The 70,716-nt window shown below is 50.2% G+C and overlaps 3 long non-coding RNA genes and 1 other non-coding gene across 4 annotated transcripts; 1 reads left to right on the top strand and 3 right to left on the bottom strand.

The window, feature by feature from the left end:
* Positions 1-11,715: 11,715 nt before the first annotated feature.
* On the top strand, positions 11,716-16,850 carry LOC147999972 (uncharacterized). Its single transcript, XR_015641438.1, has 2 exons — positions 11,716-12,476; positions 13,952-16,850. It is a non-coding gene; the product is annotated as an uncharacterized LOC147999972 (long non-coding RNA).
* On the bottom strand, positions 12,324-19,530 carry LOC147999971 (uncharacterized). The gene is made up of 4 exons (XR_015641439.1): positions 19,231-19,530; positions 19,043-19,113; positions 17,699-17,889; positions 12,324-15,889 (listed from the first exon to the last, which is right to left on the bottom strand). It is a non-coding gene; the product is annotated as an uncharacterized LOC147999971 (long non-coding RNA).
* A 19,368-nt stretch (positions 19,531-38,898) lies between these two features.
* LOC120098049 (U6 spliceosomal RNA) lies at positions 38,899-39,004 on the bottom strand. The gene has a single exon (XR_015642087.1). It is a non-coding gene; the product is annotated as a U6 spliceosomal RNA (small nuclear RNA).
* An 8,003-nt stretch (positions 39,005-47,007) lies between these two features.
* On the bottom strand, positions 47,008-60,189 carry LOC147999970 (uncharacterized). The gene is made up of 4 exons (XR_015641437.1): positions 59,659-60,189; positions 52,325-52,590; positions 50,927-51,002; positions 47,008-49,700 (listed from the first exon to the last, which is right to left on the bottom strand). It is a non-coding gene; the product is annotated as an uncharacterized LOC147999970 (long non-coding RNA).
* Between the last annotated feature and the right edge of the window lie 10,527 nt (positions 60,190-70,716).

Genomic DNA, 70,716 nt, shown 5'->3' with positions numbered 1-70,716 from the left:
GTTCACCATGAGAACAGTGTGAGGTTCACCATGAGAACAGTGTGAGGTTCCTTATGGGAACAGTGTGAGGTTACCATGGGAACAGTGTGAGGTTCACCATGAGAACAGTGTGAGGTTACCATGGGAACAGTGTGAAGTTCACTCTGGGAACAGTGTGAGGTTACCATGGGAACAGTGTGAGGTTCACCATGGGAACAGTGTGAGGCTCACCATGGGAACAGTGTGAGGCTCACCATGGGAACAGTGTGAGGCTCACCATGGGAACAGTGTGAGGCTCACCATGGGAACAGTGTGAGGCTCACCATGGGAACAGTGTGAGGTTCACCATGGGAACAGTGTGAGGTTCACCATGGGAACAGTGTGAGGTTCACCATGGGGACAGTGTGAGGTTCACCATGGGGACAGTGTGAGGTTCACCATGGGGACAGTGTGAGGTTCACCATGAGAACAGTGTGAGGTTCACCATGAGAACAGTGTGAGGTTCACCATGGGAACAGTGTGAGGTTCACCATGAGAACAGTGTGAGGTTCACCATGAGAACAGTGTGAGGTTCACCATGAGAACAGTGTGAGGTTCACCATGGGAACAGTGTGAGGTTACCATGGGAACAGTCTTAAGGCTCACTATTTAGAATCACCCAGGCTGCTCAAGGTGTGGCCTGCTGAGACGGTCTACTTTAGCCCTGACTTCAAAGACCTAGTAGAGCATTCTAGGCTCCAGGGCCGCATTGTCCCCACAAACCTTATAGGAAGAACTCTGGCTGCTGCTGTGGGAAGGGAAACTGGCAGGAGGGGGTTGGGAGCCAGGAGAAATCTTGCTGACAGCTTAACAGTTGGTCTCCCTTTCTTGGAATTCTTGGCCCTTTCTTGAAAAATACAAGCCAGGGAAAATTGTTAAGAGCGAGGCATTGGTGATGCTGGTGCTTTCTGGTTAAGGACCTTCTGTCTTGAATGTCTACCCCTTAGAGCCAAGAACCTCTCTCTGGAGAGAGGAAGTGACTGGCTTTGGGCTGAGGGATGGTGACTAATTTGCATGGAAATCAGCATTTGGCCATGCAGGTGGGAGAACAGCGTCAAAGGCTCTGCTTTGAGAGTTTACCTGTCAGTTGAGCATCTCTTAGCCTCGACTAATCTCGGACTACTGAGATTAGTCAATTCCGTGTCTCAGCGACCACTCAGCTGCTTCTGACACGACCGAGTTCTTAACAGTGAGCGATTTAAGGCCATAAAAGAATTGTCATAAACAGGTCCCGGGAGCGAAGAACACAGCCCAGCTTTTAAGCACATAATGGAATCATATCAAAAGCAAGAGGGGCGGCAGGATTCATAAATCCTCGAAGTGCAAAATCTGTCCATTGTGACATTTGTGCTGAAGGGAAACCAGATGTGGATGCCGGGAGCAGGGGCAGGAGGGAGAGATGCTAAGCAGGGGCCTCTCTGCAAAGGTGGGAGCCCCCACTTCAAGTTGGCTCAGCCTGTGGCCTGCTCGTCTCTGCTGGAAGTCCGGTGTCAGAGGCAAAAGGCAGAAGCGGAGGCTACATGGGTTGGACTAAACGGCATTTCACGAGGTTCTGCGGTTGTGCCTTTGAAGGCTCGACACTTGGCATGACTCTTTAAAACGTGTTTAGAGACTCAATGTGTTTATTCCGGGGAGGAATCAGATGCAGCAGAGGCCTGTAGCAGTCCCTGGAAGTGAGCAAGAAACACGCCAGACTAGGCTGCCATTCTTCTGCTGGGAGAGGGGATGGATTGTGTTGGGTTGCAAAATGCAAGCCATCAGCTTCTCAGAGGTCTGTTGGGGAGAGGGGTCCCAGGCCAGCAGCGTGGAGAGATATTGTGGGGGCAGGAGAATATTCCTGAACAGGACATCGAGACTGACTGTTAACGACAGATGGTACCTCGATGAGGGGAGGGAGAAGGAACAGAGAGACAGAGACAGACAGACAGACACACCGAGACTCTGACCTACCAGGCAGGACAGTGGAGGCTAGAGGTGAGGTTAGATGGGGTGATGCTCAGGGAGGTAAGCTCAAGGTGAAGACAGGGAATGAGCAAGGATAGCTGGATAAGAGGTCCTGGGTAGAGTCTTGAGTGCTGGTACCAGGACCCTGTACCTGATTGTACTGGGAAATTGGGTTTGGTGCTTGAGGCCATTGCAACTCTTGTTATGTAAAAGGACAAACAGGAAACAAACCAACCACTATAAGCAAACCAACGACAACAACAAAAACAAAACAAAACAAAGAAACAGAACCAAGCAAACCATACCGGTCCCACCCTTCCGGAACCAATACAGCAACCTGGAAGAAACGGTACCCTGTACCTTCTGTCCTGCCAGGATCCAGCCCAGGCTGTCCTTACGTGAAGAGGCTTTTGTAGCTGTATCCTTTAATCCCCCAACCCCGGCCAATCTTTGGTATGAGTCGTTTCCCAAGATGTCTTACCTCCATTGAGCCCCTACTTTGAACGCCCAGGGAGGCTTGACAAGACCCTGGGGTCAGACGCAGGCTTTGTGAAAGAGCCCCAGCTTGGTGGTTTGAACTTCGGGGGCTGAGAGAATTTTCTCTAGTGCCCCTCTGCAGGGTGGGTTTAGGAAGCCCTGGGAACTCACCCACCACCTCCCTCAGCCACATGCCACCTCCTGTCGCAAGAGTGAACTGTGTCGAGGCCTCTGAGTTCAGTCCACTGGGCTTCTGGGAAGATTCTCAAACATTGTTACTCAGAAGGCCTGGGGTTTTGAGGTGCTGGCTTACCCCAACTTGGTTCCTACAATAAGGTAAACTTCTGGCCTCTGGGTTTTGCGACAGCTGACCCCTTTCCAGTGTCTGGGGTGGTGGCTAAGGTCTCGCCATGTGCAGTTTGGATTCTGGATGTCCCGTGGGTCGTGAGTTTGGATGACTTTACAGCTGTCTTTTAAAAACTCTGTCTATCGTCTCCCTTGAGACCAGAGGTTCCTTTATCAGAAGCAGAGCAGGGCTGCTTGTTCATGGGTGCCAGGAGAGCTGGCGGCTGCAATGTTCCATCTGGGATCCTTTGAGGGGTGAAGGCCCCTCACGGGGACCCTGTCATCTGTCACTGTTCTCCCCTCCTCTCTACCCCATCACTGTTCAAAGCATGGCGGCTCTCCCCATCTCCAGGCTGAGCCTCCTCAGAAAGAGCAGGGGCTACCATGACTGGAAAGGCTCCTGTGAGCCGCCCTGCCAGGCAAGCTGCAGGGCTGCAGGTGGATAGGGTGGGTTTGGGAGGAGAGACTTTTCTCACTCTGTCTTTGCCCACAGGACCTGACTCTGGCAGGCAGCCTGTGGGTGTTGCACGGTCCCTGAGTGCCTTTACTCTGCAAAGTACTGGGCTTATAAAACTGATTGGAGACACCAAGGAACAGACCACACTCCCCTCGCGAAATCACTTTTGTGTTTGTGGGTTTTTGTTTTTTTAAATGAAGGCACCTGGTTTGCTTAAATTCATGGCTTTGAAATGTCTGAGGGCCCAGGGCTGAGCTTGTGGAGGCGAACAGAGACCTGCTGAGGGATTGTAAAGTTTGAGCATTTCCAGGGCTGCTGCTGGCCAGTTCCTTCCACCACCTGGCCTAGCCTGCGCCGCTCCCTGCTTGGGTGGAGGCTTTGTAGGGAAGACAATAGCCTGGCTGTGCAGGACTTCAGGTCTGCTGGCTGTTGGCAGGGCAGCTCACAGGAGGCCTTTCCAGCCATGGTGGCTCCTACTGCTCTTTCTGAGGCTCAGCCTGGAGATGGGGAGGGCTGCCAGAGCCTGGTGCATACACCTCCCAGACATGGCTGCTTGTAAGAGTCAGCCCTTCCTTTTAAAGCCAGCCCCCTGTTCTTCTGATGAGGCAAATCTGGAAGATACTGGCAAAAATGGACTCTCGTTGCTTATACCAGTGACCCGAACAACTGTCCTTTGGTGGCCCCTTCTTCTGACCTCTCATTCTTGTTGCTGCTACTGCTGGTGGTGGTGGTAGTGGTGCCCCTCCTCCTCCTCCTCCTCACCCTCCTCCTCTCCCTCCTCCTCACCTTCCTCCTTTCCCTCTTCCTCCTCTCCCTCCTCCTCACCTTCCTCCTCTCCCTCCTCCTCTTTCTCGTCCTCCTCTTCTTGACTGTGTTAAGTTCTTAGTATTCATATTCCAGAGGGCAGAGCCAGGGTTTCCTGACTTTGATGGCTTCAGAATCAAGCACACAGCATACCCTCAGGGGACAGTGGTCAACCACTGCACCTTGTTTTTGTTCTTCAAGAGACTCAGTCACATCTGGATCTTTTTGCCATGACCCCGAGGGCCAGCCTCAGTCATAACCCACACGTCACAATCTCGGGCCCCAGTGAATAGGCACTTAGCATTTATAGACCTCAGGACATACCCCTGATCTAGGACAGGAAGGGGCTTTGATGGACCCGGGCAGCAATGCCATCAGGTGGAGCAGCATCTGCAGTTCCCAGCCTGGACACAGAGTTCCCGGCGTATTTCAGGAGGCACGTTGGGGATGCCGTGTGAGAGTCAGTGACTTGTGACAGATAAGCAGCGGCCCATTTCTGTAGGAATTTGATCTCTATCCTGGGCCACAAGATACCCGACCACAGGAACCATGCCATTTCATTGTCTAGGGGCTCGTTGAAATGTCACCGAGTAAATGAATACTCCCCTAGTGGAACGAACCTGGGTGAAGAATGAGACTCGTTCAAGAACAGGAAAGACACTCTAAGCCACGGTCCCCTCAATGGTCAAGGAGAACAGGTGGGAGGGCCCACCATGGTGACTCTGGCCTTGGGTCTGATGACTAGGGTTTAGGCTACAACAATTTTAAGTGTGAGGCACTTGCTGAGAGGACAGCTCTCTAACTGTGGGATGACTTTCTGCTTCATCTTCTTCTCCTTGGGGGGAAGTTGCCTTCGTTTGGAGATTCTTGGATGGATAGAGAAGGTCTGGGGAAACTTGGAGGCTCAGGGCTCTAAGCCCTGTCACAGTGCAGAGCTGGTGGTGGACGGTGAGACATGGGGGGTGGGGATTGGAACCAGACGGTCCTCAGTTCAAATCTTGCTGTCTAATGACCTGCGCTACTTTGGCAGGTCACCCAAACTCTTGAACCTCTGTTTCCTACTTTGTCAAATGGGGGCAGCTCAGTCCCCAGGTAGGACAATGCAGAGAGTACATGATGTGGTCCAAGAGCATTTGCCCCAGTGCCTGGCCTGGGGAGAGATGGGGCTGTAGGCATGGTTGACATTTCACCTGAGTGCTCTTCCCCCAGCTGCCTCCAAGAGGAATGGGACAATGTAGGAGAGATCAGTGGCTGAGGGTGAAGGCTATAAAACCGAGGCTTCCTTCTCTCTGGAGCCACAGCTGGGAGGGTGCCCCAGAACCTCATCTGATGGATTTCAGAGGGGGAAGTACCCAGTCCTGCAGGGCCTTATGTAATACGTCTTTGTCTTTCTGTTAGACCAGCAGCCCCCTGATCCTTAGACCCATCCAAAGATAAGGAATCTAAAATGAATGACTTAGAACCCCAGTCAACCTCTAATCTAGGCCACCGGGCTGTGGCTTTATGGGCATTGTCTTAGATCCCATTTCCAAACGGTCCCTGATCAAGGTGGGTGGCATCTAACATCTTGGGACAATGTCATAGTTGAAGTTGTCACTCCCTCACCCAGCCGAGTGTGGAGTGTAGGCAGTGCTACTGCTCAAGACCACTGAGAACGGTCATTCTCATTAGCGATGGCTGACCTATCTTAGTCGTCAACTTGGAACACACGGGAAAGGGAAACCCTCAATTCAGAAATGGCTTCGGTTAGATTTGCCTGTGTCCAGGTCCGTGGAACATTTTCTTGATTGCTCATTGGTTCATATGGCCCTGCCCACTGTGGGTGGTACCATCCCTAGGCAGGTGAATCTGGGCGAGCAAGGTAGTAAGCGGCATTCTTCAGTGGATTAAGCCCTTTCTTGGCTTTTCTCAGGGATGGACTACACTCTGAAAGCTAAAACAAACAAACAAACAAACAAACAAACCCAAAACCTTACTTCACAAAGTTGCTTTTGTTGTTTTTCAAAGCAATAGAAAGCAAACCAGAATACCATTGCGTAGCTTTGTGGGGGGCTACATGACAGGGACCCTATATTCAGAGTCTACCAATGGACAAGTACTGCTGTCCAGGGATGCAGAATGACCAATGAATGGAAGCTACTTGCTAGAGATGTGATACTGCCACCAGATGGACACCACTGACCAGAGATACTGGGTCATCCAAGGACCCCACTTAGCAGGTTAGTAAAACAGTTATGTCTCCCATATTGAAAACCTCAGTCTGGCTCTGCGGACCTGAAGCAAGCTGGCACTTGCGAGGCTGTTGCTCCGTGACAGCGGAGGAGGGGCAGCGAGAGCAGAAGCTCTGAATGGAGGTGGGCTTGGGTGTTCATCCTGGCTCTGTCCCTTAGGTGTATGACCTTTCTGAATCTTGTCCCCTCATTCGAAGAACCATTTAGCTCGTAGAGATACTGTGAGGGTTACCTGAAGAATATTTGTTAAGCACAGCACAACAGAGGGCACACAACATACACGTCAGACCTGTTCATTCTCACCAGCATCATTCACTCAGTCACGCAACGTGAGTTGGGTCCAGTTGTCTTAGGAGGCACCTGACAGGCACAGTGAACAAGCATGACGGTTTAGCGATCTCCTACCGAAGGGCCCTGGGTACCAGTCCTCTGCACTCTGGTCACCAAAAGTGAATACAGTCATGGCTGGACATGCTTTCAGGGCACCCTGCCCATCAGTCATCCAGACCCTTACCCCCTCTATGCTTGCCTCACACAGGAACTTATGCATTGGAAGACTGGGCTATAAAGCAGATTTTCACAACCCCTTGACCATTGGGCCAATAGTAGCCTAATTTTCTCCTTCCCTTCCTCTTCCTCTTCTTCCTTTCCCCTTTTCCTCTTCCTCTTCCTCCTCTTCCTCCTTTTCCTCCTCCTCTTCCTCTTCCTCTTCTTCTTTGCATGTAGAGACATTTTATATACAACATTTAAAAGAGTCCATGAACATTGCGTATATTTGATTTCCGTGACTGGAGCCCTGGGGGTATTTTTCTGAGAATATGTCATGAGAGACAAGTGATAGCTGTTTATACTTGACTGGTAACCATAGAGATGAAATTCCACCAGATCAAAGTCGGAAGGTAATTAACTCCCTGCAAATTACAGCTGTTGAACTTGTGCAAAGACACATGACTTCACTCACGGGCTAAGCAGCCAAGAGAAAGTGTCTGGGGGGAAGGGAAAGAGCTAGCTAGACTTACTGGCAAAACCGTGTCCCCTGTCCCTTTCTAGAGGGAAGGTCTTTGAGGGGCCTGTGGTCTGACCTAAGGGTTTGGGCTCTGCAGCTGTCTGTCCAGTGGACCCTGATCCCTTCCCCTGTGTCCACCAGCTGAATGGCCTCTTTCTAGATTCACAGGGTGGACTCCATGAATGTAGGCCCTGAGATGACCACATATGCTCAGGCGTTCATAAGCCGGATAAAAAGATGACCAGCCACCTTGTCTTAACCATGATCTCCATCTTCACCTTCCCACATTGTTCTATAAAGCAGGTTGTGTGTGTGTGTGTGTGTGTGTGTGTGTGTGTGTGTGTGAGAGAGAGAGAGAGAGAGAGAGAGAGAGAGAGAGAGAGAGAGAGAAGCTGCCAAGCAAGCAGATCCTTACACCCTATGGGTTACTAGATCAACTCTTCCTTGGTGACCCTTGGAGGCTGCATATAGCATGCCGTCACGGTACTCAGGCAGTGAGAATCTCAGAGTCGGCCTTCCCTTCTCTGTCCAGTGGATACCCTGCAGGATTTCAGCCTCCAGATGCCCGCCTGGCAACTTATGGAGGACTGACGGCTCCCTTTGATGCAGCAGTGGTGGAGGCCCTTGGCAGGGGGCTGCAATCCAGCGCTACTTACTAGCTGTGAGACTTTGTTGGACTCCTTAGTATTTCTATGACTTACCCTGTTTGAAAAGAACAGGTCGGAGGAGGAAGGGGAGGAGGAGGGGGGGAAGGAGGAGGAGGAGAAGGGGGAGGAGGAAGAGGAGGGGGAGAAGGAGGAAACTCATGTAGAACCTACCAGCACAGTGCCCAGCACCTTGAGTGGGCCAGATGGCTATGCAGCCCAGCTTACCAGCAGGGAAGATGGAGCACACAGAAGGCGGGGTGGGGGGGCATCCAAAGAGTGTTTGAGGAGTAAAAGAGTTAAGATACTAAGTAACTTGGTTTTGATGGGGAAACAAAAGGACAGCTGGTTGTCAGGAGGCAGGCAGGTGAATTAGGTAGGAAGAGTATGGCTGTTTGTGGGTGAGAAAGCAAGACCTGGATGTGCCTGAGGAGGCAAAGGGCAGAGCTGTGCCCTCTGTCTCCCTGTCCATTCGCTCCAGCCAACATGTCTCAGTGTCACCTTGGCCTGTCCCTGTGCCGTAAGCCGTGATGGAGAAGATACAACCCCAGGCCTGGCTGTAGCACACCGAAGCTCACCCGGGATCACTATGGCCTCTCTGGGAAGCTTTTGAAACTTCAGAAGCTGAGGGCAGTTAGCTCATGGCCATGACCTTGGGAAGAGCCAGTTCTTTGTCCCAGCCATGACATATCTGCAAGGGGGAAAAAAAAGAATCCGTTTGTCTTTCTCTGTGTTGTATTACCGTGCTGTGTTTGGGTTGTCAAGGATATTTCTGCTGGCTTCACCACAGCTTCTCTTGCTGGGAACTTGTCTTTGGCACTTGATTGATTAAAAGTAGGCTAAAATAATAAGGTAGGAAAGACGCTTCCAGGCTTCCACAGCTCCAGGGCCATGCTGGTGGTTGCTGGAACATTCCGACTGGAACCTGTTGAGAAGCAGATGAGTAATATGGTCTTCCAGGCCAGGTTGGGCAAGGCCTGTCTCCACATTCTCTGTGGGCTGCTCACTGCTCTCAAGGCTGGGGGCTGCTGGATCTGAGGACCCTAAGGTTAGGGGCAGCAGAGTCCTGGGGTAGGGTCCTAGCAGGAATCCTAAAGAGATGTTCATTTTCTTCCCTTTGGCCATCAGACTTTCAAAGCAACCCCCACCCCCACCCCCATTGGAATATCCCCAGGAATCTCACACTGGGAGCCTGGTACCAGCCACAGCGGGAGCTAACTTGTCTCCTGGAAAAAGATTTCACAAAATTCTGACGACTTTCAGCCTGTTTAGCCAGAGAGACCAGAGCAGGTACAGTGCCCATGAGGTGAGCGAATCGCCACACCCTGACCAGAACTGCTTGGTTACAAATACGTGAGCTCCCTCCCCTATTTGTTTATGTGTGTGTGTCACGCATGGAGGTCGTGATACGTTTTTTCCTCCTACCTCATGTGTCCTGGGGACCGAAGTCTTACGAGAGGCCTTGGTAGCAGATGTTGTTACTCACTGAGCCTTCTCACCAGCTCAGCGTTTCTTGCTCTCCGAGTTTCCTCTCATGTTGGAACCCAGATGATGGACTTGAGGTTGGGGACATGGGCTCTGAGCTCTTTGTTCTCCCCAGTGTGGACACATGGGCTGGATTTCCTCTCTCTGCTTTTCATTTTGACTTTGTATCTTTCACCAGTTAGTGAAACAGTTGGCTGAGTCGGCTGGTTAGGGCAGCCGGGGGCCCAGTCTCTGACCCTCACAACTCCAGGCACTCCTGGGGTGAGGGTGTACCTTGGAACCCAACTGGGCTCCTCTGGGGGGAACTCCAGGGTAAAACAGAATTAGAATATTTTCCTCCATCTCAGGTTTCCAGCTAGCTCTACTCAGTCTGTCCCATCCCATTGTTATCTTGAAGAGCACACCCTCCAACCCCTTTCTGTTGGGCTTTAGAGCCAGTGAGACTTCAGGCCCTAGCTTCTGTCTTCTGCAACCTCTTCATCCTACCTCCCCACCCGTGTCAGGGCCTGGCCAGGCCAAAAGGCATTGGGTCCCACCCATGTGTTCACCAGCAGGCAAGGGGGGGCAGACATTTCATATCCTTCCGTGGGTTTTACCGTGAGGGTAGGGTATTTGGTCCCAGGCCAAATTCCTGGGACCCCCAAGTAAGGCCAGAAGTACCGAGTTTGAATCTGTGATGGTGGGTATATGCTTGACCCAGAGAGTGGCACTGTTAGGTGTGGCTTGTTGGAATAAGTGTGTCACTGTGGGCGAGGGCTTAAAGACCCTCATCCTGGCTGCCTGGAAGCCAGTATTGTAGCAGCCTTCAGATGAAGATGTAGAAACTCTCAGCTCCTCCTGCACCATTCTGGACACTGCCATGCTCCCACCTTGGTGATAATGGACTGAATCTCTGACCTGTGAGCCAGCCCCAATTAAATGTTGTCCTTATAAGGGTTGCCTTGGTCATGGTGTCTGTTCACGCCGGTAAAACTCTAAGGCAGAGAAGTCAATATACTCAACCTGCTCATGGCCCTGGGTTTTAATGTTTCTTGGCTTTGGTTTCTCCAGGTAACAATGACTACCCCATAGGTTGGCTTTGAGGGATGTCATTAATGTCATCTCCCTTGTGCCGTACCTGCCACTTAGCCTTCCGGCTCAGGGCAGGCACTGGTCTTTAAACCTCCTATAGCCTCATAGTAGCTGGTACCAAGCCAGAGCCTACGGTCAATAACATGAGTCCCTACTGTGGTGAGAGTCAGCTCTGTTACACACCACAGGGTGAGTTGTGTTTTTATTACATGCTGCTATGTGCTGCTGGAAAAGCCGAGAAAATTCAGTGCTGTTGGTCGTTTCCCACCCATGTGTTCACCGGCAGGCCAAGGGGGGGGCGGGACCAGACATTTCATATCCTTCAGTGGGTTTTACTGTGAGGGTAGGGTATTGCCTCTGAAGTCCCAAGGAAGAGACCAGTTTCCAAGGAGCTCTGTCCCTTGTCCCCATAGAGTGGCTTAGTCATCTGGAGCATCTTGGGGCACCGTTGAGTCCCCAGGGGTTTATTTGGTTACTCCATAGAATGTTAGCTTTCTTCTTGTTGGAAAGTGCCGTTCACTCACAGCTGAGTTTTGCAGCCATCACACCCTGACAGACAGTGTTCCGGGTAAAGAGCCAGGCCCCCCAGACACATACAGGTCCTTCCGTTGGTCAGTCACATGACCTTAACTACGACCGTGTTTATTCAGGTCTGACAGCAGGAGGCTATGGGTGACAGAGAAGCAGCTGAGCAGAGGGACGGGTGGGATCCTGCATGGTGGGATCCTGCATGTTGTCAGTCTCCTCCGGTTAAAGACGCTTCAAGGAAAACGAGAAAGAAACACAACCTTTGGCCTCAGAGGCCCCACACCGGTCTCGGCGCCTGCCCCTCAGGTCTTCTGACGTCACATTCCTTTTAGGGACTCTAGACCCTGGCTCCACTCCGGGTTGCTCTGTGAAGCCTCTGTGGATGACCTCGGGCGGAGGCTAGCCGCATTAGGCTTAGTGTTTCCTGCAATTCCCACGCAGGCTTTGAGGAGCGGTTCTTCCTCCTTAGCTCCGGGGCAGAGCGGAACTCCTGATGAAGAAGGGCAGCTCTGCTGATCCAGCACTGCCTTTGGCCCCGTGCTCGGCCGCACCTCCTGCCTCTCTCCGGATGAGTTGGGTTGCTGCTCAGAGCCTTCCAGGCTGGCTGATTTGAATGGTCATAGCAGGCAGCTCCCTGCATGCCTCAGGACCCATGGAACTGGCTGGGTGTTGGAAGCTGGGGAATGCACACAGCTCCCCCAACTTACACACTGGAAGGAGAAGGCAATTCCCCTCAGTGTGGTGGGAATTCTCCACACACTGGGAGAAGGGACCCTCAACCGAGGGATGGCCTCCATCAGACTAGCTTGTGATTGTGTGTGTGTGTGTGTGTGTGTGTGTGTGTGTGTGTGTGTGTGTGTGTCGGGGGGAGGGGGCAATTTTCTTGATTGCTAATTAATGTAGAGGGTCTGGCCTATAGTACCATCCCTAGACAGGTAGGCTTGGGCTGTATAAGAAAGATAGCTGAGGGCTGGAGAGATGGCTCAGTGGTTAAGAACTCTGACTGCTCTTCCAGAGGTCCTGAGTTCAAATCCCAGCAACCATATGGTGGCTCACAACCATCTGTAATGGGATCCGATGCCTTCTTCTGGTGTGTCTGAAGACAGCTACAGTGTACTTACATACATTAAAGAAAGGAAGAAAGGAAGAAGAAAGGAAAGGTAGCTGAGCGTGAGTCCAGAGCAAGCCAGCAAGCAGCGTTCCTCCACGGTCTCTGTCTCAGTTCCTGAATTGAGGTTCTTGCCTTGGCGTCCCTCAATAATGGACTATGGTCAGGACACATAGGCCAAATACACCTTTTCCAAGTTGTTTTTGGTTATCACGTTTTATTACAGCGACTGTGTACATACATAGGACACATGTACATACATAGGAATACGATGATGGTTTTTGGGGGACTTTGTCACAGTCCCACGTGGCTCGCTGACGATCGACCACCTCAGCTGGAACTTGACAGGAAGCAGAAGGTCAGTGTTGGTGCCCTACCCCCTACCCGATCCATACCAGTGGTGGGTGAGGCAGGCAGGTGTGTACAGGGAGAGCAGAAATTGTGGTAAAGGGACAGGAAACAAAGCCACAGCCGTGGCCCACCAAGTCCTCGCTCGAGGCAGAGTAGTTGCTTTGAGTTGAGGTATCTCAGAGTCCTTCCAGGAGCCTGGGTGTGGGGTTTGCCTGACACAGAAGAGCAAACAGGTAGAGGCAGGAAGGAGCTCATCTGAATCCCTTAGACAAGCTTACGTGTCTGTCCCGGGTCGTCACTCTCGGGAACCCGTCCTTGTAGCCCCATGAGATGCAGTACAAACATATGTCCAACTGGATGAAGGAGTAAACCAGAAGACGAAGCAAACAAAAGGGCAGATAGGACTTCCCTTTGCTCTGCCTTGGGTCAGGTGCCTGGTATGGGCCTCTGCTCAGAAAGGCAGGTGCAAATACTCAGGTTAACAGTGGCTTACTTGGGCTTAACTAGTTAACCAGTAAGGGGTTAGCTAGTCTCCAGACACAAGGAGCAGGGAGGGTTAGGGTCAGAATAGTCTGCAGCCACAGTGCCTGTGCAATGTCTCCCCACAGTTCATGATGAATTGCTGGTCTGGCTGTGTCCCACTTAATATCTTGTAGTCACAGAGCCAGAGGGACCTCAGGAAGAAGGGACTTCAAGGCTTTTAATATGGCACTGCCCCAGTCATGAATCATGGAACAACACTGGATTAATACAGAGTCTTAAGTAGAGATGTCCCAGTCCACAGAGATGTCCAGTGTGGTGGCCAAGGGCATGCTTTGGGAGTCAGCAAAGAGTCTGAGTTCGTTCCCACATTGGCTCCGTGATCTCTCAATGTCCCGAGCTGCAGGTAGACTCGTAATAACACCCCCTGGGCTTGCCCTGAGGGATGGATGCTTGTGTGGTACTTAGAGCCACCCAGGGTAGGTGCTGTATGGGTGCTTGTGAGATACAAGCACTGAGAGCCATTGAAAGATGCTTGTAAGTCATTTTAGACAAGAACTGTGGGCTGCAAAATCACATACATTGTGTTTCTAATTTTATGTGCATACATACATCTCCATGCATGCAAATAATTGTCTCTGTTGTAAAAAAGAAGGGGGATGGTTTTGATTTTTTTTTTACAACATTCTATATTTTCTCTCTTATCTACAATAAGCCGGGATTACTTTAATCAAAAAAGTTACATTTAAAAACAAAGAGTGTTTCTGTATGCCTGACTCCAGTCCCATCCCTTGTATCAGTTATAGGATGGTGTATGTTGTGCTTCGCTGAGAGGCTGGGAACATCTCTTGTTTGGAGAAGTTCGAGGCCTACTTAAAGGTCCAGAGAAATGTGTCATGGCTTCCCTCTTCCAGGTCTCCTCTGTCCTGGGTGGTCCCCATCTCCCATAGAAATACTGTAGGGACCCTTATCCACAGTGGCCACTGTTTTCTTTAAATACAGTTTCCCGAAAATTTGAGACTTTAACGTCTCCGCCACACGACCCTTCCTGCTGGCAGTTTGATGCCTTTGAGCGCACTAGTGAACTTGAAGATTGTCCCACATTAAGAGACATCCTAATGTCTCTAGCTAGATGAGACACGTCTACCCCGACGTGGGCACCTGGAAAAATGACATCATCATCATCATCATCATCATCATCATCATCATCATCACCACCACCACCACCACCATCACCATCATCATCATCATCATCATCATCATCACCACTACCACCACCACCACCACCACCACCATCATCACCACCATCATCATCACCACCACCACCATCATCATCATCATCACCACCACCACCACCACCACCATCATCATCATCATCATCATCATCATCATCGTTTACTAGTCTCAGTTATGAGCGGAGAGAGTTTGGAGATACAAACGCCTTGCTTGGGAATGTGTTCCAGTTGAAGCCAGCGTTTCACGTGTTACTGTGTTATTTTTCAGACTTAAGGTCTAAGTGCAGATTCAAGGCAGATAACTCTTGGTGGTCAGGGAACTGCAGTGGACCTAAGGCTTGGGCTTTCCCACCCTGTTAGGCCGGCAGACAGAAGTGGTCAGCAGATCTGGAACCCTTGCCAGCCTGGAGAAGTCAGGGCAGTCGGCGGCCGGTTAATACCCCGCACACATCACTGCAGAGTGCTCACAAGGCTGGGGATTTCTCCTGCGTAGTGCGTTCTCCCAGCCACCGAGTGAGGAAGCCCATGGAGCAGAGGCCTGAATCTGCTCAGTCCATCTGGAAGCATTTGCGGTGGGCGATGAAAGGACCCTACTATCAAGCTCCCACTCGCTGACCCACGTCTGCTGGAAGGTAGACAGGGAGTCTAGGACAGAGCTGCCAATCCGGACTGTGTACTTGTCTCCGAGAGAGCAGTGGTCTTGATTTTCACTGTGCTGGGTGCTGGGATGTGGTCTCTTCTGTCAGCAACGTCTGAGTACTTGGTGGTCCCAGAGATTGCAATGTGGTGGTGCACGTGTCCTTGCAGATGTCCACGTAACACTCCGTGATAGAGTTGAAGGCAGTCTCGAGGATGCCACAGGACTCCCTTCCCCAGGAGGGAGGGCTGGAAGAGCACCTCTGGACTTGAGAGCCTCTTACAGCCAATCACTGCCCATCAGGCCCTTCATAGCTTTTCTCTGAGGACGATACAGCAGTAGCCATTTCTTGCTCCAACCCAGGGCAACACTGCACGACTTCTCCTCACGTCCTTCACAATCTAACACTTGGTTGTGAAGGTAAAGCTATAGCCCTGCTCGGTAGGATGGTCATGAGACTGTCTGTTTGGACATGGCTATGTCCAAATGTAAGTTGGCATGGGGAAGCTTGTAGCCCTGAGAGATGGGCCCTGTATATGTGTCCTGGTTGCCAGAGCCCACAACAATGTCAATGACGCACCCAGACACATACTGGGACAGGACCACCTGAATGGCCACAGGCATGGCTGGTTTCGAACATTACCTGCTTCATCTTTTCTCTGTTAGCCTCAGTCGAAAGCACCAGGTGATCCTCGGGAGGCCGTGCAAGGCTCTTGGTAGAAGGTGCCGTGCCATATCGTCTCCATGTTGTCCCAGTTGGAGACAACACTGCGCTTGATGGGTTAACTGAGCGTTAGAATACCCTTCAAGCTCTGGGTCTTCTACATACACAGGAGTCCTCCTGGCCTAGGCCCACCATGAGGCTCTGATGTCAGGAGCATCTAACAATGGAGAAGTGTGTGCACTGGGTGCTTCATTGCAACAAATCCAGCTTTGCATGGGCCAGAGCCATTGCCAAAGAGGAGCGTGGCGATATCTTATTCCATTCGGAAAGACGCACGGTGGAGACCGGCAGCTGAGAGTGAGTCCGAGCTCTCTCTGCATGGGACTCTGAGGACAGTCTCAGCCCTAGAGGAGAGAATGACATCTGGGCGTTTAGTCAGGGCAGACAGGCTCAAAACTCCGTGGACTGGATTCTTGTTGACATGCATCCAAGCCGTGTCTGGGCCTGCCTCTGGACAGAGACCTAGATATTTGTGTGGACTTGTGTTCTCCCAGTCCTGTTTCCTTCCTCATAAAATGCCCGTCTTTATGGAGTGGTAGTAAGAGCTATAGGCCTACCTGGGCAAGGCCGGGCGATGTGTTAACTGGGATTCCACTCAGCATTCATCTGAGGCTCTAGAAGTACTTGAGGTTTGCTAGAGTCTGATTCTGTTTGTAAAGGTAACTTTTATTTGCCAGATTCAACTGTTGTCTCTGAGGCTCACTGCCTCCGTCTGCTAGCTTAGGCCTAGTCCTAGAAGCGTCTGGCCTCTGTACAGTCTAATCTAGGCCTAGAACGTTTTCAGCGTTTGAGACTTAATTTTGAATACGTTTGCTCATTCTTACTCTTTCTAAACTCTTGCTGGCTGCCTCAACTCTGCTTTTCTGGTTCAAACTCCTCTCTGAGCTGACTGGTTCAATCCCGGTTCTCTCAGTTTCTCATCAAATACCTCTGCTTGGCCTCAAACTAACTCTAGCATTGGGTTCTAATCTCTTGGCTCCTTCTCATTCTCTGGCTTGTTCTGTCTTCACCGGTGTCTAGCGTGTTCTCTCTTTAACCTGTCTCTGCGTAACTCTTCTGGTAAAACCGTCTCCGAACTCCACGAACTGAACTGCAAAGGGAGCTCCACTGCCTGCCTCTCAGCTCACCAACTCAACTGAACTGACTCAACAGAACTGTCTAGAACTGAGACCTGCTCGCCTCTGTGTCCCGAGTGCTGGGGTTAAAGGCCTGTCTGTGTCTAGTTGGATCACACAGACCTAGAAGACCTTTGGATGTGATCTCTTGCCAGAGCAGCCATAGTCTAAATTAAACATTTTCTATATCTTTTTTAATTAATTCATTTATTTTTATATGAGTATTTTATATGAGCCATCCATAGACACACTAAAAGAGGGCATTGGATCCCATTACAGATGGCTGTGAGCCACCATGTGGTTGCTGGGATTTGAACTCAGCAGTCAGTGTTCCTAACTACTGAGCCATCTCTCCAGCCCCTTCTACATCTTTTAAAGAAATTATTTTAAATGTTTGGAAAGCATTTATCTGCAGGCAAAACATCAGATGTTTAATCCTGTAAGAAGGCGACGCCGGCGTATGTGTGGGCCATGCTTTGAGGTCAGCCGCGGCTGTCTGGGTTTTGTGATGGTTTCATTACTGTCTCAGCAGCCCTGTCACATTTACCATGGAAGAAACACCAGGCTGGAAGAAGGTAAATGGTTTGCCAGGGTCCCCGGGCAATGAATGGCAGATCCTGAACCAGAGCCCTGCTCTTTCATTGCCCCAATGTCTAGGATCTACGATCTTCCCTGGTGTACAGGAACACGTCCCCTCCCCCCCCCCCCGGGAAAGTTTCTGGGGCCTGCGCATTATGAAAGACCAGCGAGGGGGTTCTTGGGAAAATACCACCTCTCCGTTAGGTGCTTTTGTTTTCGTGGCCTCCGAACAAACCTCCCTAACCATAAAGGTGAGGATTTCCAGGTCTGGAGAAGCAGTCGTTCTGAGTGTGCTGGGTTTGCTTTTATAGTTCAGAGGAACAATAAAACAGATGAAGTCACCCCGATGGCTTGTGAAAGAGTAAATTGGAATTCCTTGCCTGGGAAGCCCACAGTCCTTCCATTCTCTGGACTCCCTCCCTCCTCACAGCGTCCTGCAGTGACCCCTCCTGGGCTCACCTCAGGCTCAGGAACTCTTCCTCCAGGCACATCGTTTGGACCCCACAACCTCGGTGTCACCAAGTTAGCCTGTCACCTCCTGGGATGCCTTCCAGCCAGGAGCTGCTTCTCAGAAGCTTGGGTTCCTGGGCTCACTGTGCCTACCGAGTGAGAGAGAATGTCCTCCAGCCCCTTTCCCTGCATCCTCGCTCCTGAAATGTCAATGAGGAAGGCAGTTGACATCAAAGGCGAAGCTGGACTGTGATCTACTCTCAAGTTTTACATGGGTAATTACGGTCGGTCGATCTTTAGTCCTCACCGTTTGATCTTAAATGCCCCTAAAGAGCTGTAGAGGAAAGGCTTGGTCATCAGACCATGGAGCTGTTGGGCGATGGTGGAAACTCCGGGAGGAAGGACCTGGGGGAAGAGGTTAGGTCACTGGGGGCGTGGCCTTGAAGAGTATTTTTGGAGCCCACCCCCTTTTGCTTCGTAGCTGTGATGAGGTAAGCAGCGTCTGTCCACCACATCCACCCTCCGTCTTACCATAGGCCCAAGGCTATAGAGAGAGCCCAGACACTGTGGACTAGGCCTGTGGTTTTTTTTTTTCCCCCTAGGTTGTCATTGGTGGAAAGCTACAGAACAGAGCAGCCAGAAAAAACAAACTCATTTTCACACACGTATATATACTTAGATGTGTGTGCGTGTCTTCTTCCGTAATTCATCCACTTGTGAAACTTGTTTGTACCAGGGACTGTGTTAAGGCTGGGATTTCTATGTAGCCCAGCGAGTCTACCCTCTGGGGGGCGAAGCCCAAACCACGCTCTGGAATGAGTCATGCAGTGGTCAGAGAGGTCAGAGATGTGCGGGTGATACGTATCGTCTTCAGATGAGGATTACCTCCGAGTGCGTGTGTTTTCCTGCTTCTACATGAAATAAGTTAAAACCCTAGGAATTGTGGGAAGTGTACTCTGTTCGCTACTTTCGTGTCACTGTGCCCATGGTACTGGGCAGAAACGCTTCCGTTAAGGATGGGAAGATTAATTTTGGCTCACAGTTTTAGGGGGTTTCAGTCTGTCATGATGGACAAGGGTGGTAGAGAAGCTCGCGGTGGCAGGAGGATGTGGCAGAGGCCGGTCACATCACAGGAGACCCAAGAGACTGGCAGGGCCAGGCTGTCACCAAATATTGGCCTCCAGTGACCTAATTCTGTTAGGTCTCACTTCCTGAGGGCCTCACAGCCTCCCAAAATATTGCTGCCAGCTGGAGAGAGAGCATTCACAACTACCAATCTATGGAAGAGATTTCATAGTCAAACCGTAACCGGTGGAAAAAGCAATTTCTTTAGCTGGGGGACTTCTTACTGACCTGTGGTCAATTCGTTCCTAGGAAATTCATTCCGGAGACTGCAAAACAGGCTGGTTTTAATCTTGACACGTCTGTAAATCAGAACAGCGGTGGAAAAGGAGGCAGAGTTAGTTTATTTACTCGATTCGAGCTCCCTTTCCATCTTGCCCCTGACTTCTGTGAGGGTTGGGCAAGTGTCCTTGCCTTACCTCATCTCCATGCTTTCGTTTCTGAAGGGGGTAGGGGTTATACTCGTTTTCACAGCTCCCAGATATATATGGCTATGAGAGAATTTAGGGATAAATACATGAAAGAAGCGGGCAATGTGCACTTTAGCCTTTGGCAAAAAAAGATCCAAGCATCCAGGCAGCAGATTTGGTACCGTGGGTTGATGGCATATGCCTGGCTTGCCTGAAATAAACAAGAAATCTCCCGTGTAAATATTAAGACACCCACTTTCTATTCTCGGAGCAGTTTTAGTTTGGAAGATCCATCAAACGGCTATGACCGTTCAGGCTCGTTAGGCGACGGCCAAGGCAGCACGGTTGGACTCAGCCACGAGGACCGATGCAGCTCGTGTGGTGTATTATCAGAAGTGAGCCACTGCTGTCTAGGGAGTAGACCTTTCCTCACGTGTGGGTGGCCTGGCATGTCTCCCAGTGGGCCAGCTAATGGGACAGTTCCCAGGAGGCTGGGACAACTTTGGAGGGGCAGGACTCACCCTAGGCTGTTCCTCTCCACCCTCGGCTGTGCTGTTACAGCGCCCACTCATGTTACAGCATGCAGGGTGACAACACCCATGAAGACTGTCCCGGGTCGGCTCTGAGGCACTCATCATTCGCCCACGGAAGCAGGCAAAGCCAGGCGGCAATGAAAACATAAATACTTTCTGTTAAGAGACCCGCCGCTTCCTGAAGTGACCTGGGACACATGGTTTGTCGGAATTGGAAGGTGTATGAAGGGGTCATGGACCTTTGGGGACCTTTATCAACTGGAAATTCTATTCGAAAGCAGGGGCAGGCATTTCGGATGCTTAGATTCCATCATCATGACTTGGCCTTTCCTGCAGGTGGAAGGGAAATGGGTCACGGGGTCATGTTGAATTGTACCTTTGGCTTCTCCAGTGATTCACTATGGGACCAAACCCTACGTTTCCATCTGTAAATTGGGGTCCTGTATTATCCCAGTCATCTCCTAGTATATCACTGACCCTTACTTGAGAAGTCAGTGAGCTCTGTAGGCACAATGTCAAGTTACTCATATCTGCCTGGGGCAGCATCTGTTGGGTGCCAGGAACACAATGGTGGTCAGATCATCAGAGCCTTGGCTCTCATGAGAACAGACTAATGGTGAACTGTAAGTAAACACTAGCATGTAAGATAGTTGGACACCACATCACATGTAGTGATGTCATGTGGGTTAGCGGAGGGGTCCTTCCTGGGTCAGATGGAGTCTCATCCCCAAGGCGACTGGAGCTCAACCGTGAGCTCAAGAAGGTAAAGCCCATTTGAGGTGGAGGAACACACAGTCCTGTTACCAACCCCACCAGAACCGTGGGGGATAGTTCGAGCCCATTCAGTGTACAATTAGCTTCATCTTCGAGAAGGCCAGTTGTTGGGTAGCAGATTTCTCTGAGATAACCTTCCATCTTGGAGGACACAAGATGCCAGAAAGAAGGTAAGACGACAGGATGTTCTCAGGGAAGATGGAACCTTTTTTTTTAACCACACAGGAAAGATCATTAAACTGGAGAAGCAAACAACTCATTAAATTCAGGAAGTCCCTGAGGCTGACAAGATTAACTAGACCTCTCCCTCCTTGAGCAATTATGAGAGACCTACTTGGATAAGCCGAGTGGCCTAGAGGATGCTCAGCCTGGCCAAGGTATCTGGAAGGGGCTCAGCCCAACTGAGCTCCCTGGAAAGGACACTCTCCAACCTGTTGAGCTGCAGGCTGTACAGTGAGCTCCAGGTTCCCAGCTTCTGTGAGCTGTCACTCATGCTAGGATGGGCTTTGGTGATGTGGTTGTCTTTGAGTCAGTTCTGCTCTTGCAACTGCCTCTCACCCACACTCCTGTGACTGCTATAGAGCTCGTTGGTTGGCAGTGTTCAACTTTTGTGGTACCATACTTTGGTCTGTTGTTGGTTTCCATTCTGGGGTGAGTAGGCATTTGCTCACATTTCCCTGGGGACAGAGCCATTTACCACCAATAAAGTCAGGTGAAGAACAACGCATGTGGGCTGCTATAATCTGTGTAAGAGGGGGATTGTTTGTTTATTCATATATGTTGATTTCTCTGGAAGGATACATTAGAAATTGTTGAGTGTGTTGTTCGTGTGTATGTGTGTGTGTGTGTGTGTGTGTGTGTGTAGGGGGGAGACACACTTACACGCGTGTCTATTTTTACCGCTTGATTCTTTTTTAAGACCGTGTGCATCTCACAGTGAAAAACCTCAGTTTTAAAGTCAGCTCTAACCGTGTACTTATTTGAAAATGTCCATAGGCAACAATAATGAGAGAGGAGTTATGGAGAAGCTGCCAGCTGCCGCCGGTAAAACAAGCCCAGTCTGGATCAAAGATGGGCCTGAGGCCAGCCCTGGCAGGGAGAACTGAGGCAGGGGGAGCGAGTGACCCCCGCATCCGTCTCCACATGCACGGGCACAGGTTTATGGCCTCCCTTCTCACCACACATGCAGGAGGTGCCTGTCCCCCAAGGCTGACGTTCTGACTGAAAGTGTTTGCGTTTCTTTGGCCTGAAAAATGATGGCCCCAACCCTTGCACATGTACCAACTTCATTCCAATTAAGTGCAAGTTTGAGTCTCCTACAGAATTACACAGCTCCCAGAGTTCCCTGCGGGGTCTCGTGCCTTCTGTGGATGCCCTTGCTTTGGCAAGACTTAGCTGCATATGGCACAATGGGCGGGTTTGGTGTGGATTATTTATCCCTGTCCTTCCATGCCTACTGTAAGGTGGTAAAGTTTTGTTGAAAATCTCTCTCCTATTTTATGATTAAGAACCCTCCAGCAAGCGTGTCCTATTGATGGTTGTAGAGTGTGCAGGGGTCAGTCTAATTTTCTGACTCAATGTGCAGCTCACTTGTGTTGTTGAAACGCTTAAGGCGAGATGTTTACTTTTCTGGAGAGCACTTTAGCTGCCTAGAGGGAGTGCTTTCCGCTCCAGACCAGAGGGAATTACTAGGAGACTTTGTTGGATGGTCCGAGGGGGTCGAGGTGCATTTTTATGATGCCTCTTTGGCTCCTAATTATACAAAATTACTTCCAGAAAGCTTATTCACACTTCATGCATGGTTTTCTTGTGTGGAATTTTTCTAATCCCCGTGTCGACAGAAGTCGGAAGGGGAAGCTGGGTAAGCTCATGGATCCTCTGACAGCAAGAGGACACTGTGGCGTCATGACGGTCAGCACAGGGATGAGATTCTGAGAGGCACAAGGCTGGGGAGTCAGCTGGTCAGAGGGCAAGAGCCCCCTCTGTTTTGGTATTTCAAGGGAAGAAGGGCATTGGATTATTCTGAATATCCAGTGTGAGCTGTGTTCCACATTCTCTGTTTGAAGAAGAAGGAAGGCAGAAGCTTTAGGCTCTAAAATCAGACATAGTTTAAAGATTATGTGTGTGCGTGCGTATGCAGTCACATGTGGAGACCTGAGGCCGACATCAGGCATCTTTCCTTAGATGCATCCATCTTTGTTTTTTTGATCCAGGGTCTCTTGAAGAATCAGAGGCTTGTCGGGCCCACTAGGCTGTATAGCCAGTGAGCTTTAGGGGCCTGCCTGTCTCTGTGTCCCCTCTGTGGCTGGGGTCACAGGCGCGTGCAGCCGTGCCAAGTGTTGGGGATTTGAACTCAGGTCCTCACGCCTTGTGCAGGAGGCACTTTTATGACTGGCCATCTCTTCAGCCCAGAAATAAACATTCTAAAATCCATGGTGCCTATAATGTCTCCTTATCACAACAAAGAGTACTGTCTAAGCTAATAGCGAAACTGTGGGAAATAGGAGAAGTAAATAGAGATGTTCTCGTTGGCTGGTTGGTTTATTAAACCACCAGTGTAGTGTGAATGTGTCCCCATAGATTTCCTCTGCCTTGTCCTTCCATGCATAAAAGCACAGAACCAGGAGCAGAAGACATGTGGTAGAAAACAACAAACAACAAACAAACAAACAAACAAACAAACAAACAAACAAACAAACGGGTCTCCCTAGTATTTCAAAGTAATATATTTACCTTCCAAAACCTCAAAATCATCAAGAGAAGTATCAGCTTAAATAAAAAGAGGTCTGTAAGTTGTCAAGCAACATAAATGCTTCTTATGCCACAATTCTCTTTTATTCCAATAACGAACCAGTTAATTGGAGAAGTACTTCATACAGAAGAGCTCATTTTAATTGTCTGAAAGCATAAAGTACCCAGGGAGAAGTAGAATCAAGACACAGGATGGATACCGGGAAAAACTGTCACAGTTCCCAAGCCAGTAAAGATTATTTGAGTCCACAGAAATGTCTGCTGTAGTCATGAGCCCTCAGAGGAGTGTGCCTGGGTTTGTGAGACAGCGCTACACACAGCCTGTAGAGAGGGATGGTAGTTAAATCACCAGGCCCCAGCTAACTACTTACCGGGTCAGGTTACTAAACCCAGGCCTCAGTTTTTCTCATGCACAGGAGGGAGATGATAATGACCCAACCCCATGCAATCCTCCAAGCCTGCGTTTGTTGGGACTGAGAACAGCGCCTGGGGCGGGGCGAGGGCTCCGATGTTAGCCATTACTTTTATATCAGTTTGTTTTCAACTTACGGGAAGATGCGGGAAAGTTCTGAAAGTTTTTGGGAGAAACTTTGCAGAGGTTATCTACTCATTAACAAGAGATGCGGGGCTGGGGAGGGGGGATGCTCAGTGGTTAAGATCACTTTTGAGGTCCCGAGTTTGGCTCTTAACACCCATATTGGGAAACTCAATACTGTGGGTAACTCCAGGTCCACGGAGATGCAGCACGTCTGGCTTCAGCTATCTCTTGACACTCATGTGCACATGCTCTTACACGGACGTACATGCATGTGCTCTCACACAGACATACACACATATGCTCATACGGACGCACACGCACATGCTCACACAGATGCACATACACATGCTCTCACACTGACACATGCCCGCACTCACACAGTGGAAAAGAACGTCTTTAACATGAAGTCCAGAATGAGGGTGCAGGGGCATTGGTGTACAGAGCTAACGTGTAGCCTGAGGTCTTGTTGCCCCTATGATGGCGTTCTCCATAGGAGAAATGAAAACTGTACAGAAGAGAATGAAGTGTAAGAGTGTCTCTGACTGGATATAGGGAAGTGGTGCGTTAGTCCCAGTTCCCAGGGCCTGGTGACAGTCACCTGGTAAACACACCAGACGGTCCATTCACTAAACAACAGTGTCTTTATATCAGTGCCTGTCAAGCTGCGTCCAGAGGCTTTACAACCTCTAGGAGGGCATTTATGGGAACTCCAAGGTCCGGTTAGGCATGTGGAATGGAAGGGACTCACCCGCCATGAAAGTGTGGGAATCGTTGCTACATTAAGATTCATCCAAATGTCTTCCAGATGGGAGGGAGAATGTCGGAGTTGCTATCCTGGAGCCTCAAGACCGTCTGAGGGCATGTCAATACACTCCTCTTCATTACTCTTATAGTTTAAAAAATAGAACAGAAGAGGTCAAAGGACACGAACAATCGAACCACAAAAGAAAATGTAAAAAAAAAAAAAAAGGAAAATGCCAAACTGTATTAACATTAAAATGTTCCCAATAAATGCATCCTTTTTCATAATTCACGAGGGGATAGTTTTGAGTACGATAGGGTCCAGGCATGTAAAGGATATCGTGGAATGGCTACTTTGATGCTCAGGTGCTGGGCGGGCACGCTGGGCCAGTTTTCTAACATGCTTTTCATTAAGGATCGGAAGAATAGCCATTGTGAGGCCCGAACAGTTGAGCCTCTATGAATGTATCCCGAGGACGAGTCGTGGACCGGCACACGGACCTAGATACTCAGGTATTCATTATTGTGTCGTCCTAATAGGAAGAGATTGGAAACACATGACGTCCCCAGCAATGTGGTAAGAGTTAGCTATGTCATGGCCCATTCGCATGATGGATAGTCTTGTCGTTAGCAGTCATGTTTCTGAGGAATCCTGTCACCACCAGATGACATGAGAGAATGCTCACTATATGCTAACTGAAAACACCACTGTGCAAGCTATAGATAGAACGATTCGTTTTAAAAAAAAATAATAATCAGAGACAGAAAAATGGAAGGAAGTGAGGAAACAATAGGAGGCTGGCCATGGCGATTTTCATACCCTACTTCTCAGGCTTTCTGATGGCACTATGTACATATATTTACAAGGAGAGAAACGTTAGATGATGAGGAAGAGATCTCGGGCTGGGCAAACGATTTTTGGCATGCATTTTATTAAAATAAGAGTAAAGCCTGACCTCACTAGGGAGCTCTGAGAAGCAGAAACAGAATTGGATTGTGTGACAGAACAGGAGTTGAGGACAGTTGGGAAGGCTGAGGGGGAGAGCCATCAGGGCAGGCACAAGGGACAGAGAGCAGCAGAGCCTCTCAGAGACACTAAAACCCTTTTGAGTCACCCTTTGCTGAAGATTCCTTGGCCCCGACACAAAGACGTGTTTCCAAGTGCCTGCGGTATGGTACTAGCTGCTTATCCACACGTTACCATGGCAACGGTGTGGGGGTTTGGGCAGCCCCTCTTGGCTGCGTTGCTTTGAAAAGCTAAAGCCTTTTAGCATCAAGAGCTTGTAAGTCCTGGAGCTGTTTAATTCCGTTTCCTGGCTGAGATCTCTCTCTTTTCACTTCCCTTCCCCAGCACTCAACCTCATGTTGGATCTTGGATGTTCATTGACCTAGAACAGCTGACATCAGGTCAGCTGAACCTGATGCTTCTCTGTTGGCATGGTGCTTGTTGCCCGGGGGTGGGGTGTCAGCCACTCCAAAAGAATAATAAGAGTCTACCTGAAGACCCTGGTGTGACTGTGGAAGGCTAGTCTCAGGGCTGGAAAAGTCATAGGCAGCTCAAGGATCTAGAAGTGACCATGGGCTTGTCCCATCCCTTTAGCTAGCAGGTCAGGCTTCAGGCCCCCTTTCTAGAAACCAGTTCCCTTTGCAATAAGTACCTGAGGGACCATATAAATCTTAAGTCAGGGTTCTCATCCCTGTAAGAGTTGGAGGAAGTGACCACAGTTAGAATTACCGTGACCTTCCCCCGCCCCCCAGACTTGTCAAATGTTAGCTATGCTCAGTGCTGAGTGTCAGCCATTGTACAGTGTGCCCAGCCCTTGTGCAGCAGGACTTCTGGGAAGACATTGCCGTCATGACTGTTAGGGAATTAGGATTGCTTCAGTTGGCCGCCGCTGCTTCTGTCTGACTCGTCCCATGAGGGGCTGGTCCGTTTCCCATCCCACCTTCACCAGAGCCTGCAGCTCTTGCATATGCTTAGAAGGGCCTCCAGTGCCAAGTCCCCTCCACTGTGGGCGCACTGAGGATGCAGCAGTGGGTGTGAGCCCAGGGCGGGTGTGGCTATTCCCGAAATGAGCACAAAGCCAGGCTTTGACTTTCTGCCCTGCTTTCCAGAATTCGCAAATAATGCTCACAGGAATTCCCTCTGCTGGCCCCGTAGGAGCCACTGGGCAGGGCCCATGAGTCATTGGAGAGCTGTGACCACTGCACGTGGTTCCCTGATCCAGAGGAGTTAGAATGGTGACATTTCAAACCCCCAGCATCAAGAAGTTGGCAAAGCCAACCGGGGGCTACCATGCTGTGGCTTTGCACAGGTTAAATGTAGCCAGGTCTTTTGAAATGCCTATGGTTTGCTTCGGACTCAGATTTAATGGAGATCAGAAAGCCCAAAGCGCACCAAAGCAAATGAGCGACACTAAGCTAGGATAACAGGGTCGTCTTAATGGGAGGGAATGGGTACAGTTGCAGCTCAGTGACGACTGTGTGATAGATGCTGTTGTGACAGTGCTGTGGCGGTGACCCACCTTTTTTGTGAGAAGTGAATGTTCCCTCGATTTGTCTGTGACTCTGTTTCTGAAGTGCATGGCTACGAGGTAGAGGAGGTCATTGCAGAGGAGACCAGACCACAACGTTCAGTTTCGTGCTTTTTTTTGAAGCTTGTTTATGTGTGGAGAAGGTAATATATATTTTTGGTACTTTCTTGGCTATGTCAGATGGTAGAGAAGGTGACCATAGTTAGAATTACTAGGACCTTTGTTTCTCCTTGGCCCTGCCAAAGGTTAGCCATCTTCCTTTTTCTGCCTGTGGCCAACAGGTCAGAGGTGTGAGCAGCACCGTTCACGTGGATCAGGCGGGTAAACTGCTCTGCTACCTCGAGAAGGAGAGGTGGCAGCTCTGTGTGGGAATTGTAAGGGGGCCCCACTCTGGCCCACAATGCGTCCTGTGGTGGTGTCCGTGGGGCCAGCAGGGTAGACCACATGCTCGGAGTTCTTCATTGTCCCATGTTCAAGACCAGGGATCCAGCAGACAGGGAGAGAAGGGAGAGACTTGGCCCAGTTAGAGCCATTTTAGGGTCTGAGTGCGTGAGAGGGCAGAGCATCACGGAAGCGAGAGCGGGCAAAGTTCTTGAAGGAGGGGTTTCTCCAGGGAGAGGCCACACAGGAGGACACGGGCAAGGGTAATCGTATGTAAGTGACACAATGTGGGAGCAATGAGTGTCCCTGAGAGTCAGGGGAGGAGGAAGTGGGACACAAGGCCACCAATGCTCTTGAGTGCAGACCCAGGAGGTCAAGGCTCCCTGTTGAGAGGCGACCTTGTTCCCAGGCACCACAGCCACATCAATGGCTTCATCCCACAGGTTGTCAATAAGCCAGTGACCCACCTCATACTCATGATAGGATGACTCATGATGTAGAAAGTCTACACTCTGAGAAGAAAGTGGTCAAGCTACTCTGGGGTGAGCTGTGGGGCCTGCCTGTTCTTACCAGGCCCCCACCCACTTTTTTTGTTTTTTGTTTTGTTTTGGTAGAAGCTTGAGGGGAGTGGAGGGCAGTGAATTTACCAGGTCCGGTTCCCAGGGTGGATGCTCAGGTGCTAACAAGCCGTTTGTCTGTCCGTCGCACTCACCTCTTACTCTGCAATGCAGGCTTTCCTCCGTGTCATCCTGTGGATGTCCACAGGTGCGTACATGAACTCCTAAAGTGTCCACACCGTATTCTTGACAGGTCCCTGGCTTCCAGGTTCTGGTGAGCAAGGGCGTGTGTTAAAGACTGGGCTCGCAAGTCAGTGTAGGCCTTGGCCTATCATGGTGCGGGAGAGCGATGAGCCAGTATTATGAACTTGGAGAAAAGGCCTGGGAGAGGGAGGGAGGGAGGGAGAAAGAGAAGGAAAGAGGTAGGGGGGAAAAGGGAGGAGAGGAAGAGAGGGAGAAGAAGAGAGGGAGAGGGAGTGAAAGAGAGGACAGGGAGAAAGGATGGCAGGGAGAAAGGAAGGGAGGTAAAGAGGAAGGGAGAAGGGAAAGAAGGAGAGGGGAAAGAGGGGGAGGGGGAAAGAGAAAGGGAGAGGGGGAAAGGAGGAGAGGGGAGAGAATGAGTGTGTATGTGTGTGTGTGTGTGTGTGTGTGCGTGCGTGTGTGTGTGCGTGTGTGTAAGAGAGAGTGAGAGTGAGTGTGAGTGTGTGTGCTTGCAGAGCAAGCTTCCTGACTCTTCTACCTTCCCATGAGCCACACTTTGGCGCGTTCACTGAATGAGATAGAGTGGTACCCAGACCTATGCATTAAATCTATGCATCCTGTCGTAGTCGGAGAGGCAGACTGATGCCCTGAGCCTGGGGTCTGACTTTGTGTGTGTGGTGGGATGAAGGAACTGGACATGGCGGCTACTCGGGACCTGGTGCTAGGCATGGGCACATCCTTTTTGCTGCTCACTCTCCAGTCCCATGCTGGCCCGCCAGGTTCTTTGACTGCAGACCGATCTTCCAGATTTGGCTGGTTATCCCTTTACATCAGACACGCACAGATTGCCCTGGTCCTGCTCTAGCTTGGTATCGAGTGTGAGGAACACAGGGAGGAAGGGGGTTGGCTGTGAGCCAAGGAGAATCCTGGACCAGGGGGCAGGAGCTCTTATGAGCTAACTCAAGACAGCCCGGGGACACAGTCAGGTGGATTTCTGCCTGTCACCAGCTGACAGACAGGCTCTGTGACAATTCTTCCAGGGGCAGGGCAGTTCCAGGAAGATGACAGAAAGGAGACTGGTGGGTGTGGAACAAACACCAGAGACATCCTATCCCTCTTCCCTCCCTCTTGCTTTGGAGGGACTTCAGAGGCATCATGACCAAGATGGAGGATGGAATTCAAACATATTGTAGACTTAGTAATGGAGATTTGCGGAATTTCATCTTGCGTGCCTTGGTCCCCCGAGGCCACCGGGATCCAGATGAGCGCATGTGTGAGGACGGCGATATATGTCCACCTCGCCGGGGCCAGGAAGCTGCAGCTGGGGTTAGGTTAATTAGGCTGCGGGTCTTCGCAGACCCCAAAATGAGAACGCACACTCAGCCCGACTTCTAAGGAAGAGATTCTATATTATCTGCCTTGTTTTGGCGATGAGGTCATTTTGTAGAACTTGAAGGCTGCAGCAGACCTGAGGGTTACCCGGTGCCAGAATCCCTGATGTTAGAACAGATTTGAAGCAGCCCGGCTTCAAGGAAGAAAAGAAAAGAAAAAAACCCTCCTGGGTTGGAGAGTCAGCCAAACACCTGGGCTGGAATCTGAAGGCAGAGGCCGGGCCCGGAATGCCAAGAATCCAGCACCTGTGGTCAGGCTAGTGCCTCAGAGGTCCATGGTGTCCTGCTTCTCCCTGTCTGCCTCTTGAGGGATAGCCAGGGACAGAATGGGTAGCAGCGTATCATTAGTGTTGCAGTGGAGGTCTGGGGCTCTGAGTGACACAGACCTGGCTTGTGTCCCAAGGGCCACTGATGATAAAGTCAAGCAAGAATAGAAAAGGGGGAAGGGAAGGAAACCTATGCAGGTCAGCAGACTGACTGTGTGCAATGGATGCCTTGGGCTGACTGCATGCCTTGGGCTTGAGGAGAACTGAGGACAGGAAAAATGAGTCTGGAATTGTCACGCCAGGGTAAGGGACCTGGGGCACCAGAACTCAACTTCTGACCGTAATAATTTGGGCTTTTAACTACCCAACCTTCTGGCCTTCTCTGTCCTGGGCTGAGCAGACCCCACTAGTCCAGGTAAACTGGAAAGAGTTTAGGAACGGGCAGTAGGAAGTTATAAGGCACTATGCGAACGTCCTGGGAGGAACAGGCAAGGTGCCACCAGTGATGGGTGCCAAGGGGCTCATAATCTGATTGCTTTACCCACAGGAAGTAACTTTCTGGGAGTCCAGGGGGTCAGGGGGTGATGCACCTCACTTGTACCAGGGGGATTTGTCCATCCAAGAAGACCGGGAACTACATGCCCACCCCAAGGAACAGATGACTCAGGTAGAATGTTGCAGGTTGCTGGGGTTGAACAGAAGCAACTGTCTTTCTGTCCACGTGTAGCATGTTGAAACCAGAAGGTACTCCCACACCCAGCTTGTCCCTGTAGATACACAGGCCTATGTGGCTCAGGAGGAGACCCTGGAGGAAAATCCACAGTGAGGCTTGCTGTCAAGCATGGCCAAAGTACAGGCAGCCTGGGCAGAGGCTTGACATGAGCGTTCAAAGCTTAGGACTTCGAGAGGGGACCTGAGATGTCTTACATGAGAGATGTCCATTGTGGGCTCACTGTTGCCAAACACTTGGTCCCTGGTTGTTGGTTACATTTGATGGAGGTGTGACGATGTTGCGGGAGGAAGTGCATTACTGGGGGCGGGGCTTGGATGGAGTAAAATACTGGGGGTGGGGCTTAGATGTTTATAGCCTTGCCCCACATTGGTTCAGTTCACTCTCTGTGCTTTCTGCTGTGGTTGAGAGTATGACTATTCAACTTCCCATCCCAGCCCGGTACCTGCTGCTTGCTACTGTGCTTCCCCACCACAGTGAATACCTATCCCTCTGGAACCAGAAGCCCAAATAAATGCTTCTGTAATTGCTTTTGGCTGTGGTGTTTATCACAGCAAAAGGAAACGTACCCACTTCAGAGCCAGCTGGTAGAGTGTCGGAAGCCTGACATTTCTCTGCCCTGACTGGGCCTGCAGGTGGAAGAAGGGTAAGTTGGACCAGGAAGGGAAGGTTCCAGCAACAACTTAACTGTCTAGCAAGCTTGGTTCTGGCTGGGCCCGGCCTGCAGGTGTACCACCTCCATAGTGGTGTCTAGTCTATGCGCCAAGGACCAGGATAGACGGCTTGGGGTGTGTGAGGGCTGTGCACCTTTTAGCTCCTAGTATGGGGCCTGAACTTCCTGCATGGAGCCTCCAGTCAGGGCCTTGGCCAGTTTCCTTTCACTGTCTGGGTGACCAGATGGCCTGCTGTACTGAGCATGGGCTTCTCCATGGCTTGGGGCCATGGTTTTCTTTAGGAAGGAATGGCAGATGAATGGGGGAGTGAATCTTCCCCGTTTGAAGCTCTAGCTGTCTCTGCTGGTGTCTCCTTTTGTGGTGGTGGTGGGGGGTGGGTTTCCTGGGAAGGGACCTGGGAGTGCCTGGGCACACTGTGGCTTTCCCAGCCATGATCCAGCCATGTTCTTGCCTCCTTTGCTCTGTAAGCTCCGTCTCCACATAGCTCCTGTCTGGCTGGCACCTCAAGGATGGCTCTTCACAACTGGGGCTGTGGTGGTTCTTATTTTAGGAAGGTTCCAGGCCGACTTCCAGCTCTGAGAGGGCAAATGCGAAGCTGAGAGCCCCGCAGTGACCCAGCAAATGCCTAATTTCCCAGAACTAATCCGTCCTGCTCACCTTGTCTCCTTCCCTCTCCTCAGTTAAGCCTAACTGTCCGAGTGGTGGTTCTCCTGTTGCGTAAGCTGACAATTGTGATCACACATGAATGGAGTGGCCCCCCCCAGCCCCTCCACCCCCTCCAGCTCCCCCAGCCTGCCCCTGCTCTGGAGAGAAGACTGTCCCCAGGGTGAGTCATTTCAAGACTGCTATGAGGAAGCTTTCAGCTTAGCTCCGTGAGGGCAGCCATGTGACAAGTCTCTCATCTGTTCCTCTGTGACATTCACTGGGCAGAGCATGGTGTGTGGTGTTTGTGCTCTTTACCCAAGCACTGGTAGGACTTGGGACAGACTCAGTGTCAAATCCAGGGGTAAAGATGTTCTTGGAGCCATGGCGTTTGCGTTTCTGCTCGAGACCAGGGCCTGAGTGTGGTTTCTCATCTGGTCCCTTCTACCTGGATGACTGCTGGTCACACCAAGGCTAGCGCTGAAGAGGTGTGTTAGAGTCAGTGGCATCTCACGTAGCCGGACGGTCTTTTTCAGCGGCCACACGGTCGCACCGTCATTGCGGGTGACGAGGTCAGAGAGCCTTGTCCACCACTCTGCACCGAGTGGGCTTTATCTGGAGGGCTGAGGGGCCACCCAAGGTTTCCTGCAGGGCTGGGGAAGGATGTGCGGTGTCTAAAGAAGGATTTCTCTGAAGAAGGAATGGAGTGCTATTATGGAAAACTGTAGGCAGGAGACCTGTTAGGGAAACAGGCATATTTTCCCAGGTAAGAAGGAAACAGGCTATTTTCCCAGGTAAGAAGGAAACAGGCTATTTTCCCAGGTGGTCCGTACATCAGGTGAGGGGGAGACAGAGTGCTGAGAAGCGATGCAGTTAAGGACATCTGAGATGTAAAACTTCAAAGAGCTTCTTGGGGTGTGTGTGTATCAGGTGTGTGTGAGTCAGTTGTGTGTGTGTTTGTGAGTGTGTGTGAGGTCTATGTGTGTTCTGTGTGTGTCAGGTACATGTATGTGTATCAGTTGTGTATGACTTAGGTTTGTGTGTATGTGTCAGTGTCATGGGTATGTGTGTCCTAATGTCAGGGGTGTGTGTGTGTGTGTGTGTGTGTGTGTGTGTGTGTATTAGGGGTATATGTGTATCTGTGTGAGGGGTGTGTGTCAGGTATGTATGTGCTGGATGTGTGTGTGAGTTGTGTGTAAGTTAGGGGTATGTATGTGTACATATGTGTGTCAGTGTGAAGGGTGTGTATGTGCCAATGTCTGGTATATGCTGGTGTATGTCAGGGGTGTGTGTGTGTGTGTGTCTGTGTGAGGGGTGTGTGTCAGGTATGTATGTGTCCGATGTGTGTGTTAGGGGTGTGTGTATGTCGGGTATGTGTCAGATACGTGTGTGTGTGTGTGTGTGTGTGTGTGTGTGTATGTATGTATGTATGAGGGGATTGACTGAAGAGCTAAAGAAGCAGTTTCCAGCTTAGAAGCAGAATACAAGTGCTCAAAGTCAAAGGTGACTTACGTGTGTCTCTTTGGGAATGTGGCACGGAACACGGGGGTCCCCAGACCTCAACTGGGAAGGACAGAGGGACTTGCCTGAACAGAAGAGTGGGAAGCACATTCAAACCGATATTCCGAACTCCTTTTCAGATCACCATTTCCCAGATAATGCCATTATCCTAATTTGAAAAGGAATGAGCCAACTCACTTTCTATTTGTGGTTGCCAGCCCCATGAATACTTAATGGCCTTGGATTACAAAGCTTCCAGCGGTGGCTCTCAGGGGGTTGGAGGATGGGGAGGGGCCATTGGGGAGACATTGATAGGCTGTGTGCCTCTGTGTGTCTTGGCTTCAATAGCGTCTATTTTGAGCTGAGCTCTTTCTGGAACTCTGTCGGGCTTGAGGAAAACAAACGTTCTCCCTGCTGGCTGTCAGAGTTCAAGAGATGATCTGTTGTGACAAACCCACGGTCGTGCCTTCAGGTTATGTGGGAGGACTGCCGGCCTCGGATGGGCGATTATCTCTGCGGTTTAGTGGTGCCTGTGGAGGGAGTTGACAGAGCAGAGGGAACCAGGAGGATATGGATAGATTATTTTTACAGGTTCCTTCAAAGTCGGTTATGCAGTCTAATCACACAAAGATGCCTGGACTGGGAGAACTTTGAACTTGAGGCACAGTGAAACTTCCCACAGGTGCTTTCCTGGACCAAATTGTCCCGTTGAAAACTTAGCCCTCAGTGTGGCTGTACCTGGAGATGGGCTTTTGGGATATAATTAAGGTTAAAGATGATCAGAGTCCTCTCTCTTTTTTTTTTCTTTTCTTTTCTTCTTTTTTTTTTTTTCCGGAGCTGGGGACCGAACCCAGGGCCTGGGGCTTGCTAGGCAATTGCTCTACCACTGAGCTAAATCCCCAACCCCAGAGTCCTCTTTCAATAGGGTTGGCGCTCTTTAATTTTTGGCCCCCACTTTTTTCTACCCCAATCCATGTGCCCATGCTAACAACGGCCATGTGAGCACCCCCAGAGAAGATGGCCGTCTATAGAGGAAGAACCTTTCCTAGAACACAGCTAGCTTTGTGATCTTGGACCACTGGGGTCTGTCACTTTGAGGAAACAAATGCCTGTGGTATTTGGTTAAAAGGCAGCAGGTGCTGACTAAAACGGATGCGTCTTATACGAAGACGATAGCCTGGGAATATTTGATTTGAACACACAAGTCTGTTCCTACGGAGCCACGATTGGAATCAGTCCCCAACACCAAGTCTTCTGGATTGAGAGTTTTAGCCTAATAGGATGGCAGGAGAGAAGAGATACTGTCTGTTCTGCGACAGCGAAGACTTGAGTGCTTTGCTTGCTCCGTTTTAATATCTACACAGATGCTATAAGCCCTACAAGGAGCTAGAATGTATATCTTAAGTTTATATTTTAAGTTCTAGATTTCCTGGCATTGTCTGCGTACGACTCCTGATTCAGTGACAAGGGGGGGAATATGTTCCTCCCAGAGTGTGAGCTGTTTTTTGAGGCCAGGTTAGAGCAGCGATGGGGTGGGGTGGGGTGGGGGAGGGCGGAGTCCAGTGCCTTCTGCTGCTTCCGTGATTCTGTGGGGTACCTTGCTCATGGCTCTGTGCTTCCTTAGCTCATTTTGCTTTCTACTAACAAGGTAAGGGAGGGACCAGCTCTAGCATCACCTGAGTAATGGTGGTATTGTTTGTGCTTGGCCCCTGGGTCATACGTCTTCCTCATTGGGGTTGAGATTGGTATTCTGTTGACCTGGGACACAAAGGGGGTGGAGGGCCAATGCTGCCAAATGTAGAAAAAAAAAACCCCAGAAATGTCTCCTGAAGTTTTCGTCATGGTGGGAAGTATGGCGGCATGCAGGCAGGTGCTAGATAGAGGAGCTGAGAGTCCTACATCCACATCAAATGGCAACTTGTGCATTTGGAACCCCAAAGACCACGTCCTAGTGACACACCTCCTCCAACAAGGCCACACCTCCAACAATGCCACTCCTTATGATTCTGTGGGGACCGTTTTCATTCAAACCACCACAGGGTGTCAAGCCCTTGCTTGGGCTGAAGTGGTCCAGTGAGTGAGATCTTGGCCAGTGGCCAACTGTCACGATTTCATGGGGCCCTTGTGACACGTGTAGCTCAGGAATGTTGACCTAGACCCCATGGAAGGACTCAGGACCAAACCGGAGATTAGTCCTTGCTGTCTGAGAGCTCCGGCTCTCCCCGAAGAAGCAAGACCGACCCAAGCAGAGGCCAGGCTGGGCTAACCTGCACCTGCGCTAGGAAAGCTTTGGGGAAAGGAAAAGGATGATCTGGGAGTTGGTGGTGTCTGGGTGGGAGATTTGTTTGGGGGCATCTTTTAGAGTCTCCAAGGGGATTGGAATCTGAGCTCTCAGTGGGCTTTTTTCATTGTTAGCTGGTTCAGATGCCTTTTGAGTTGTCTCTGTATGCCAGACCTGGGTCCTGCGCCTTGAAACTAAGTAGCCAGCGGGGGGAGGAGACAGGAAAAGTAAAAGAAAAAAGGTAGTAAGTAGCCAAAGCTGTTTGTGCAGAGCAAGAAAACTACAGTTCTACAAATTTCTTGTTCTGGGGAGGAAGCCAGGCGTCCCTTGGGCAATGAAGGCCACTGCTGTTGTAGCCTTCTTTGGTGATAACTGCTAATTGCTTCTACCTGTGTATCTCCAGATTCCAGTACCTACCCTTCTGTCCCAGTGGTCCTGTGTATATCTGTTCCCCATGGGGACTGGATGCCAGGGGCTGGTATCGAGAGACACCTTCCTTCAGTCTCTTGAATCCTGCCTTCCAGATAGATGGTTCAGGAACAGAGCATCCAGATTGCTCCTTGTCTGCAGGGGAGCTTGTGGGGAACTCTCATGTTCTAGATCAGAACCTAATTCCAAGTGGACGGTAAACTAGGGCTCTGAGCCGAATAGCCAGCTTCCAAGACTGTACTTATTGAGCAGGGGCCTTTTCTCCTCACATTGGACTAGAGATGTTTCAAACCCCTTGCTATTCGAGGGGCCCTAAGGGTCACCTTGCCAAGCGGAGTTTCAGTGCGGGACCCTTTCATGCCAGCCACTTGATCTTCAATCGATTGTGTGTTGGCACATGTTGAATGACAGGCTCTCTGGAGGAGAGATAGAAATTCTGTTTGTATTTTGCCAGGCGACTGACTTCAAGCTACCCGTATCTCTACTTGAGGTTGGGAAGAGACTATCGTGGTCCCGGCACAACAATTAACAACTGGAAATATAGGGGCACGATTTCACAGCCAGGTGATACAATATGTGTGGGGGTAGGTTATCCCAACAAGGTAGTCTCAGCTCTAAATGGGCTTAGCTCGGAAGGGAGGGACAGGGCTGTCCAGAGACCTAAGTGCATCGTTCTGTGGAAAGAGTATAGTTTCACATTTCTGTGAAAGATCACTTCTGACTAAGTGGTCCGGGGTAACATGAAGTCTTAAGCGGTGGGGGCAAATCATCTCTAAATTACTGCCTCGATCATAGTGTCCGTCCCCATTGTCCATAGTACAGAAATGGACCTGTTAACATGGCTGACTTTCTCAGAAGTGAGACCAAACTCCCAGCAAAGTTCTGGAAAATTTCTGTCACACAAGCCTTTAGGAATCAGCCACCATTAATCCGATCAATAGCTCAGCATATAGAGCCGATGGAGTCGGAAGCTCTCACCCTAGAGCCATCCTCCAGAGCAATGGTGTACACAGTAGCCAAGGCGTCAGATGTTGGGCTCTGCTCCAGTTTTCAATGCCTGTTATCCTGGAGGTTGAGCAATACCATGCCCATAAACAGAGAAACATGTGTTCTGTGACCTGCCAATCCAGGCCTCATGGGAGAGCTCCTGCTGGAGTGTGGTCTGCTTCCCGTGGGCCTACAAAAGGAGGTCAAGTTTTGTTCTGCCTTGGTACTGAGGGAAGAGAGGGCATCTCTTAGGAGTAGAGTTGGAGTGTGAGAGATGTCTTTTCAAAACCAGTTTCTCGGGGTTGGAAAGAAGAAGCAGACATTAGGAGCATTTGTACCTCTTGCAGAGGACCAGGGTTCAGTTGGTTTCTAGCATGTGCACGGCAGCTCACAACTGCTTGTAACTCAGCACCTAGAAACTGAGAGCATTGCACGTACGTGGCAGACAGACATGTGCAGACATAGTACTCATACATTATAAAATAAAAATAGATGACCCTAAAACAAAACCCAACAACCCAATTTCTATGCAGTACAGTTGCTCACGGCCCTTGTGCCAGTTGGCATTTGTTTCATCATCACATGGACTTGGGGCACAAGGCGGGTTCAGCTGACCCCACCTGTGCCCTTTCTACTACCATAGGGCTGTCGAGATGACTCAGAGGGTAAGAGTGCTTGTGCATGAGCCTGGGGACCAGCACCCACATCAAAAGCTGAATGTGTCCGCTCACATGCTGTAATGCCAGCGCTGTGGGGAACAGAGTGAGGCATCTGTGGACCTCACTGGCTGACCGGCCTCCAGGTTCAGGGAGAGGCCTAGAATCAAGGCCAGAAGGAGAACAACAGAGCGGGATGCCTGAACCTTCTAGCATTGCACAATCACTGACAACCTCGGAGCCGATGTCACCATGTGCACATGTAAAAACTCGTTCTTAGCTGTCTGTTTTGTCACTGCAGTTACAGGGTTATGCCCTTTGAGTAAGCCTGCTAAGTGCAATCGATACTTGTAGCACATTTTAGAGTATACATTGAAACACTGTCCAGAGGTATGCCAGGCAGGTGTCAGTAAAGCAAATGTTTGTCACTGGATACATGGACAAAGTCCTGTTTTCTTACAAAACAACCAAGTACTTTAGTGAAAATGCTGTTCACACTTTAGCAGACAAATCAGATCATTAGAATCCCTGCTTAAAAATAGCTGCTGGTAGCAGGGTGGGGGGTGGGGAATGGGAGGTAGCGGGGGGGGGGGGGGGTGCTTCATTTTTGAGAGGCTCTCGGGTGTAGCCAGGCCTGCAGAGCGTGACCTGGACTTTATGATAGGTCATGGAGGTGAACATGGAGGTTCGCTGCACGTGGTTGAAGCTGTGTCATTTCGCTCCCGGGCTGAGTGCTCTTGCTAGGTCGTTCCACCAACGCCATATTTATACACGCAGCAGGCTGAATTTTAGAATGGTAATCATGTGATTTCAGATGTCTCAATTGCTCTTACTATCCTAGCCTCGTGTAATCGAGATGCCCACAATGGCGAGTCTTGCCCTCAAATGGCTTGGTTTTAAAGGAACAGGGCCCACACCCATTATTCACCTTATACAGGAGCCAGATCCCTATCTCAACTTCCCATAAGCACCCGAAACAAGATGCAGGGGTTCCTCTGTATCTTGTTCAGGAACCCAAAGTAGCATGTTCTCGAAAACATGAAGCACACTCCTTCAGGTGTATTACCCTCCTCATGGTCTTTCACCTTCTTTCTAAAATATTCATTTTACAAAAGGTATGGAACGCCTCACGAATTTGCGTGCCGCCCTTGCGCAGGGGCCGTGCTAATCCCCGTATCGTTCCAATTTTAGAATATGTGTGCTGCCGAAGCGAGCACCTTTCGACGTCTTTTAACAGCGATGATTAGAAAGTTCAGCCGGATTGACAGTTTTAAACTGTCTGGCAAAGACTCAGACATCTTAAATAGCGCCAGCCTCTTAGCCAAGCTATCGGATTAAACAACCAGCTAGGGCTGGGGAAATAGGGGACTCCCCCAAAATGATGTTCACACACCAACAGGCATAAGAACAGTACGCGGCTTTCGGTATGTTCCTTCAGGCGCAAGGTGTTTGGCAAGGCTACCGTTTAACCGCCAACTTAGCGCGGCGATCCTAAGACCGTGAAAAGAAAGTTATTTTCGAGCATCAAGAGCTGCAGCCCAGCCAGGGCAATGCCAGTCTGTGAAAACTTCAAGTCTCACTGCTCTTATGTGAGGCTCAAAGAGCCTGGTATTCCACGGGAGTGCATCACAGTGAGCCCGATGAGCCGGAAGTCAGACCGGAAGTCAGAGTATAAGGATGCTGTGGGACGGAGTGTTGGAGAGGAGGGAACTGTGGGGATTTAAGTGGGAGTCCTTGTGGTCCTCGGCTGAGGGACAGGGGCTGTTTGTTGAGTAAGGTGAGATTCCCAAGGCAGGTGGATACCCTGGGTTTGGGATCCTGATGGAGCTATCTAAGAATCTGAAGGAACTGGGAGATGGTCAAGGAAGAATCGAGTTAACTCACCTATTTTAACATTGGAAATGTTCAGCAAATGTAATGGAAAGACTATGTCTTAAGACTATGTGTTTGTCCTGGGACAAGAACTGTAGTCTGGGACTCAGGAAACAAGAGTGGGCCCGCTTCAACAAGAATAAAAATTAAGCAGGACTACGGGCATGTGGCAGTGACACTAGCTATTTTCTAGAGCAAGTGGCAGTGCCCTTTAAAGAATGACAGTATTATTTAGGCTACTAGAAAAATAGGGATCTCGTCGGGAATACAATAAAAATTGTCAGACATTGCAAGAAACAGAAGACAGCTACTCAAGAAAAAAAACCAAATGAAGCTCATAGACGAGCCGGCATATTTAAGAACTTAAGGTAGATTTAACGCGAAGATTAACATTTACACTTGGATTGTTTTTTATAATGTGTAGAGCATAAATATCTAAATTAAAGAATTACTTGGGGTCCCTTGGTTTTCAGACCGGAAACAAGACAAGAATGTCCACGCTTGGGCCCCTGTTCAACACTCTTGTGGTGCTCTTAGGCACTTAAGTATCAGATGTCAACTTGGCAATTGGATTTAAAAATCGAAGATTGGGGAGTGCGGGAGGGGGTGCTGGGGGATGGTGGTAATGGCTCAGAGAAACAGATTTTTAAGAGATGGAGAAAAGGTGTGGGTGGATGAGACCCTAGAAGAACTGAAGGAAGGGAAGGTCTAGGGCTAAGGATGAGTCCACAGCTGATCATAGTTCCTGAGAGTATGAAAGGAGGGAACCCCTGGGCCTACACTGTGCTGTGCGCTCTGTAGAGAGCAGTTTCTCGCTCTGCGCAATGAGCGGCCGAGGCCGCAAGGGATTGTGGGAGACTCCGTCTCGTGGCCGACCACGTCCGTCCGTCTTCCGCAGGAGGCACTTCTGTGGTAAACTCCAGGGCTGTCTGTCTCCTCTGCTGACTCTGTATGCTTTATTACCTGGTCCAGTCTCCAGGCCAGGCCTGTCGTGCTCCGGGGTTCTGTAGAAACAGGAATGCTCGAATCCATCACCATCAACACTGTGCTGTCAGCCTTGGAGCTCCTGTTGATGTTCCCGCCCCCGTTCCCGCAGCCCCGCCCCCAGCCTCAAGAAGGCGGAAACCACCAGGCATTTCGCATGGCCCTGGGACATTGATGACTACTGTAAAATATGGAGCCAGATGGATTTACATTTTTCTCTTCAAGAAGACAAAACATAGCTTGCCTCTGCTAAGATCTTATCTGTTTAATGAGCAGAGGCAGTATAATTAAGGCTTTTTCTCCACGGCTGTAGACGTGCCAGACCTGCTGGAAACTTCGTTTGGCTTTCATAAATCAAGTCAGTTTGGACCTGGATGTACTCAGGGGCCGGTTCTGCCCTGTGTTCATGGAGGTTGTCACAGTGGTACCTTGTTTTCTCACAGCTGACCTGTCCCTGACCACAGAGAAGCTTCTTGGATACTGTTGACCATGGCCGGATGGCCACTCTTAAGGCTAAGGCAGACCATGGGGTGAAGGAGTGTGGCTGGCCAGTGGGTAGGGTGAGGGGGCCTCATCAGGGTTCTGAGAATGAGCCCTCCACCTTTGGGGATCTGGCACTGTCCTGTGTGGGGTAGACCTTGGCCAGTGAGCAGACCTCACTTTGGTGGCTTTCTTGGCTCTGTTGGTATGAGAAGTCTGAAAGTTTCCCCCAAGAGCCTAGTGAATTAACTGTATTTGCAATTTGCATTCTAAACAAGCCGCGTGGACCAAATATGCTGGCTGTATTGTTTTCTTGGCTCTCGTTCACTTATTAATAATGTGTTGTTTTTTTGGGAAATAGCCCTTAACTCTGTTGGCTTGGAAGAGGAATCGGAGGGAAAAATGTCATGCTGAATTCTGCACTAGAATCCAAAGCAACACATGTGCGGGAGTGATCTGGTCAAACAAGGTTACGGTGTCCTAAAACCCTGTGACGAGCAGGTCCAAACGGAAGGTGGACCGTAGATGGTAGGTGCTGGTTCGAATATGGCTTCTGACGAGCACATCGAATGGAGCAAGGAGGTCAGGGGACCCACGGACTCCCGAGAACACATAGCCATGACCACTGAAAGGGAATCAAGGGAGAAGATGGCCCTACACTTCCTGACCCTGTATGGCACACAAACAGGAAGAGGGGTCCAGAGAATGCACTGAGAGGTCTGGGCTTGCTGAGTGGGCTCAGCCCATCACGTGTGTCAGCCCCCCCCCCCCCCCCCCCCCCCCCCCCCCCGCCCAGCACACACTTGCTGGACTCCATGCCTCATTCTGAACTGGGTTCTTTTTACAGCCACAGCTGCTCAATTATGCTCTGAGTTGTTTCCTGATGGGCAGTGGGGACACAGTGAGAACAGCTGCAGCCTGAGGAGGAGGAGGAGGAAGAGGAGGAGGAGGAGGAGGAGGAAGGAGAAGAGGAGGAAGAAGAGGAAGAAGAGGGGGAGGAGGAGGAAGAAGAGGGGGAGGAGGAGGAAGAAGAAGAAGAGGGGGAGGAGGAGGAAGAAGAGGAGGAAGAAGAGGGGGAGGAGGAGGAGGAAGAAGAGGAGGAAGAAGGGGGGAGGAAGAGGAGGAAGAAGAGGGGAAGAAGAGGGGGAGGAAGAAGAAGAAAAGGGGGTGGAGGAAGAGGAAGAGGAGGAAGAAGAGGGGAGGAGGAAGAGGAGTAAGAAGAGGAGGAGGGAGAGGGTGAGGAAGAGGGGGAGGAGAAGGAAGAGGAGGAAGAAGAGGAGGAAGAAGAGGAGAAGGGGAGGAGGAGGAAGTGGAAGAGGAGGGGGGGAGGAAGCCTGTGTCCTCCTGCATTTGTGGTCCTGCCCACCATGGAGCTAAACTTGCAGAGGTTAGAAAGAGGTGGGAACTGAGTTTCTAGGCTCTTCCATGGTGACCCCTTTAGCACAGGGCCTGGCTGCCCCTGTAGAATGTAGAAGACAGGTGGAAACCTGCCTGGTACGCCTTTCAGGGTGACGGTGTGGCTGAGTGGCATTGTTTCTGCACAGAAGGTCATTTCCCATTGCAGCCTGTCTATCTGGGCCTCACCCTTCTGCATACTTACAAGGGGGGTGACTTGCCCTCTGCTACCTACCCCTCATCACTCTCAGAGAGGTCAGGACAAACATCAGCTCACTGTTGAAGGCTGACCCCAGAGAAGGTCTAGTCTTACACAGTCAATGTCTGTGGAGCAGCAATTACTCACGCAGGATCCATGTTCTTCCTGTGGGACCATGCAAGTTTGGGCCTTGGGAACTTTCTAGTTAGAAGACTGCAAGTCCACGAGGTCACGAAAGTTCTCAGGTAGTAACCAGCATTTACTAAATTATCACGTGTCCAAGATAATGATCTCATTTAATAATCCTAACCCTTCTATCTCATATGTTTGCCAGTGGGATTATTATCCCATTTTCCAGATGCGGAAATTAAGGTCCAGGGAGCTGGATAACACAGACATGGAAGAGGCGGATGGATTAGTATCTGGTTACCATGCTATGGAGGGCCAAGGTGTTCTGATAGGCTTCTGCAAACAAAGGGCTTCAACAAGCGGCAGATGAGAAAAGAAGTCGTCTGCATCAGGACCAGCCTCCCTCCGCACGGTGTTGCCGTGTCGGAAGTTCTGATGTGAGAGCCTGGCATCTGGAAGAGAAGTAGATGTAAGGTGACTTGAGATATCCTGGAGCATCAGGCCCTAGAGCATCAGACTGTGAGAGCTACGGGGAGCTGGGGCAGCAATGGCTGCCGTCCCAGAGCAGGCGAGATTGCGGGAGATATCTGACTAGCCTTTCCGATGGCTCTGCGACCTTCTGACATCCATGATGTAGCCAGTATTTGTTCCGTGTGCCTGTAACTGCCACCATCCCAGAGGCCTATTCATGTCTCTGGTCTTTATCACAGCCCTGCCAAGCAGCTTAAACATCAAAACTCCATCGGGCCAGACTTCCTCTTCCAGACCGCTGAGCTAATAATGCTCGCTGAAGCCGGGAGCCAGCACCAGGTCTGTGGACTGCAAAGCCCTACTCTTCATGCGACGTGAAGGGCATGTCACGGGAGACTATTCAAGAGAGGAAGACTGACTTCCTGCTCATCTTCCCCACAGAAAGGCCACTTTGGTGTGAGTCAATAGTGAGACCGTTACCAGCTCTGGTTTACCGTGGCCTGCGTGGAGTCTGTGGGGGTATCTCGATCATCTCCCATCCACCCCCATTCTAACGCAGACAGAGGCTCTGCTCAGGTACACACCGGGTCTGAAACCGGCTTTCATCCAATTAACGGGCAACAGGAGTATTGAGACGGCTCCAAGAGTCAGGACTCACGGACAATTTCTCTTTGTGTCTTCTGGTGGTGGTTGGAGTTTACAGATGGGAAGCCACAGCTGGCTTCCCCCTTTCTCCGAGGGGCCCCGATAGCCAGTCAACTGAGTTTTCCGTTGTCATTTTTCACAGGTTTATTAGCTGTCGGCTACCACGTTGTGTTATTTCGTTCACATGATCATTCACTGAGCGTGAACATACCCTGGAGCGCCTCAGCTGTGGCCATGTTCACTGGACGCTAGGAACTGGCTCAAAGTTGGCTGCGTATGTGTGAAATGAGAAAGAGGCTTTTGTTTGTTTGTTTCCTAGTCAGACACATCAACCATTGAGAACAAAAGCCTGACACATGTTGTCTGTGCGACTTGTGAGTTGGATTCACCCTGCCTTGTCACGGCAAGGGCCCTGATGTTTGCCGGGTAGAGAGCTGCCTCCTCCCACCTCCTCGCCTCAGTGAGGTGAACATCAGCTCATCTGGGCAGCCTCGGGCCCAGCTGTGAGTTGTAGCACTTCAGAGAGCAAAGACATTAGAAAGGGAAGAGACGATGTTGCAGCCCGTTCTCTGTCTCCATGCTGTGGAGCGGAGAGGAGAGCTGTGAGAAGGAACCGCTCCTTTGCTTTCAGGACCCAGAAGGGGCTGGTTGGAAGCTTAGGCCGGGAGGGGCCCAGGGAAAGCTGAGGGATTTGCCCGACGGGTGCTACCATGCTGGTCTTAGTGATGCCCACCTCCACATGGGGGAAAAGTGATGTTGGGGGTTTGGGTTTGGTTTGCGTCTTGATAGAAGCAAGTTTGTAGAGGGAGGAGAGAATCCTCTCTTGCTAAGCCTCTGAGGATTACGTTCTGGGCCCTTGAGGTGGGAATAGGACGGACTCTAATTCCTCCAAAGGATCTACAGGCTACAGGGAAGGGTGGCTGTGTTCTCCAGGTCAGTGCACATTGAGGAAGTGTCCAGTCTGGCTTGTGTTTCAGGGACTCAGGTCGAATTGACTGAATCTTCACTCAGCTAGGAGACGCCCTGTACACTGGGGTATCTGGGCAGCTGCCTAATCGTGACTTCTGACTGGATACCTGCTGCCAGCTCAGTCTCTGCATATCTATGGTAGAGGCTTCTGTTTTCTTGACTGTAAAATGGAGCTTCTAATTGCAGTCTCCATCCTGTTTGGAGGACAGGCAGTTGCTTTGAATCTTGCCAGCGGTCAGGCTGTAGCACCCATAGGTGGCTGAAGAAGTGTGGTAGATACAAAGCGAGAAAACGATGTACTGCAGCACAGGGGACTGCGAGACACGGTGCTGAGTGAACTAAGCCAGGCCCAGGAAGACATATTCCATCCGCACCACCTCGTTTTTGTGTAGAATCTTTAAGAGTGGAATGGTTGTTGCCAGGAGCTGGGGGAATGGGAGGGCTGGGAAAGGCTGGTGAAAGGGTGTAAAGTTTCAGTTTCACAGAGGAAATAAGCTCTCGAAACCTTATAATTATAATTAAATACCCAAGTGTATGCTGGGAACTTGGTGAGTGAGTAGATCTTAAGTGTTCTTATCTCTCTCACAAGATGTACACACACACACACACACACACACACACACACACACACATGCACAAATACACATATACACACATGCATACACATATATGCACACATGTACATAATTGTATATATATGCAGATAAATGCATGAATGCTACACATGCACTAAGTATGCACACATGCACATGCCTGTAACATTCAGCACCACACCCATACACTTTCATATATATTACACACACACCCAATACAAACACACACACATACATACATACACACACACACATAAAACATATGCCTGCATTTCATACACACACACACACACACACACACACACACACGGTAACTATGAGGTGATGAATTCGTTTGATGTTAGAATCACTTCATATTCTCTGTGAATAATATCACTCTGGGTATCTTAAATGCAATTTTTATTTGCCAGCGGTGCCTCACAAAAATCTGGAGATAAACAACTTTGGAAAGGATATTTTGCAACTTAAAGAGACTAAGAAAGCCAGGCATGGGGCCAGCAAAATGGCTCAGCGGGTCCAAGGACTGAGACAAGCTGACCAATCCCAGGATCCTACAATAGGAGAGCTGGACCCCAAAAATTACCCTCTGAGCTCCATACACATCTGTGGTTCCCGTGTCCCCACACTCACATGCACAGCCCCCACAGATCTGTAATTCCACTGCTCAGGAGAGTGAGGCTGGAGGGTTGGGAATAAGGGCTGATGTAGAAGAAATAGTACTAGAGTACACACTCCACAGGATTTAATAAGAGTTGATTTGCTTAGGGGACATTAAGTCACACAAAGCAGAATTTAGCTAAGGGAGTGCTACCAAAGCATACCCGTAGACTAGTAGCGTGCTAGCCAGCCTGTTAGAGACACACAAGGTTTACAATGCCAGGGTATAAATATTTATTCATCAGGACCGACCAGCCATTAGGCCTAATCTCCCAAAACATGCCTTGCTGGACAGCTCAAGAGCCCAGTGCAGGGTCTCAGCTACCCTTAAGATCTGGGTCTGCCATTAAGCCTCCCGCATGTTTATCAGGAAAAACATAATCCTGACAGGTGGGCGAGGTGAACCTGGGTGAACACTATTCACAGAGAGTGGCACTGCTGTACCTAAAATAATTCTGGCACTATCCTTGCTGTGTAAATCTCCCATCTGCCCAAGTGGCCAGACTTGCAGTCTCCTGTCTGTGTTTAAATTGTTCGAAGTGTAACCTGGGGCCAGCACACGAAAGGACTTAGGTATGCATGTTGGGAAAAATCTATTCGCGGTTGGCTCTTCCTTGGGCATTAGTTGCTATCAGCCATGCACTTTTCTGTTTCTTTTTCCCTTTTTTTTAAAAAACCTTTTCCTTTATTAATTTCTAAGTATGCAGAGTGATTTCTTACTGGGAAGAAATATTATTTAATGGGGAAGCCTGGGCTACATAGAAAGAGGCAGACGGAGGGATGGAGGGAGGCTAGGGAGAGACAAAAAGATTGGAAAATGTTGGTACATAGTATGAACTAGATTAGAGATTTTATTTGGGTTTTATTGGTTTTTCTGCGAGTTTCAGGCTGGGCATCAGGTTACTGTGGGTTGACGTCTCTCATACCTCCGGTCGGTATGCAGCATCCTCAAGTCTTGACACCAGACTTAGAGATGTCGTCAATCAATGACTGATGGAAGATGTCATGCCTCAGGCCTTTGGTTTGGGGGAGACTATTAGGGTCAGGTGGCCATTGTCTTGCTGACCAATCAGCTGCCTCCCAGCTTTAGAGAGGACACAGCTCAAGACCTGTGCAGAGGGGCCTCCCGGGCCTTAAGACACAGAGATGAGGACAGGTGAATAGATGGCTGCCCTGTGTCCACAGCTAGGAAGGCATCCCCTGGCTTCCTGAGGGGTAGAGCCAGCCTTTAGCCCTCCCTGTCACCACAGGCCAGCACAGGATTACAAGGTGCTCTGCAGAACAGGTGTTGTGGAGGGAACCCCAGGGCCTGCAGCTTTTGTTGTAACCCGATTCCTGGGAGCATCGGCCTCCAGGACCCTCCAGGAAATTCCTTTGTAGAAGTTCAGAAAGAGCTTTGCTTAATTTCCTGCCTGGGCCTGTTACAGTGGAAGGAAAGATGTTGGCCCAGATGGCTTAGGGTCTGTTTGGTGCCTTCCTGGCTCATACTAGAACTTCGCTTTTAGCACCCTCTGGGGCTGAGGTGGGAGGCCTTTGCTAGGATCTCCATTTCTGGGTTCACAGGGACTCTCTGAAGGCAAGGTCATCTCACATCTCCTGTTAGAGCGGCTCCTGGTAGATGGCTTTGACTTCGTGTGGAGCCCCACGAATCCAGCGATTCCGGGGCCTTGGGTAGTGGGTGCACCCCTCACATCAAGTCCCAGAGCATTCTCATGCTACAGGCAGCCGGCCTGGCGCTGGGGCATGGCTGCCGGCCAGGCATGTACACTTAGCACACATTCCTTTGCCAAAATCCCAGTCACATTAATATCTCCAAACCTCAAATCAGTCCTTTTAAAAAACCAGAACCACATGCTGGCAAAGGCGATGTGTCCATGGGCTACAATGTTTTGAACGGGGTTGGGATTCAGGGTTGTGTGGTAAAGATCGGCTCTGTACCCAACTGCAGGGTGCCTAGGCAGGGCCTTTTCCCTCCCAAGCCTGGGTGTTTTTCTGGCCGGAAAGCAAGAATGTTGGAGCAGAGAATCTTCATGGGCTTAGAGCTTTGAGGGTTTATGATTTTTGTGGAGTTGGAGACTCTGAAGTTCACCGGTTTATAGGATAGTTTATGTGAAATCCACAGGGGCCTAGGATGGCTTGTAAATGTTTGAAATGTGTTTTGTTTTGTTTTTTTCCCCACAAGCCTAAACATGGTTAAAAAGAAAACGACAAGAATGTAAACAGTGCTGGGAAAAGCCCTTTCTGCTAGGGCTTGCTGGAGTCTGGATGAAGGTATCAGTACCGGGGAGGCTGCACACGGTAGGAGCTGCAGCTGGAGGCTCTATTCACGGCTGCCCAGGAAGCGGGGCGAGCTGATGGATGCTGGGTATGGTCCTAGTTCTTCACCTCTCTCACAGCAAGGACTTAAAAGTTGGTGTCCCAACTTCCAGCTTCTCTCGAGAGGCCCTGCAGATTCCTTCCCGCCAACTTGGAGTCCTTCTTGAAGTCCCCCCCACAAACCTTGAACATTGGTGTCTTTAACTAGACAGCTTCTGGGAAGGTGGAAACAAACGCCAGCCTACAGATGTTCCTTTCCCTGAGTGTGTGGCAACCTGGGCTCCATAGGAGACCCGGGGTGTGGGGCCTGCTCTTAGGTTGTCGATACTGTGACTGGAAAGATTGTGTCTTGGTCAATGAAGTCAGCAGGCTGGGGACCCTCAGGAGCAGAATATGGTACAGCAGAGCATTCTTTCTCCGTGTTTGTGCCAGGATTCATGGAGATGTTGCTGGCGTTCAACTCAGTGGTGGCTGTGGCCTTGTGTGAGGGGCTTGAGCAAGGAGACTCATGGATGAAGAGAGGTCGTCTGGCCTGGGAGAGCCTCCCCAAGGAGCTGGCTTTGCTCTGAGACCGGAGGGCTTAGGATCGAGTGGGCTGAGTATAGGGAGAGTGACACAAATGCATGGGCAGAAGGCCACAGCTTAAAGGCTGGACCAGGATGTGGTGGCAACAGGAAGTAAGTAAAGTGACTGAAGGCCGCGTGCAGGGCTGCTCTGCGTGTAGTGTGGGCGACAAGGGGCAGTTTGGAGTTAGGAAGGCTGTGTGGACACAGGAGGCAGTGTGTGTGCCCACCAGAGAGCCTTAGTCATGACTGAAGCGCAGCATCCAGACACTTGAGTAGGAAGTGGAGAGTCATAACTCACTCAAGGACGGAGGGAATTAATAGAGTCCTTCCCACTTCCACCCACTTCCTGTGCTCGCCCTGGCAGGAGCCATTCTCAACTCTTGCCTTTGTGATTATTCATGTCTTCCAAAAGTGCCTACTTAGGATTCCTGCAGTCTCACTGTTTCAGCTAGTCCGTAGTTGAGAGTGGGCAGGAATTACTCCGCGTGTGTCCTTACCCAGTGACAAGATGACCTCCATCCTCAGAGATCAGGAGAGGAACCAAGGGAAAAAGCGGGTGGGAAGGAGGCGGTAGAGGGCTCGGGACCGGCTGTGACGGTGGAGGTAGGAAGCCAGCATGCTGTTCTTCTCGAAGGGACTGCAAAGGCACCTGCATAAGTCCCGCCCATCCTCCACACCTTCCTGTTTAGACCCAGCTCTAGGGCCAGCAATTCTTTCCAGCCTCATTGCGAGGTAATTGCATAGGTAAGACTTTCGTCCTCAACTTGGGAATTCCTAAGTCAATTCTCCGTACATGGCAGGCCCGTGCTACCCAGTGTGTGGTCTATGGTCTGGAAAGGGTCATGGCCATCAAAGCCAGGGACTTGAGATTCGACTTGTTAGCAGAGAGAAGAGGCAAAGAAGAAGGCATTTATGAGCAGGTTAAGTAGGGTCTCAAGATTCCTGGAGAAGGCTCTGAAGCTCTCAGAATGTTCCTTGACCAAGACAGTGTTCGCTCTGTGACCCTGAACTGAGATGTTACGAAATCAAGGCCACAACTTGGAGTCTGACAGCTAAGGGACCGGATGTGACCAATGTTTTCCTCAACCTCAAATGCCGCAGATCCCAGAGTAGCTGTTTGCTCCCCTGTTTCTCTTTATAAAAGTCTAGCTTACCAAAAACAAAGGTCAAAGGGACCCTGGTTATGACAGAAACAACTTTGGTCACAGACCAGTTCTCCTTGGCTGCCCTTTCCAGCACCGATACATGCATGCAAGATTGCTTAAACACCAGGCTGGGAAACCTCGTCCGCATCCAAGAGGCCAGAGTTGTAATGAGGACAGCTCAGGGTCAATGTCTGCTGCAGATGAGTAGAAGGAACTCTCCATGCATAGAGTTCTCAGCAACCAGCCAAGGGCAGCAAGAGAGGAACATCCTGGAGCTGAGTGTCTTTAGGGGCGAGTCAGTGAAGCACGGTCTCCCACATAGACCTGGTTGTTCATAAGCAGTGTGGGTCTCTATGCCCTAGCCAGGGTCTCAGCAAATGAGAGAAACTACTCAGCCCAATGTCAGGCACACTGGGAGATTCTCTAAGGGTGGTTTGCTTAGAACTCAACAGGACTGAGAACACCCAGCCCCTAGGCTTGGGTTAAGCTTGTCTTGGTGTGGTGGGAAGAAAGCATTATCTTCTGTCTCTTACAGGTACCTTTTCCGGATTGTGCTGGTCTTGTCTTTTGATCAGCAGGTTTGTTGACTGGACTCTGCTTGGACAGCCCTGTGCTGTCACATACTGGTGTGTTTCCTGGCTTCCCTCTGATGTCATCGCCTAGCACACCCCCTTCCCTGGGTCGGCCATTGCTAGGTAGCACTTCAGACTATCCTTACCGGTCTGCTTCAGAGGTGGGCTTTGGCAAATGGTCCCCTCGCCATCCGGCACATGTACATCTTGCCAGTAGAGGGACTGGAAAGAAAGGGGATTTGTCTCTCTCTGTTTTCTGCGAGCCTGGTCCGCTCACACTTGCGAAGCTTAGGTCCCAGAGCACGTGGGGGACACTTTCCCTCAGTGCCTGATTCAGCAGAGAGGAAGAACTTGAGCACTTTAGTACCCAGCGGCTGTCATCTCTCTCCTGCCGTCAGGAATCTTTTCTAGAAGTTTCCAAGTGGAATGCTCCTTCTTAGGTACCACCCCCCTCTAGCCTTCTCTCCAGTGGTTATAGGGCAGGCATAGTCTGCATAATGGACCCTTCCGGGGTGCCTTCTCCTGATACCACAGGTGGTGCGGTCCCAGCTTGCTTCCTTGACATTCACGTGCTCCTGGAGGTCATCGGAGCAGGGCCATGCCCCTCTGGGCTTTTAATCCCAGCCTGGCAGGAAGGAAAGGGCTTCCCCTCATGTGCCCTAACAGCCTGAGGTAACAGCCTCCTTGTTATTTGGTATACCTGGACTTCTAGGATTCTCATGAACTTTTACTGGTTGGCACACCAACCCCACAGTAACGATTCTGCCTGTATCACTATGCAGTTTCTGTGTCTAGATTGGACTTCGTGAACAGAACTGTGAGCAGAGCCTTTCATTGTCTGGTCAGGTGAAGCGAGAGCTAGATGGAACCATAGGGCCACGGAGCCTCGTAGGAATCGCTGATGGTTTTCTAGCTGCTTGGAGATGTGGGTAACCAGGGGTCACATTAGTCACAAAGTCTGAATGAGCGTACAAGCTGTAAGTGTGTGCTGTGTGAATGTCTTAAGGACATCAGTTAGTATAGGGGACCTTAGTGATCAGGTGGACAAAGTAACTCACTGGGTAACTGTCACTTGGCGGCCACCCAGGCTCATGTGGGGACCCATGAACATGGATCTAGTTGGCAGGGCCATGCAGGGGCTTGGCAGGTGGACTTCTCATTCTGAGTGTTATCTAGGCTTGCCGTCTACCTGGGTGTCTAATCTGCCTATAGGAGAGGCCAACACTAAACCCCTGACAGACACCCAGTGGCAGAATGGCTGCGTTGGCCTCTGGTACCAAGATCATGACCGACATTTGTGGTCTCTGGCCTAGATGCATTTCTAACGATAGATTTCTCTTCTCAGCACATGTCATCTCCGCCAGCACCGCCAGTGATGGCTATAGGGTGACCCGATGCCTCAGCCAGTGTTAAGGACGTGCTCTAGAACACTTCCAGTCCTAGCTTAGGAAGCAAGCAATAGGCTACTGTCAAAGAGTGAGCAGTTCACTCTCTCCCGAGTCAACCGGAAGTGACTGAGCTCTGTGAAGGGTGCAGAGACTTACCAGAGACTCTGTCGCAAGGTCCTGAAGGACGGGGCTCTGATTCACAGGATGTGAGGTCTTCTTAGAGTCAGAATATACTAGTCTAGAAATCACGGAATATAGCTGGAAGCCACTTCTCTTACTATGTTGCGTCCTGATCTCTGTACAGAATTTCGGGCTCGGATGAGGCCGCTGTGGCACTCTGTCCCCGCAGGTATGACATAGTCTTCACCATCTTGAAAACAGGACAGCTGTGATCACCCAAAGGGATCCTCACAGGACTGGGACTGTAGGAAGAGGAGGTGGAAGAGTCATTAGATGCCTGGATGAGAGTCCAGTTGCCCCCTTCCTTTCTGCAGCCGCACGAAATCTTGCCTCAGTTGTATGTGGTCTAGGAAAGTGCCAAAATACATAGGAGGTGATGGGTTACTGAAGAAGAGACTCCATCTATATATGTGGCATTCAGGAGTGTCATCCATACCATGCTGCCCGCAGACTCACTCATCTCAAAGCCAGACCTGAATGGAATCATTTCTGCAATCCACCCTTGACGCGCTATCTGGAGTGTACTTATTCACCTCTCTCTAGGAATGTCAGCACAGGGATCAAAGCCGTGGTTTCCATTAAACTGAAAGATAAGCCCTGACCATTTTGGGAGGCAGATATCAAAGCATCAATCAATCAGAGCTGATGGCGTCCTTCAAGGAAGGACTAAGCACCAGCCAACAAGAGCTCAGGGAGCTCAAGGATTGGGGTAGCCCAATGAAGAGAACAATACCAAGGTGATGTCATCAAATCAGGGGCTCACAAACACCCAGCAGAGGTTAGCTGGGGTAGCCTTGTTGAGGCAGCCAGCCTGAGTCCTGGCGGAGCAGTGTCCCCTTGGGTGTGGCTTCCAGGTCAAAGAGTAAGCAGCAGGCAGCAGCTAGGGTTGCTTACAAATACACTGCAGAAAGGATTGGGGAGGCCAGATGAGAGGGCGGGGCTAGGTGGAGTGGGGCGGGGCAGGGCAATCCTGGTGGAGGAGCTCCCCCATGACTCAACTTCCACTCAGTCCCATGACATTTTTATATCTCCTGACAGACAGCAGTAGCTTCTGTTGTGAATGGTTTTCCTTCTGTCTTCAAGGACAAGATTTAAAAAAAAAAGATTTATTTTTTTATTTTATGTATGTGTGTATACTGTCACTCTCCTCAGACACACCAGAAGAGGGCATCAGATCCATTACAGATGGTTGTGAGCCACCATGTGGCTGCTGGGAATTGAACTCAGGACCTCTGGAAGAGCAGTCAGTGCTCTTAACCACAGAGCCATCTCTCCAGCCCCGGACAAAATGTCTTTTTTAATATGTTAGCTGTTTGCAGTTCTTTTTTCCTTGGCACAGTGTTAAGGGACCAGCCTGTCCCAGGAAAAGGTGTTATGGAGAATATTTGAAATAAACATACTGGAGTCTAGGACAAGAGGTCACACCTTTTCCCCAGAATCTGCTTGCAACAGCTTAAACGGCAATGACAATTTATCAATATTGTTTATGTTACAAAATGTTGGCTGAGGAGCTTGGGGAAGGACTGAGAGGTACCTAGAAGGCAGGCTAGTCTCTACTCTCCCAAGTGGGTGGCATAGGAGCTGAAGACAGAGGGCCTCTAAGCCAGTAGGTGAGGAGGTTCTGCCTGAAGACAGAATGTTACCTCAGAAGGTAACTTAGAAGGCCCCAGACTGAGTACTTGGGCAGTTTAGGAATTCTGCAGCCAGACCTGACTGGGCAAGAGCCCTCACAGTCATCAGAGGGAACTTTGTTCTGTCGCAGCTAGGAGGCTTTGGTGATATCTTTGGGATGGTGGTGACATGGTTAGAGGCGGCGCTGGCCTGGAGTCTACCATGGAAAGCCTTGAGAGCTGCAGTCTCCTAAGGGCACAACTGAGAGCCAGGAGCAGACAGGACAGGTCTAGATGTCTCCTGAACCCCTCAGGGATGGAAGGCAGCTGTGAGGGTGGTGCGAGCTTGGCTTCCGGGCAGTGCATGATGGGAAGTCAGCGTCGTGCATCTACTGCTGCTTTACAACTCAACCCGTTACCCCACTGAGGAATTTCCAATCTCGCAACCATAGCCAAGGCTTTTCTGTGATACTCTGCCTATATGGCAGAAGCATTCTGGGGCACAGGCTACGCTCAGAACTCTCGTGACTACAATGGGATGGCAGGTGGAAGCTTTGTCGTGGGGAGGAGTGGGCCTGAGCCACCTTGTAGAAGGTGGGAGAGGTGCCAATGGGAGAAGTGCTTTCAGCTTTTCGTAATGAGCCGGAAGTTACCTTGTAGTCGCTAGGAGAATCTGGGCGTAGGGCAGTGACTGATGAGCATAGTGTGTGATGGTTGGTTTTACCACAGGGACCAGTAATCAGACATGGGACCCAAGTGTGGTTAACATCAAAGCAAGCTAGCTGTAGGATGAAGAGATCGGGGGGGCGGGGGAGAGAGCTCATCAAATCAGTCGAAAGTCCTAAGAAGCCCCCCCCACCACCACCAAAGAGGTTTCACAAAGAAGTTCTGTCTGTGATTTGCCAAACTGCCCCCTGCTGGAGCGTTCAGCTCCATCCCTAGTGGACAGAAGGAGCTTGACCATCCCCACTTCTGTATGTGCTTCTAGCAGTCCTGAGCACAGGGCTTGGCCCGGCCTGGATGCACAATAAATATTTCCTGTATTGAAATGACATCCATCTGTCGGGGTCGGTGCGAACAGAGCTCTGCCTTGGGGCAGAGGCGGAAGCTGAGGGACCTTGGAGGGCTTTTCCTGTTCTTAGATCATGTGACAGCGGGTGGGAAGTGCTCCAGATTGTGGAATAGGTTGTCGAGCAAGAAAAAAAAAAAAAAAAAAGGAAGGGAATCAGGGATAGAAAAGTAAAATTGGATTTGGGGGGTAGGGGGTTGCAAGATTCGAACGGCCCAAGTGGGGAGGGGTCCCAGGCTTCAGCTGGCCTGAAGAGTGCTTCCTGCAGGTGAGGACGTGCGACCATTCTGTCTGACAAGACAGGTGCTGCCCAAGCACTTCTGTTAAATCCTTTCATCTTCGCAAGACTCCATGAGCTAAGCACCATGCTGACCCGTGTCCAAGATGGTGGAAAGGAAGAACAAACACATGGAGTAACTAGGAAAGGGTCCGTTGCTCACCCTGGGGAAACCGTTCTCCAGGCAGGTCCCCTCCAGCAATTTTTTTTTTTTTTTTTTTTGTCTATCACATCTAATCCCAGGAGGTCTCAGCTGGATTCTATTTTCCCGAGTTTGCCAAGAAAGCCCTTTGGAGCACCGGGTGAGTTTTCGGGACCCTTGGTGTGCTTCGCATCCGCCCCGGTGGTCTTCGGCATGGGGGACGGATTTTAACGCCGAGCCTTTCTCCCGGCGCTGCAGAGCTGGCTCTGTGGCCACATGTGCAATTCATAAAGTTAGTCTGCGTTTTCCAGAGGACCCGGTTTCCAGGACGTTTTGGCCTGAACACTGTGAGCTCTCAAGAGTCCCTCCGAGAGCTGCTGTCCGCAGATCGATCGGGCTCTGCACATCCTCTGTGCGCCTGTGAAGTTTGGCACGGGGATTCTGTTATTGCTCCAGGATCAAATTTTGGAGTTTTATTTTATTAATATTCTTTCTCTACAGGGAGTTTTTTTATTTTATTTTTTTTTTTATTTTTGGGGTGGGGGGGCGGAGATCCGGACTAGCTCTGTTTTCTCTAGGTTTATCCTCATTCCCAGCAGGCATGTGCACTTGGCCTCTTCCTCTCCTTTCTGATCCCATTTGCCACATTGGCTCATGTCTTCTGAGGTCCCATCCTGTACGGTTCATAGAAATAAAAGTGTGACCTTAGGCAGGGGACATGTTTATAACCACTACAAAACTGCAGCCATTGTTTTGGCCTTTGCCGTTTCTTAAGGACACTAATTTCCTCTAAGTCAAAATAAGCTTGACCTGAAGGCCAACCTTGTATTGCCAAGTATCGATACTGGCCTCCTCCCATGCTGGACGGTGGAAATTCCCAGAACTGTCCAGGCTAGCACACCAAGCAGGACACGCTAGCCCCTATTCATGCTGACCACCCTGCCTCTTCCCGTCCAAGTTTTCAAGATCTGTGACGAACAGGTTGATAGTTCGTTACCCAGCTGGAGCATGCTTGCCGCTAAAGGTGAGGTTCCACAGGCCTTGTCTCGGGCTCTCTGTGGCATTTTTTTTGGGGAGGTCTGCTGTCTTTCCTCTGTCTCCCCACCCCACCCCCAAAGCAGAAACTTTAAAAGCCTAACTCCTAGGCCGCCAGGATACATCTTACATGGAATGAAGCCACTGAGGCCGTGATAAGTTACTTTAAGAGGTCATACTGTGTGGGAGGGAGCGGGCTACTTTTCCTGATATCCTTATAGGAGAGGTCACAGAGACAGGAAGAAGGCCAAATGGTGCTGAGGACAGAGGCTGGAGCAGACCAAGGGAGGCCAAAGCCTGCTATTGGCAGCAAACAATCAGAACGGAGGAGCCAAAGGCTGTCCTTTCCGGGCTCTAGAGTATTCAAGTCCCCACAGATAACTCGCTCTCAGTCTTCCGGCCTTCAGCAGAGCGAAGCTGGGAGTGTCTGTTTTCACTAACCAAGCAGTGTGTGATACTTCGCAAGTGCAGCCATAGGTGTTGGGTCTGCCTTTTCAGAGGAGCAGCTTTCCTGTCCCTCGTCACAGTCACACCCTCTCTGGCTGGGACAGCATCACTCTCCACAGAGCACACCCAGCGGGGCCACCCAGTGATACTCAGGACACTGGGGCACCTTTTCAGAGGCTGTGCGTTGGGCAGGCAGGGCGGAGAGCAGGTGCAGTGAGCTCTCAATCGAGCCTGTCACTACCAGGTCCTAGGTAAAAGGACCCTATCTGGCAGATGGCTCTGGCCAGTTAGATTTTAAAGTCGCCATCAAAAATGGATTACCTTGTAGTGGACTCTTCCCCTGTAGGGAACGAGCTGAGGCCTTGATTTGTGGGGTGAGAGGTGTTTTCAAAAGTAGAAGGCTTGGGAAAGTTGAGCATTCGTGGAAGACTTTGTCGTTGTTTATGTTTGATTTTGCATCTTTTTGTTTTGATCTATCAATCATCTATGTATGTATGTATGTATGTATGTATGTATCTATCTATCTATCTATCTATCTATCTATCTATCTATCAATCATCTATCTATCTAGAGACAGAATCTGGTTGCCCCGGTAACCACTTTGTGGTCCAGCATCTTTCCAGGGAGTTCCAGCCTTGGCCTTTTCTGGCATGAGCTCTACAAGTTTTGGCACGAGGGCTTCATGTCTGGTTGTCTGTTCTACTCTTCAGAGACTTTACCAAAGGCCTTAGTTCTCATACAGGCCTTGAAGAGAGACCTGCTCATCTGTAAGACCAGACTGAGCCTGTCTGGACTTGTCCCTGACAGTGTGTCTGTCCCCACTCCATGAACTACAGTGTCTGCAGGAAAAGCACAGGCTGAGAGGCTGAGAAGGGATGGGGTCCCTCCTGGGCTTTGGTGGGAGAAGGAAGAGTTTCTGTCCAATGACCAATGTGTCCTGCACGCTGTGGTCACTGAGCCGAAACACAAGTGCGAGGTCACACTCTTAGAGGCTAATCTTCGAGCTCTGCTCTTCCGACAAATGTTCATCCAGTGGCTGTCACATACCAGATACACATGCCATGGGGACAGTAACAGACATGGCGGGTTACAGCCCCTGCCCTGCCCTGCTTTCTGTCAAGACAATAATGAGAGGAGCCTGAAGACAGGCAGGTGGCCATAAGCTGGAAGGACAAGAAACAAGCTGGGACTCAAGTGAGCTGGGTCTGAGTAAGTGACTTGGGAGAGCCTGATGCTGGAAGCTTCTTTTGGTGCCTTGCTAGTGTCCAGCCACTGAGAAGCCGAAGGGTTGAAGTCCCTCCACACTACATGGTAGATCTTGCAAGCCTACCAGTGTCCAATCTTGGGCTTCTACTGAAGGTTCAGAGCATGCCCTCTGTTACACACTCCTGTGAAAGCTTTGTCCTGCGTCTGAAGCTGTCAGTGGATGTCGGTCTACTTGTGCTGACCGGTCATCAGGATGGGATCCAGATTTGACTCTTTGCTTTTAAAAGTCATCACTACCCAGAAGGATGCTCCACCCCTGCTCCAAGCTGAGAATGTATCTGCCCTTGGAGGCTTCCTTTCTGTTCTGTTGCCTGAAGAGATCCTTCCTTTGTGATGAGTCACAGACATGCTGTGTTCATGGGAGATAGGTGTGTGTGTGCATGTGAGGTGTATGTGTCTGGTGCACGCATAGTGTGTATGTGCTGCATGCTGTGTGTGAGTGCATGTATGTGTATGTGTGTGGTGTGTGTATGTGGTATGTATGCTGTGTATCTGTGTGTGGTATGTATGATATATACATCTGTGTGTGTGTGTGGTGTACATGTGGTGTGTGTGTGGTGTATATATGTGGTGTGACTGTGTGTGGTGTGTGTATATGTGTGAGTGTATGTGGTATGTGTGTAGTGTGTGTGAGTGTGTGAGCATATGTGTGAGTGTGTGAGCATATGTATGAGCGTGTGTGGTATGTGTGTATGTGTGTGGTATGTGTGTGTGGTATGTGGTGTGAGTGTGTGTGTGCATATATGTGTGTGGGTGTTGGGTGTTGAAACTGGGGTTCTGGAACTAAGAACAGTTAAGTATAGAAATACAAGTGGCTTTGGCCCATAGTTGTGATTGGTACGGAGGCCTCCGCTCATTCCTCTGGCTTTAATTGCGCATATTTTAATCAGAACACACTTGTGGTCCATATGTATGAAATTTAACTTTGGCTCACCCAGCAGGATCCTGCATCTAAAGACTTAACGCTGGGGAATACTATAAAAATTAAAACTTTTCCAAGATTCCTGTGTGGTTATAAGACATACCATGGAGACACACCATGGAGACCTACCATGAAGACATACCATGGAGACATACCATGGAGACTTACCATGGAGACATACCATGGAGACATACCATGGAGACTTACCATGGAGACTTACCATGGAGACATACATGGAGACATATATGGAGACTTACCATGGAGACATACGTGGAGACATATGTGGAGACTTACCATGGAGACATACGTGGAGACATATGTGGAGACATACATGGAGACTTACCATGGAGACATACGTGGAGACATACATAGAGACATATGTGAAGACTTACCATGGAGACATATGTGGAGACTTACCATGGAGACATATGTGGAGACTTACCATGGAGACATACGTGGAGACTAACCGTGGAGACTTACCATGGAGACATACATGGAGACTTACCGTGGAGACATACGTGGAGACATACGTGGAGACTTACCGTGGGATGTCCCTGTACACTCTACTCAGTTTCCCCTTCTGAGGTCTCTCAAAACCATATCAAAGCCTCCTCACCATGATGACGAAGCGATGCTCAGACACAACACTTCCCACAGGCTCATGCCCACTGCTCCGTCTCTACAGCAAGCACTCCTGTGACCACTGTTGCCATAGTTGTCAAAGACGTGGTCCCATCGTTCCAGCCTCGGTGCCTTTATTACTCATTGGCAGCCTCAACCTGCTATTTGTTTTTTGTTTTTTTTTTGTTTTTTCTTGTTTTTAAACAAAATCTCAATCATTCAGTTTTACCAGTGAAGACTCAGGGGCCAGATGCTGTGGTGAAAGCCGGCTAGCTCAGAGCCAGAGGAAGGCCCCAGCTGACCTTCCTCCTCAGCCGCCATCCCACCATGCATGCTCCTCGCTCACTCCATCAACAGAGTCCTTTGAACTGACCGTCTATCCTTTCTAGCTCCCGCTCCTCCCTCTCCGTCCACCTGACTCCCTCTTACTCTCTGGTTTTTCTTAATAATCCTATGCTCACTTCCTGTCAACCGGTTGCTTGACCCATGGTTGACTTTTTAAAATCCTGTTTACAACATTCCAGCAGAGAGCTCTTGGATTCAAGGCGTGTGCCAAGGCTGAGCCACACCGCAACTAAAAAACGGGTTTCCCCAGTAAGCCACAGTCTCAGGGCTCACAGTATGATTAAATGTGCTGCCACAGTGATGCCCAATGTGCAGGGTGGAGAGGCAGATTTCCCTATCAAAATTATTGGCTACATATCTAAGATATTTACTCTGCTTGTGCCATAGATCCTTCATATGTGAGATTGGGCTGATGATTATGGGGTCAGCTGGAAGGGTGTTGCGATTTGAATAGGACTGGCCTCCATAGATTGATGTGTTTGAATGCTTGACCCCTTAAGGAGTGGCACTATTAGGAGGTGTGGCCTTATTGGAGGAGGTGTGGCCTTATTGGAGGAGGTGTGGCCTTATTGGAGGAGGTGTGGCCTTATTGGAGGAGGTGTGGCCTTATTGGAGGAGGTGTGGCCTTATCGGAGGAGGTGTGGCCTTATCGGAGGAGGTGTGGCCTTATCGGAGGAGGTGTGGCCTTATCGGAGGAGGTGTGGCCTTATCGGAGGAGGTGTGGCCTTATCGGAGGAGGTGTGGCCTTATCGGAGGAGGTGTGGCCTTATTGGAGGAGGCTAGGCCTTGTTAAAGAAAGTGTGCCTCTGTGGAGGCAGGGCTTTGAGGTCTTAAATGCTCAAGGTACACCGATTGTGAAACACACACAGCAACCTGTGGATTGAGAGGTAGACCTCTCTGTTCCTCCAACTGTGCTTCACATGGCCCTTGTGACCCACCTACCTTTGCGGCCGTCTGCCCAGCCCTGCTGCCGTACTTCATTCTTTGCCAATCTGCTGTGGGAAGATAATGTCTTGTACTCACTTTTAAATGTGTTCCCCTGGCCACTGGGATGGTCGAACATCCTTTCTGATTCTACTCCGTACACCTGCAGCTCAGGAAATGAGTCTTGGAGGAGCTCAGGCCTGCACCCAGCTCAGCTCAGCTCTGCTGAGGCGCCACTGGTGAGTGTCAAGCTTCCAGGGGTGAGCGTCCCAGCGAGGGTTAAGTGGTATTTATTTGCTTAGTGTAAAGCTGAAGCAAAAGCAGGCACAGCAGCCCCAGGGGCCTGTAGCTTTCATTTGTATGTGTGTGTGTGTGAGCTTCCGTGTGTGACACCAGAATCCCCTGTTCTGGTGACTGTACATTGTCATCCCCTGTCTGGAACAACTGCCTCCAGCCTCCTGTGTGCAGGCAAGGAGCCTGTCACGGGTCTGTGTGATCCTGTGGTGGCCTGATGCTATAGGCAGGGAAGGCCTGAGGTTCATAGCCAGCAGACCCAAGTTCAAACCCCAGCCCAGCTCTCTCTGGAAGAACATGGTGAGCTACCTCAGCCTTCTCCCTCCCCGTCCTCATTGCAGTTTTGCTGCTTCAATACCCGTGTGTCTGCTCTGGCCCTATCTTGGTGCTCCCAGCTCCTCCCTGGTCTGGGGCAGTGCTCCTCTCCCTGTTTCTGCAAGGTCTTTCATCTTCCAAGTCCCTGTGAATATTCCAGCCCCTCGTCCCTAGGAACCTCTGGATGGCTGTGTTGTCCCATTGCACTGGCTTCCCAGGGAGCTGCTCACCGCCAGCTATGGGCCCACGTCCTCCGCTGCTCTCCGAGAGGGGCAGCTTGCTGTCTTGTTGAAGTAGCATCAGGTATGCCCACTGTGTACATGACGGGACATGCTTTGCCGTGCTTCTCTCCTCCTATGTACTGCATTTTAGTCAAACTGACTCGTCAGAGTCAGAGACCTCAAGAGTCAACCCTGTTGGGCCTCTCAGTGATTTGGAGTTTTCTTCTAACTCCTCGCTTCCTGCTGAATACAATTCAGATCTAAGATCTTGTCCTAATTTAACTTCTTGCTTTCCCAACTCTCTTTTGCCACATCTTAGACTCGGGTCAGACTGGGCCTCTGGCAATTTCTCATAGAAGCTCGGCGTCCATTGCAAGGTCTCTCTCGGCCTTAGCCTTACTGGTGTTTGAGACCGGTTCTTCTTTGTGGCTGTCCTGTGTTCTGTGAGGTGTTCAGCAACATTCCCAGCCCCCATTCCCCCAGTAGTGTTGTTCCCCTCTCCATGTCATAATCATCATAATGTTCCCGGGCATTGCCAGATGTGTCCCTCAGGAGACAAAAACCTCACCCTGGTGAAAAGCAGAGCTCCAGGGTCAGTACTGATTCACAGAGCAGAGCTCTTGCCTAGATCTCTCCACTCCTGACTCGAGAGTGCACATTACAGAAGGCGCGTGCAGTATGCACGTGACATTGTTGGTGGTGACATACGTAAGTGCAGTGCCTATGGAAAGCATTGTGGAGTGTTTTCCAAAAGAGCTAAAAATAGAACTATAGGGTGATCATCTAGGCGGCCTCTGGGTACAGACACAAAGGAATCAGCCAGTACGCTGATCAGAGTGCAAGGCACAGTCACCAAGCTATAGGTTTATCCAGCTGCCCATCAACCAGTGAATGGTTGAAGAGAATGCAGTGTACATATATTGTGGGATTTTAATCAGCGACGAAGAAGAAATTTGTTTATTGAGAAGTAGACAAAACTGGGGGACATCATCCTATGAGAAATAAGCCAGACTCAGCAAAGGCAAGTCTTGCCATGTTTCTGTCTCGTGTGTGGAAGACAGAGAGATGAAAGGGACTCAAAGGGGACAATTATGGATGTGAAAGGGGATAGAGGGAGCACGCACAGGGGATACAAGGATGTTGTCTTAGTTAAGGTCACTGTTGCTAGGATGCAACTCCATGACCCGAAACAAACCGGGGAGGAAATGGTTTGTTAGCCTACACGTCCACATCACTGTTGATTGTTGGAGGAAGTCAGGACAGGAACTCAAGCAGGGCTGGAACCCGGAGGCAGGAGCTGATGCAGAGGCCATGGAGGGGTGCTGCCGACTGGGTTATTCCTTGTGGCTTGCTCAGCCTGTGCTCTTATAGAGCCCAGGACCACCACTACCCAGGCTGGCACCGCCCACAGTGGAGTGAGCCCTCCCATGCTCAATCACTAGATTAAGAAAACATTCTGAGGGGTTGGGGATTTAGCTCAGTGGTAGAGCGATTGCCTAGGAAGCGCAAGGCCCTGGGTTCGATCCCCTGCTCCGGAAAAAAAAAGAACACCCCCCCCCCAAAAAAAAGATTCTGTAGGCTTGCCTACAACCTGGTCTCTTGAAGGCATTTTCTCAGTTGAGGCTCCCTCCTCTCTGATGACTGTAGATTATGTCAAGTTGACATAAAGCCAGCCAGCACAGATGTCAATATGATCACAGTAGCCATATCTGGCCATTATAGCCATATCTGAAAACGTCACAATAAAACTCATTACTCTGAACAATTAGCATACACTCGTGGAACTATCTGTGATGGTTTGAACAGGTATGACCCTTAAAAATGTACGCGTTTGAATGCTTGTCCCGTAGGATGTGGCATTATTAGGAGGTGTGGCCTTGTTAGAGTGGGTGTGGCCTCTTTGGAGGAAATGTGTCACTGTGGGGGAGGGCTTTGAGGTCTCCTAGGCTCAAGCTACACCCAGTGCGGCATGCAGTCTCCTTCTACCTGAGAATCCTGACGTAGAACTCAGCTTCTCCAGTACCATGTCTGCCTGGACACTGCCATGCTTTCCGCCATGATGATAATGGACTGAATATACCTATAAGCCAGCCCCAATGAAATGTTGTCCTTTATAAGAGTTGCTGTGGTCATGGTGTCTCTTCACAGAGATAAAACCCCAACTAAGATGCTATTTTAAGATTAAAAAAAAAAAGAAAAGGAAAGCATACACTAGGATTGTTAAGTGTGTAAGAGGAAGAGGATTGGAAAAATAGGCAGAAGCGAGTTTAGTGATGTGATCTGGCTCCCTGGGACATGGCCACGCTGGGTCAGAAATTGCCTTTGGCTGTTCCTCACAGACCAGAATTATCTAGGAACCCTTCCCCTCTATCAGCCATAGAGAGTCCTGTGGCTGACAGGTTGTTCTTTACGTGGAAGCTGTCTTGTCAGGCTGGGTGATGTGCAGGTATGAGCCTCCTTCCAGACAGGTAGGACCACCATCAAGCACACTGATCTTGTGCCCTTGAAATGCCCCTGCGAATCTGGAAGCCTTGTCTCTGTGGGTTCCCATGCAGCACTGTGGAATACAATTTGAATGTGGCTGGTCTCTCTTCGTTAGGGTTTTACTGCTGTGAACAGATACCACGACCAAGGCAACTCTTATAAAGGACAACATTTAATTGGGCCTGGCTTACAGGTTCAGAGGTTCAGTCCATTATCATCAAGGCAGGAACATGGCAGCATCCAGGCAGGCCCGGTGCAGGAGGAGCTGAGAGTTCTACATCTTCATCTGAAAGCTGCTCTCAGAATACTGCCTTCCAGGCAGCTAGGATGAGGGTCTTATAGCCCAGACCCACAGTGACACACCTACTCCAACAAGGCCACACCTATTCCAACAAGGCCACACCTATTCCAACAAGGCCACACCCACTCCAACAGGGCCACACCTCCTAATGGTGCCACTCCCTGGGTGGAGCATATTCAAACCATCACAGTGGTCTTTGTTGCTTACATGGCTAACCATGGCAGGCTTGGCTGGAATGTCAACCAAGGAATAGTGAGAAATCCATAATTCTCCTGCCTCAGCTTTGTTTCTGACTTGCCTGTGAATATGAGGCAAAGAAGTACTAGTATCTGTGTGACTTGTGTGACTCGGTATGGAATGGGCCCCTGTTACAGTGGGAGGTGGGGTTATAAAGGCCATTTGCAGGTAGACTTTTCTTAAACCCACTTGCTTGTTGTCTTTGAAACACTGTAACCCATCCTCACACCCTGCCTCCCACACTGCCCCACTTCTGCTGGCCTGGAAGCCAATTGTGAGACTTGACCTCCTTCAGGGCCTTCTGTTTTGTCCCTTACTGGACTTTAATAGGCCCAGAATAGAGTAGGGCTATTTTTCCCTGCCTGTGGACATGGACATGCATCTTGGGATACACAGTGCCTCCAGACTCCTGTAGGTCATCACTGCTTGGTATAAACTCCACCTGGGTGGCTGACCCCCTTGATAACGTGGTGTTCATCATGTCCTATGACCTGGTGACAGGGATGAGCTCCTATGACGTGAGATCCTTCTACAGATATCCAGGATAGCCATTCCTTCTCTGGAACCCTCCCCACCTCTCTCTGTCTTGTAGTGCCTAACTGTGATGTAAGGGCAAAGTCCTCACCTCAGAGGTCTGGAAAGACCCTACGCCTAAGCGCACCGAGCCTCAGAGAGGAAAGTATTCCCCTTCATTGGAGGCCAGTTTGAGTATCTGTGCACTTTAGACCAGGAGGTAGTGGTGTGGTTTTTTTCCAGTGGAATATCTGGTGACACCATCTTCAGGTATCTTTCACATGAAGACTTCATGCTCAGGAAGAGCTCAGCAGGCCTGAGGATTGAAACCCATTTCCAGTCACTCTGGTAGCTACAGGCTCCTTGGGTGTTGTGTTCAGTCTTGACAACCATGGTACAAAGTTTCTGGGAAGAGTTGGGCAAAGACTTGATTTCCAGTCAAGTTCTGACACTCAAGAGTCTAGGGGCCCGGCACCATCCTTCAGAGCCCAGCTGAGATGGCCAGGGACCTGGGACTAGAAAAGAAAACCCTTCTGTTTCCTACCTGGTTCATTTTGGAAGACGGAAGGCATGGAGGGGAGGGGCCATGGAGAAGAGGGGGAGGAGGTCAGTGGGTGAACAGCCATATCTTTATCATCCAGAAGGGGGGGAAATAAAGTTACCATAAATGGGTCTCTCAAAATAAGGAATATTTATCCTGTGAGCAGGGGTCTGGAAAAGCGTTACCATTTGGGGAAAGGAGTCTTTCTAGTGAGCATCACATGTTTGGAACTTAGAAATGGCACCCGATGACCTCTTGTGTCTTCCACACTTGAACTTTTTTTTTTTTTTCAGAGCTGAGAACTGAACCTAGGGCCTTGCGCTTGCTAGGCAAGCGCTCTACCACTGAGCTCAATCCCCAACCCCCACACTTGAACTTTTGTCTCACCATTTGTACCCTGAGTTCTAGTCAATGTCCTCTTCCATAATCTGGATCTTGCCCTGACCTCTTCCACGCCTGGGATTTTGGTGGCCTCCTCTCACTTGTCCACATCTCACCGATAATCTCCCCTAAGTTCTCCTAAGAGCTGCTTGGCATCTGGTGTATAGCAAGGCTAACACAGAAACATGTCTGAATGAGTGACAGACAGGCTGGGAAGTCCCCGCCATTGAGAAGCTGTTCAGTTGGTAAAGCACCTTCATTTGTTCCCAAAACAGTGATGTTCTCGGAACATTCATGAAGGAGAGACAGTGGGTTGACTTTCTCTGCAAACATGTTATCACCTTGAACCCAGTCCAAGGTGTGATGTTAGGTGCCAGAGGCATAAAGGTAAATCAAATCTAGCTCCTTTCCTCAGGAGTGTGTGCTGGCTAGCTTTATGTATGTCAGCTCGTCACAGACTTAAGAGTCACAGACTTAGAGTCATTTTGAAAGAGGGACTCTCAGTTGAGAAAATGCAACGTCTATGGCAAGCCTGTATTTCATTTTCTTGATTATTGAGTGAACTGGGAGGGCCCAGCTCACTGTGTGGTTCTCCCACAGGTGATCCCTCTCACAGGTGATTTCCCCAACAGGTGGTCCCTCCCACAGGTGATTTCCCTACAGGTGGTCCCTCTCACAGGTGAGTTCCCCAACAGGTGGTCCCTCCCACAGGTGATTTCCCCCACAGGTGGTTCCCCCACAGGTGGTCCTAGGTGCTATAAGAAAGCAGGCTGAGCAAGCCATGGGGAACGAGGCAGTAAGCAGCACTCCTCTATGGCCTCTGCATCATCTCTTGCCTCTAGGTTCCTGCCTTGAATTCTTGCCCTGTCTTCCCTCAGTGGTCATCCAGGTGCCTTGGGACATCCAAGACAAATAAACCCTTTCCTCCCCAAGTTGCTTTTGGAGTTTTATCAGAGCAATGGAAACCTAACTAAGGCAGAAATTGGTACCAGAGAGTAGACTGTTGCTGTGACAGACCTTGCCATGTTGTTGTGGAAGATTACGGTAACATTTGAACTTCGGACTAGAGAAGTCATCGAGTCCTCTCGCTCAGCGGGCTGTTCTGTGGGAGCCTGGATGAGAAGAGTGCAGACGGTAGGGCCTGGCTTGAGGGGTGTTCTGAGAGCCCCTTAAAGTTCTGTCTCAGTTAAGAACACAGTGGATACAGTTCCATACGATGGGTGCCCTGCTGCTGTCGTTAGAGCAGGGGCTGGCTCCCGATCACTTCAAGTCTCTCATCTCCACGTTCTCTCTTCTTGTTGTACCTCGGGCCGGCCCCACCTCTTCCTCCTCCTGCCTGGTGCTCCCAATCTTCAGAGTTTACAGCAGTTAGAGGGTGGAACTTGCAGGGTTAGAATCCTTTTGTACCGAAGTGCATTTCAGCCCTACCGTTCAGCGTGGGACATTCCTCAAGGCTGTACCCGGAAGTACAGACACACCTAGGCTACAAGCCGAAGTCACCATGCAGCCATGGCAGAGCTCACCCTCAGGCAAGCCTAAGCACACACATTTGGGCTGTGCTAAGGGATAGCGCCGACGTCACCCGAGGAATTCAAGCCACGGACCTTGCAATGGAGCTGTTCTCACCACCAAGTTCTTCCACTAAAGCTCTGGGGTGTGAAGACAGTCCCTCTCTGTAGGCTGTAGCGTCCGGTGCAAGAGGCAGTGAGGGAGCTGCCTGAGGCCAACATGGCTTCCAGACACACTCCAAGGTATCTTAACCCTGCACGGCAGTCAGGGGTGACGGGTGAGTTCATGCCTGACCACGCGTTTAAAAATCTCAGCTAATAAACAGTGGTGCTTCCAAGGAGCCAAGATGTCGCCCTCACGGCCGGAAGAACTGAACTCAGGAGCCTCTACACTGACTGGTGGTTTGAAAATGGGATATGAGCTATTTATATACACAGCCAAGTAAAATGTAACCTGACAGCCATTAAATCTATCTAGTTAGGCGAAGGAGTGATACTCTCTTTCCCTCTAAATCCTGAAATAACCTCTCTTCGAAATCAGCCCTGTGTAGGCTGGCTATTGTCATCTGTGAGCGACATGAGTTCAGAGGTCAGCTGCCAGTTGCTGACAGACCCTGCTCAGGTTATTTCAGTCAACCGACATCCGTTGACTAAGCATTCTGGGCCTGGTGTAAAGGAACGAAACAGGGCGCCATCCCAGAGGCAGTACGAATCCCGGTATAGGGAGAGACAGACATGAATGTGTGAAAGGGAAACTCAGAACCCAGGACGTAAATCACGGTTGCTGTGCTCAGTGAAAGCCTGCCTCAAGCAGCAAGCAATTGCTGAAGAAGGTTGAAGAGGCAGAGAGTTTGTTAGGGGCTCTGCCCCTGAGCTGGGCACACAGGGCAGTTAGTGGGGCCCCTTGCTTTCCTGCAGGAATGAATAAGCACCTCAGAAGTCAAACACAGCGAGTCTCTGCAACAGATCCACGTGGAGGGGCAGCCCTGGGGAAGGCAGGGAGGAAGTGCTCATAGCACATGACACCATAGGTCTGGGACAGAGAGAAAACAAGTGCCTGGTCATTCTAAAGGGGAGAAAGGGTCAGTAACAGCAGACACCCTTGAGTGAACTCTGTGAGCTTGGTGCGCTGCTGAGTCCTTGTCACGCACAGCCACGCGCCACACTGTGACTTGTTTCTCGTCGTCAATCCGGAGGCCGTGAGAGGCCTGTTCATGGTTCAGGGATAACAGCCTATAAGGTGCCTATTGGAGGTCCAGATCAAAGCCTCTTGCCCACATTTTTTACTTTTGCCCTGCATTCTAGGACTGGAGGCACAAAAGAGATGTCTGGGGGTGCTGGGAGTGAGGGGACCGTCTATCTACACAGGGCCTGGACTGGCTCTGAGACATGGAATGGAGACCAAGAAGTGTTGTGGGAGGGGCTGGGGATTTAGCTCAGTGGTAGAGCGCTTACCTAGGAAGTGCAAGGCCCTGGGTTCGGTCCCCAGCTCCGAAAAAAAAAAGAATCAAAAAAAAAAAAAAAAGTGTTGTGGGAGTTTTATCTCAGGAAGGGGATTAAGTAAGGGTACAGTCAGGCAGCTCCCGTATGGGTAACGGTTATGAATCCCATTGGGGACTTCAGGAAGAAGGTAGAGACCCTAACTTGGAGTTATTGTCTAAGTGTGAAGGGGCTGGGGATATTTATTACCACGCTGATCACTAGCCACTAGTTGGGGGCCATTTCCAGGGGCCCCCAATTCATTGAAACACTGACTTGCCTATAGAATGGCCAAGCCTGCCCCAGCACTTAATAGGACTCTAGCCAGCCAGAGCTCTTATTAACAGTATCATGAAGAAGGTTTCTGCTCTTCTCCAAGTGTCTATGAGCGTCTGTGACCCTGGCCAGTAGAGCTCCAAGTTCCAGGAAGAAGGACATGCCATCCTTTGTCTCCCTATTGTGCCTGGGGGGCACACGCTGCCAACTGCTTTGAGTGGTGATTGAACTCTGGACTCCATAGTGGTAAACCCAAGCCTAGAGACTGGGAGCCTCTTATCTCAAAGGGACTGTGGGCACTTTGTAAACCCTCCTTCATGGAGCAGAGTGCTGGATGTCCTGGCAACTTGTGGTCACCATGCTACAAGGTATAGTAAACTGTCGTAAGAGGTTTTGCTGGTGAACTCTTCAGCCACGTCGGACCCTGGGCCATCCTCCAGTTTGGATTCCCTACGCTGTTGTTCCCTAACTTTGGATCCATTTAACTTTGAGTATTGCCTTTCTCACTTGTTTAAGGGGACTACCATCAAAGCCAGCCCAGCCCACACCCCAAGTCCCTGTTAGCCAGTTACCTGGCAGCACCCAGATTCACCGACATAGGGTGGAGATGACCTACTGTTCAAGCTCTCTTTAGTTCTTGCACAGAGCTGTCAGCTTGAGGCTGCTCGAGTCCGTGCCTTGGCTCTAGCTACTGTCAACAGGAAAGCCAGGCTGGACCTAGCGGAGGATAAGGGCATAGGTTTTGTCTCCTGTAGAATAGAGTTTTGTCTTTGCAGCTCACTGGCCGGCTCCCTCCAAGCAAACCATCCATCATTTCCCAGTCCCCCTCCCCCCCCCACCCCCGGCCCCCTGCTTTTAGAATGGAGCTTAAAGCACTCAATTCTAAAGCCACTCAATGCTGGTGAGAGTTAAGTCCAACTGAGCATGTGCACATCTCTCTAGCGTGTGGTGACGCAGAGGACTCAGTTGATGGGAGTTTCCTGTTGCTGTCATTTATCCCAGTGTAGATCCTGTTTCCACTCAGGGAGCTAGGAGGGGAGGCCGGGTGTCTCAGCCACCCAGAACCTCCGTGTCATAGAAGCAGAGAGAGTTTCCTTTGCCTGCCTCTGTAACTGTCCAGCTTTGTTCCCTTCCACAATTAGACATGTCAGGTTCAAAAG

Source organism: Rattus norvegicus, chromosome 17 (assembly GCF_021556685.1).
Source record: "Rattus norvegicus strain SHRSP/BbbUtx chromosome 17, alternate assembly SHRSP_T2T, whole genome shotgun sequence".
Lineage (NCBI taxonomy): Eukaryota > Metazoa > Chordata > Mammalia > Rodentia > Muridae > Rattus > Rattus norvegicus.
The sequence above is the reverse complement of the archived record's forward strand: the minus strand, read 5'-3'. Positions and strand labels throughout refer to the sequence as shown.